The 72,089-nt window shown below is 36.1% G+C and overlaps 1 protein-coding gene across 1 annotated transcript; it reads right to left on the reverse strand.

Moving 5' to 3' along the window:
- Positions 1-13,217: 13,217 nt before the first annotated feature.
- LOC141502965 (desmoglein-2-like) lies at positions 13,218-53,379 on the reverse strand. The gene is made up of 15 exons (XM_074207995.1): positions 53,319-53,379; positions 35,947-35,982; positions 35,051-35,185; positions 34,020-34,181; positions 33,727-33,871; positions 33,025-33,191; positions 28,063-28,200; positions 27,748-27,933; positions 27,346-27,611; positions 25,455-25,597; positions 24,926-25,153; positions 23,929-24,156; positions 21,089-21,219; positions 20,351-20,770; positions 13,218-19,360 (listed from the first exon to the last, which is right to left on the reverse strand). Exons 1-15 carry the CDS (start codon positions 53,364-53,366, stop codon positions 18,380-18,382), a joined length of 3,414 nt encoding a protein of 1,137 aa, XP_074064096.1. The 5' UTR covers positions 53,367-53,379; the 3' UTR covers positions 13,218-18,379.
- Positions 53,380-72,089: the final 18,710 nt, after the last annotated feature.

A 72,089-nucleotide genomic window follows, 5' to 3' on the forward strand; every position in this document is an offset into this window, starting at 1 on the left:
CTTTCCTGTCTACCTTCCTTTTCTTTTCTATTTCCCACTCTGTTGAACTAGTTCAACTCTATATTATTCTGCATTCTTGAATCCCTTGTTTCAATCATTCCTCATCAAATCCCTCCTCCAGATTAAACCATTTGCTTCCTGCTTTCTTTAGTTCTTCTATATGTCTGTCAGTTCCTTTTCACTCTTTAGTGTTGTCTTCCAAGACCCTGTTCTGGTCTTCTTCTCATTTGCTTTGTTTTCTCACTTGGCAATCTCATTAGCTCCCATGTGTTCTCTTGCTGTTGAACTAGAGGGAATAATAAAAAGTGTTGACTGGGACCACTATAAATTAATGGTACCTAATCTCAATTGAGCTTTCTCTAAAGCAAGGCAATCCTTTTTCTCCTCCTAAATTGATTTTTTTTCCTACTCACCAAAGCAGCTGTTATAAACCTTTTCGTCTCTCTCCAAGTCTCTTATAACTTCTCTCCCCCTCATATTTTACTGAAAAAATTTAGTGCATTCACTGAAAGTTCCCCCTTCTCTCAATTATCCATTTGATAGCCTCTTACTATTTCCTCCATTCAAGTCTCTAAGGACAACTAGGCGGTGACATGGATAGAATGTTAGTTCTGGAGTCAGGGAGACTTCTCTACCAAAATTCAAATCTGGTCTTGGACATTTACTATGTGTGACCCTGGCCAAATCACTTTACCTTGCTTGCCTCAGCTTCCTCAACTGTAAAATGAGCTGGAGAATGCAAAGCAATTCAGGATCTTAGACAAGAAAATCCCAAATGGGGTCATGAAGAATTGGACACAATTGTACTACAAAAGTCATTGCAGAAGAGACAACTACATTAACCTTTGCTCCCATCCACTCCCAACTTCTCCAGCAGATTGTTTTCTTTATCATTCTCATTATTTGGCTAATTTTCAATCTCTTCCTTTCTATCAGTTCCTTCTTTGTTACTTGCAAACATATTCAAGTGTCTCCATTCTAAAAACAAAACAAGCAAACAACCCCCCCCCCCCCCACACACAAATTACCAGATTGGTGGATCCTCACTTTTTTGTGTTGTGGGTCCCTTTGGCAGTATCAGAAATCTTTAAACCTCTTCTCTGAAGTATGCTTTTAAACAATTGAAGGAAGAACTAAATTTTATTTAGAGGTTAGTGAAAATAAAGGCATGATTCTTTTCTACTTGAATTTATGGGCCTCGTTATGTGGACCCATTCATACTACATGGATCTCAGGTTATGAACCTTAGTGCTTGATTCCAACACACACACACACACACACACACACAGACACACACACACACACACACACACACACACACACACACACACACACACACACACAGAGTCTCTCTCTCTCTCTCTCTCTCTCTCTCTCTCTCTGCTTCTCAGATAGACTTAATAAACTCAGATAAACATCTACAATCTGAACTTTCTCTCTTTTCACACATTTCTAAACCACCTACAATCTGTCTTCTGATACTATTCTTCCATTAAAACTGTTCTTTTCAAATGTACCAGTGATTTTTAAATTATAATAACTAAAATTAAATCTAATAATTTTTTTTAGGTTTTTGCAAGGCAAATGGGGTTAAGTGGCTAGCCCAAGGCTACACAGCTAGGTAATTATTAAGTGTCTGAGATCGGATTTGAACCCAGGTTCTCCTGATTCCAGGGCCGGTGCTTTATCCACTGCGCCACCTAGCTGCCCCATCTAATAGTTTCTTAATCCTCATTCTTGACCTTGCCATTGCTGACCATTTTCTTCTCCTGAATACTCTCAGTCTCCTCTTGAGTTCTGATGACCACTCTCTTTAGTTTTCCTTTTATATCAGTTTCTTTTCACTCTTTGCTGGTTTTTCTTGCAGGGTATGTCCAATAATTGTGATTGATCTCCAAAACCCTGTCCTGGACCTCTTCTCATTAGCTTTGTGTTTTCCCCACTTGACAATCTTATTAGCTTCCCATGTGTTCAAATTATCTCTATGTTGATGATTTCCAGATGTACATATCCAGCCCTATTCTTTTCCTAAGTTTTAATTCCACATCATCAACTTCCTACTGGACATTTTTTAACCAGACATCCTACAAATATCTTAAACTAAACATATCCAAAACAGAGCTCATTATCTTTCCTCACAAACCCTCTCCTCTTCTCATATGTCTGATTGCTATTAAGGATACTGTCATTATTCTAGTCACCTAGGGCTACAAGCTCAGCTTCATCTCCAATTCCTCTTTGTCAACCCACATATCCATCATCAAATCTTATAATTCCTTTCTCCAAAATATGTTTCCTTTACCATTATGTCTCTATATCTCCTCTTCATTCAAATAGCCACCACCTTAGTTCATATCCTTACCACTTTTTTCTGTACTTTTTTTTTATGTTAAATTTTATTTTATTTTCAGATGGTCATTCTTTCTCTCCCTGATTCCAATGAGAAAAATCAGGGATGGGGGAAAGAACTCCTGCTATAAGCCTGTAGTCAAAAAACCAAATTCCTGCACTGGTGTTCTTTTTGTCTATCTGTCTGTCTCTCTCCATGCTACATATGTGTGTGTATGTGTGTGTGTGTGAGCATATATATACACACAGATACATACATACAACCCATCCTCTTTCTACCAGGAGGCAAATGGTATATCTCATCATGAGTCTGGAATTTTGGTTGCTCATCAGGTTAATCAGAGTTCCCAAGTCTTTCAAAGTTGTTTGGTTTTATTATATTGTTGTTATTAAATAAATTATCCTCCTGGTTCTGCTCACTTCACTCATAACTCACACCGTACAAACAAGCCTTCCAATGTTCTTTGAAACTGAAACCATTCCCTTCATTATTTCTTATAGCAATTGTAATCCATCAAATACATTTTTAACTGTTCAGTTATCCCCCAAATGGTGACCATTCCTTCAGTTTTCAATTCTTGTCACCACCAAAGAGCCTTTCACCTAGACTGTTGTAAAGCCTTCAAATAATCTCCCTGCCTCAAGTACTTCCTCACTCCAGTCTATCCCCTAGGCATCCAACAAAGTCATTTTTCTAAAGAATATGTCTAACCAGTCATCCTATCTATTTAATGAACACCAGTGGCTCCCTGGGATCCATGACCAAATCCCAAACCTCATATCTGGCATTTAAAGTTGCATTTCTTAGCATTCAAGTCAACATTAAAGTCTTATCTTTCAAGTCTTTCTTCCACATACTCAAAGTTCCAACCAATCAGGACACTCTATCTCCCATCTCTGTGCCTTCTTACTTACTATCCCCATGCTTCTTTCTGACACCCCACTCCAAGTATTTGACTTCTATTTATTTTTTATTTTTTTAGGTCTTTTATTTTTTGGCAAGGCAGTGGAGTTGAGTGGCTTGCCCAAGGCTACACAGCTAGAGAATTATTAAGTGTCTGAGGCCGCATTTGAACTCAGGTACTCCTGACTCCAGGGCTGGTGCTCTATCCACTGTGCCACCTAGCCGCCCCATTTGACTTCTATTAAGAAAGCTTCAACTCACCCTCTTCTAGGAGGACTTTCTTGGAACTTTCCTGGTCCTACAGATGTTGGTGTTAGTGTTTCTAAGGTTACTTTTCACCTACTCTGAATTTATCTTATGTGTTCTGATTTCTATATGCTGTCCCTCCTGTAAAATAAAAGCCTCTTGGGGTCAGAGATTGGTTTTGCTTTTTCTTTGTTTCCTCGTTATTTAGTAAAGTGTCTAGTTTGCAGCAAATATTTAGTGAACGTTTGTTGATTAAGAGAGTGCATATTTCTCTTTTCATTTCTCTCAAATTCTCTTTCTGCTTCTTCCAGAAGTCTCTATTGAATCTGAATAAGTCCATTTTCCACGTACACAAATCTACAGCTTCATGAACTCAGAGGTCTGTCAGTCCATCATCGGGTAGGGCTGTTCTTCAGGAAACTGCCTCAGGCATGAGGAGAGAGTGGGGTTGGGTTGCAGGATTTCTGCATAGAAAATGGATTTTGCTGTCATAGTTTTGATTTTATGCTTATACTAGTGCAAAACTACATTTAGCCCACATTTTTTAATTTTGTTCATAGGGATATCATGAAAGACATTTGTGAATGTCTTACTAGACTCTAAGGCATTCCCTAATCTACTATTCAAGCAATTTATAAAAAAAAGAAATGAGACTTTTTGCTTCTTTACAGGAAAAATTATCATATTCTGAAAGGCAATAAAGAATGCAATGTCAAAAAAAGAGGAGCAGGTGAAATTCAAATCAAAGGGAGAGAAAAAGATCCCATTAGGGAAAAATGGCTGAAAATAAAAAAAAAAGAAAAATAAGCACCCCCACATAGTGAAGGGGTGGGAACATTAGAAGGGAGAGAACCTGGGAAAAAAGGCAACATAAAAAAACAATAATCTTGTTGACCTTGTTATTTGCCCTATTTTGGAAAGGGGAGGACATTATTAAATTGTTCCTGGGTCCCAGAAAAATCCAGAGCTAGAGAGCACAATCAATGCCTTGTACCTAATTGGGGCATAATAGGTATCTGCTGAATTGATTTGATTTAGATTGGTAGATTGGTCACGTTGAGCAAACTTGTTATCACATGTTAAACTTCAATTAAAGTTACTTTGGGAAGGTTTATTTAGAGATAATAGGACCAAACTCTAAACTTCTGACAACTATTAGTTTTCTAATCCCATTCTCTTTCCTTCAACCCACTCATTCCCAATTTTCCTAATTTATGTTAGAACAGGATTTCCCAAACAGTGGAACACCTTATTTGTAGAGCAGTTCTCTGAGGTATGCATTTTAATAGATCTATTAAGGCCTTGGACTCAGAGACTTTACCATATTTCAACTCCACTGATGAGATGGAGTTGAAGGAGTGGAGATGTTGCAGACCACTTATTAAGTTTACATCTTTACATTGTTTACATCTACTTTCTGTCAGATTGTTTTTAGTTTTCCCAGAAGTTTTTGTCAAATATGAAGTCATTATCTAGTACCTAGGGTTTTGGGGTTTATCAAATACTAGACTACATTGACTGTTAAATCAGAAAATCTCATTGTTGTTACCATTTAGGAAGTTCCTTTCCTTGTCTTCTTGCTCTATCTCATCCCCAGAGCAGGTGCTGCTAACCTCTTATCTGTCTCCATTCCTTCCTTTACCTTATCCTCTCTTGGCCCAGAGCTCTCCGATTTCCAAGGTGACAATCTGATTAAATTCACTGAGTAAATGGGAAATAACTAATAAACCTCCCTCTATTTCTTAGACTACAATGTGCATTATAGTATGGGCTTTCTTAAGGCAATAAATGTTATTTGTTTTTTCTATTTATTGAATTATATCAATGAAATAAAATAATAGAAAATATATAAACAAGTACACAATATAAGGGAAAAGACATTGCAATTGGAGTTAACCTACCAGGGTTAAAATTCCTGGTTAACTAGTCACTAAGGGACCAGAAGCAAATATTTCAAGTTCCTATTTTTAAAATGACTAAATTGAGTTAGATAACCTCTAGAATACCTTCTAGTTCTTATACCATTATAAATAACTATTCTTTGGTCAAGAAGTTGCAAAAATTTGTCCTGACTGAACATATTTGTGTGTATATGTATGTTTTTCTCAGATAGCTTATTTTTTTCCAATCCCTGAAAAACTACTTTAACATTTTTTTAAAATTTTGAATTTTTAATTCTCTCCCTTTCTCCATCTTTTCCCTCCTCATTGAGAAGGCAAGCAATTTGATTTAGGTTATCTATGTGTTTTTTATATCTTCAGAAAATGTGATTTTCCATGGTTCATAGGCATAAAGTGTTCAAAAAGGGGAGCCTTTGTATCAGAGAGAAGTATGAGTTTAATAAATGCACCATTTAATTTTGCAAAGGCAAAGCAGTCTACTCTCTTTCAATTCCATTCTGGGCCCAACTCATTTATATATCTGTCTAAGATACAGAATGTAAGGATGGATTAGTTCATTTCATTATCTATCCAATGTTATCCATCCAAACATATATCTAGACAGTAAACTTTTCACCTGCTTAATTTTTCCATGTGAATAAGTAGGATTTTTTTAAACAATGTTCTTGGACTTGATATCAGAGTCTCAGCTCCTACTAGGAGCATCAGAAGTATTTCACCGTTATAGATAAATTTTCCTCCATTTGAACTTGATACTAGTTTTTTTTTTAGGTATTTTGCAAGGCAAATGGGGTTAAGTGGCTTGCCCAAGGCCACACAGCTTTGTAATTATTAAGTGTCTGAGACCAGATTTGAACCCAGGTTCTCCTGATTCCAGGGCTGGTGCTTATCCACTGCACCACCTAGCTGCCCCTTGATACTAGTTTTATTAACATAAGCTAGCTAGTAGTCAGGAAGACCTGAATTCAGATCTGCTTTAAAGACTTAATGTCAGAGTGGCCAGAGACTATTCACTTAAACTTTCTCAGCCTCAGTTTCCTTGTCTGAATAATTGGGGATAATAGTAAAATCTTCAAGGTTTTTACTTGAAGGTGAATTTACTAAAAAAAATACAAGTATAGTACTCTATTCCCTCCAGTTTTATACCTTGTTTGATATTAATATTCAGAGGAACATCAAACAAAGTTACCTTTCTCATTGCCACTTTCAAGGAATTATGTACAGTCAGATGAATAGAGCACTGGGTCTGAAGTACTGAAGACTTCAGTTAAAATTTGGTATCAGATTCTTACAAGTTGAGCTCTGTTTTTCCACATCTATAAAATGGGGATAAAAAAATAGCACCCCCTCAGAAGGTTGTGAAGATCAAATGAGATAATAATTGTAAAACATCTAGCACAGTGCCTGTTACAAAGTAAGGGCTATAAAACTCAATTATTATTCTGTATGATTTTATACATGTACATGAGCTACTTTGAAAAAATTCTTTTGAGGTACAGTTATGTCCAACTCTTGGTGACCCCATTCAGGGTTTTCCTGGCAAAGATATTGGTGTGGTTAGTCATTTCCTTCTCCAGCTCATTTTACAGGTGCAGAAATTGAAGATAACAGGGTTAAGGGACTTGCCCAGAGTCACAGAACTAGTAAGTGTCTGAGGCTGGATTTGAACTCAGGAAGATGAGTTTTCTTAACTCCAGGGCTGGCACTTCATCTACTTTATCACCTAGCTGCCTTATTTGCAAATAGTAGATCTCAGATGAATGAATGAATGAATGCATTGGAAAAAGTCAAGATCTCCCCAACACCCATGCACGATTAACCTATATCTAGATTTTCTTCCAATGCTTAGCATTCTTACTGTGATATTGAGTTTCGGAGACCTCAGAAATCAGACCCTTTCTTTGTTAATGGAGCAGAGCAAGTTTTATTATATTCTTGCAATGTAGGGCTTATTTCCCAGACAGCTATTTGGGATGAGAGACCCTGTGAGCGAGGAGCATAATTCGCTAAAGATGACCACATCTTGGATATTTCTCTGTGATGGTGATATTTAGATGCTTCTTTTGAGAAATCATCAGTTGACCTTTCTTGATCGTGATGTGAGTGCCATCTGGTGGTCATAAAGTAGATGGCATGCAGCTAATGGGTCATTTGTCTGAGCAGATTTTATTCTTCATCTGTGGCCACGTGCAGTGGAAGCATTGCAGTGTTTTCTGTTCTCCATTCTCATTTCTTCATTTCAGAGGTATCCAAGAAAGAGGATAATTTTAATTCTGTAAAAGTGACCTTAGTCTATTTTGCAAGTCTTTTGAAGAGGCGGTCAGAGAGACAATGCATTTTCAGAGTGATAATCTCTTACACTGTAGCTTATTTATACTCCCATTCATTGCTCCACTTCTCCATTTGCAATTTTGATTCTTCAGAGAGTTTGATGTTCTACGAGTGGAAGTCACATAGAATAATGGTGCTAAAAATATTGTTTATGTGTTCACATCAGTGTACCAAGGATCAGTTTTGACAAGGATCTAAAATGGACTTCAATTTGAACTCAAGTACTATTCCTGGGATTCAGAAGACTAGGATATTAGGCAAAGGCTTGGCACTGTCCATTTAGGTCCTCAGGACCTGTGACTTGGGGTGAAAACACTGGGATTTCAAAGCAAGACTTTGTTCCACCCCCAAAGACCACAGCCACCAGTTCGAATTTGAAAATGCCTAGAGTCTTGGTCTTCACCCTTCACACCCTTATACTTTAAATACCAAGTCGACACCACTATAAATTTAGTTTAGTTCTTGGGAGATAGACCTTTGCCACAAATTCCCTGCTACCAGAAATGCTACCAGAATTTCTAGTTCTTCAGGATTTAGATCAGGGAACACTTGTTGTAATGGGGAAAAAAATATGGATTTAGAATCATAGCTCTTTGACTTGGTTTAGAGTCAAATACTAGCTCTGCTAGCTCTGTTACCTATGTAAACTTGAGCAAATAATTTAAATTCAGTGGCTAGCAGTTTTCTCATCTGTAAAAGAAAGACATTTGACCAAATGACCTCTGAAGTTCCTTCCAGCTCCAAATCTATAATTCTGTGACTGGCCCTAACTTCTCCGTACAGCATGGCAAAAACCTGAAGGGGTCCAAACAACTAGCATTTCTCCAGGACTATGCCCTGTTTCCCTGGTCCTGGTGATACAGAATTGTCAATTCCTACTTGCTAACTTCATCTTTCCTTGCAGCCTCTTCTCGTTCTTGTCTCTAGCTAGCTTGGCCCTATCATTTTGCACCAGTCCTTTCTTTTCACCCTCTTTCCATATTCTTGTATTTATAGAATCCTAACTCCATTCAGAAAATCTAACAATCCTAGATGCCTCCATCAGTACTGTTGCTTCTTCCCTCAATGTCCCCTGACACATTGGGTCAGGAGGAGATGACGTACTCCTTACTCCCCACTGCTACTTTCAATTCCTCCCTCTGCTACCAACAGAAATCTTTTCCCCTTTGAGGTTTGCTATATCCATCTATGCCATCTGTTCCAGACTTTTGTTGATTTACTGACCTTCAGGCTGCTCCCCCTCCTTTTCCTGGGATTTATTATCTGACTTATAGTCATTCTTGCCAACCCATCCTTTATTTGCTTAGAGAATTTAAAAAAATTTCCAATGAAAAAAATTTATTTTCTCCCTATTTCTCTCCCTCCAATCCTGAGGAAACATTGAAATTCAAAAGCTTTGAAACAAATCTGCATAGTCATGAAAAACAAATTCTTGCACCTTCTTGCCCTGGAAATTTCCTTTATGCCTGTGACTTTTTTTTACCCAGGAATAATCCTTTATTCTTTCCACTCATCTGGTGAGTCTCTCCCAGAACTCCCATTTTGAGGAAGGCCCAGGCTGGCCATATTTTATTACCTTTCACAGGTCTCTAACTTTTCTCTCTGTCTTGCTTTTCAGCTCCCTTTTATGTGTTGTCTTCCTTCATTAGAATATGAGGAAACAAAACTCTAACTTTTTGCAGATGATATGACTGCACACTTAGAGAATCCTAGAAAATCAACTAAAAACTACTTGAAACAAGTAACAATTTTAGCTAAGTTGCAGGATATAAAATAAACCCACATGAATCATCAGTATTTTTCTCTTTTAATAACATAAAATACTTGAGAGAGTACCTGCTAAAACAAACCCAGGAACTATAGGAATGCAATTACAAAACACTTTTCATGCAAATAAAGTCATATCTAAATAACTGGAAAAATGCCAATTGTTTATGGGTAGACCATGTTAATACAATTTTAAAAAAATGACGATTCTACATAATTAAATTACTTATTCAATGTCATGCCAATAGACTAAATTCATTTTATAGGTTTAGGAAAAAATTGTGACAAAATTCATCTGATGGAACAAAAGGTAAAAAATATTAAGGGAATTAAAGAAAAAAAATCAATGGAAGGTAGCCTAGCCATCCAGATCTAAAACTATATTGTAAAACAGTAGTCATCAAAACACCAGGAGAAGTAGATCTGGGAAACAGATTAGGTAGAAAATAGACAGTTGTGTCTATAACTGGGGAAATTTTATATCTTTAAATGCTTACATAAATAAAATAGAGACAGAGGAGATTGGTGAATTAGGTATACAACTAAAAAAGATAGAAAAAGAATAAATTAAAAATCCTCAATTAAATTCAAAATTAGAAATTCTGAAACTCAAAGGAGAAATTAATAGAATTGAAAGTAAGAAAACTATTAAACTAATAAATAAAAACTAAGAGTTGGTTTTATAAAAAGAAAAACAAGCCAATAAGCCTTTGGTTAATCTTATTTAAAAAAAATTAAGAAGAAAACCAAATTGTCAGTATCAAAAATGAAAATGGTTAAATCACCACCAATGAGGAGGAAATTAAGATAATAATTCAGTTATTTTGCCCAACAAACAAAATCTGACAATAAAAGTGAAATGTATGAATATTTACAAAAATATAAGCTATCTAGATAAATAGAAGAGGAAATAAAATACTTACCCCTATTTCAGAAAAAGAAATCAAAGAAGCTATCAATAATTTCCCTAAGAAAAAATTTCCAGGGTTAGATGAATTTACTAGTGAAATTTACCACACATTTATAGAACAATGAATTCTAATTCTATATAAACTATTTGAAAAATAAGGTGAAGAATTTTGTCCTATTTCTTTAATGACCCCAAACATGGTGCTAATACCTAAACTAGAAAGTGCCAAAGTAAACAAAGAAAATTATAGAACAATTTCATAATGAATATTGATACAAAAATTTTAGGGTTTTTTTTTTTGCAAGGCAATGGGGTTAAGTGGCTTGCCCAAGGCCACACAGTTAGGTAATTATTAAGTGTCTGAGACTGGATTTGAACTCAGATAAACCTGACTCTAGGGCAATGTTCTATCCACTGCACTACCTAGCCACCCTGATAGAAAAATTTTAAATAGAATTTTAGCAAAAAGATTACAGCAAGTTATTACTAGGATAGTACATCATGATCAAATAAATTTCTACCAGGTATGCAGGCATGGTACAAATTTAGGAAAACTATCAGCATAATTGATCATATCAACAACAAAACTAACAGAAATATAAGAAAAAAAGAAAGCAAGTCATCAATAAACACCCAAAGGAAAAAAATCTATCAGAAGAAATCTATCACAAGGATCATATACCTTGACTAGGTGGGATTTACTGCAGTAATGCTGGGTTGGTTTAATATTAGAAAAACTATCACCATAATTGACCATATCAATAACAAAATCAACAGAAATCATGATTACAATAGGTGTCAAAAATCTTTTGAAAAAATACAATAACTATTCCTATTAAAACATTAGAGAGCATAAGAATAAAGAAAGCTTTCCTTAAAATGATAAATAGTATATATCTAAAACCATCAGCAAACATTATATGTAATGTGGATTAGATTCCCAATAAGTTCAAAAGTGAAACAAGGATTCAATTATCACATCTTTTATTCAATATTGTATTAGAAAAATTAAATAGCAATATGAGAAGAAAAAATTTAAGGAATTATAAAGGCAATGAGGAAACAAATACATCATTCTTTGCATATGATATATTGGTTTACTTAGAGAATCTTAGAGAATCAACTAGAAAACTACTTGAAAAGAAGTTGCAGGATATAAAAATAAACCCACATAAATCACTAGCATTTCTATATATTACCAACAAAGTTTACCAGGAAGAGAAAGATAAATTCCAATTAAAATAACTATAAACAGTATAAAAATACTTGGGGATCTGCCTGCCAAGACAAATCTAGGAACTATATCAACAATTATAAAACATCACATCAAAAAAAAATTAAAAAAACAACAATAAACCCCATTATATCACAAATAAAGTCAGATCTAAAATGTGGAAAAATGCTCATGGGTAGGTTGAGCCAATATAATAAATGTGACAATTCTGCCTATACTAATTTACTTATTAAATGCCATATTAATCAAAATACTAAAAATTATTTGAAAGAGCAAAATAAAACAAAACACACCACAACAAAATTCATCTGGGAGGATTAAAGGCAAAAAATAACAATGGAATAAAAAAAATGCAAAAGAAGGTGGTTTATCCATAGCAGATCCTAAACGACATTTATAAAGCAGTAGTCATCAAAACTATTTGGTACTGCCATAAGCAAATCAGGAGAGCATAGAATAATTTATCTGTCAGATCTATGGGTAAAGGAAGAATTAAGAACCAAAGAAAATATGGAGTGTTACAAAATGTAAAATAGAAGATTTTGATTATACAAAATTAAATTTTTTTTTACAAACAAAATCAATGTAACCAAAATTATAATTAAAGTAGAAAACTGGAAAAGGATGGAATGGGGTGGGGAAACTTGCAACAAGTATCTCTGATAAGGATCTCTTCTCAAATAAACAGAACAAAGTCAAATTTACAAAAATTCAAGTCATTCTCGAATTGATAAATGATTAAAGAATATGAACAGCAAATTTCAGAAAAAGAAATCAAATCAAAGCTATCTATAATCACATGAAAAATATGCTCTAAATCATGAGAAGTACAAATTAAAATAACTAAGGTTTCTCCTCACATCAGATTTGCTAATATGATAGAAATGGAACATGACAAATGTTGGAGGGGATGTAAGATAACTGGGACACTAATCCATCACTGGTAGAGTTGTACACAGATTCAACCATTTGGGAAAGCAATTTGGAACTATGCCTAATGGTCTATAAAACTGTGCATACTGTTAGGTCTATATCCTAAAGACATAAAAAAGTAAAAAAAGGATCTATTTGTACAAAAATATCGATAGCACCTTTTTTTTTTGGTGGTAGCAAGAAACTAGAAATTGAGGGGAGGATCATCAGTTGGGGAATAGCTGAGAAAGCTGTGGTATATAAATATAATGGAATATTATTGTACAATAAGAAATGATGAGCAAGCAAATTTCAGAAAAACCTGGACTTACATGAACATATATCAGCAAAGTAAAATGAACAGATCCAGTAGAACACTGTACACAGTACCATCAATGTGTGATGATCAATTCTGAGTGATTTAACTTCTCTCAGCAATATAATGATCTAAGACAATGATAAAGGGCTCATGATGAAAAATGCTTTCCAATTCCAGATAAAGAACAGATGGATTCTGAATGTAGATAGATGCAAACTATTTTCACATTCTATATTTTTTAATGTTTTTTCTTTCACAACATGACTAAAATGGAATGTTTTATATGATTACAAATGTACAAACTACATCAAATTGCTTACAGTTTTAGGAAGAAGGGAGAGAAAGAAGGGGAAAGATCTAGAGCTCCAAATTTTGTAAAAACTAATGTCAATAATTTTCTCTACATATAATTGGGAAAAACTTAATACCACTGAAATGTCTGTAGCCTGGTTTGAACTCAGGTTTCTTTAATCTAAGCCTAGTGCTCTATCCACTGTTTCATTTAACTTTTAACTAGTCCCTAAAAGAAACTAAAAAACCCCAAAGAAATCTAGGATTATTTAGTAATATAGGGAAAAATTAATCAATATCAATTAGTCAATCAAACCAGATGTAATCATCTCAGAATGGAAACAATCAGTTAGAGCATAGTCCTATAAATGAAATTCACAATGAAGACCTTGATTTTAAGAATTGAATGGCATTTAATATGCATTTAAATTTTTTTCTATTCTGATCTTAATAAAAACTAAATAAAATAGGTATTTCAATATTCATAGGAGAGAAGAAAGTTGTGTCTGAAAATGCAGAGTGCTTTTCAAGTAGATAAGGTCAAGCTGTGAAGAACAAAGCTAGTCTGCTTGTCTGTTCTTTTTTCTGCATTAAAAAAGGTTCTTCAATGATCCTTTCTTTCCTTTTTGGTTGCCCTATCCCTATTCCCTGTTCACTCTTTCACCTCCTCAGTGAAGAAAAGAAAAACTAAGCCATTGAATAATCAAATAAAATAATTGCCCACCTTGACTGTGTTCAAAAATGTATTTTATTTCATCCGTCTCTGTTAAGAGGTGGTTGGTATACTTCACATTCAGTCCCCTGCAATAATGATAGGTCTTTGCATTCATTGATTAAAATCCTTAATTCTCAGTTTTCTTTATAATGCCATTCATTATAAAAATTGTTATGTTCTACTTACTTCACATTAGGTTTTTCTTATTCATCATTTTTTATGGTGTAAAAATAAGTCATTATTACTGACATATCCTAATTTCTAAAGAAATTCCCCAAGAGATGGGTACCTCCTTCATACATTTTCTTTGCTACTGAAAAAAAGCTCCTATAAATAATCTTAATACAGATGGGTCTCTTCCTACTTTGATTTCCCTGGGATACAGGTCAAAGGGTAAGTACAATATAGTAACTATCAGGTCTTATTTCCAAATTGTTTTCCAGAATGGAAATGGACCAGTTTATAGCTTCACTATCAATCCATGTGTTTGTATTTTTTTAATCTAGCCCTTCTAACACTTCGGGTTAAATAGAATGCAATTATACTCTTTAAGAAGCTGGGAAATGTGCAATAGTTTTCATAAGATTCACCTCAAAATGATTTAAAATATATTAATTTATCTCTTAGAAGGGAGTTTTAATTTTCTACTAAGTTCTATTTATATTACTGCACTGGTATAGCAAATGGTATCAAAAACTTTGAAGAGTCACTTAAAAATAAATTTTCTTTTCTTTTAGTAACAGGTTTAGCTATCTGGAAAGCTCTATGCATTTTAATATACTGGTATGGTATATGGGGCAAAGATGTTACAACTTGTCAGTTGAAAGCATTGTTAATGTTACTACATGAATGAGGCAACATTTTAGTAGCCTGACCTTCATGACATCACCTTCTCTCTGCCTTTTTAGCTAATATTTTCCTCCAAAGCATTTCCTTATTTGTATAGTGATTTCATTTATTTGGTGAGAGATTCCAATTCTTTTAGTCAAGTATGACAGGTTTCCCCAGTTTCAATACCTCTACAACAAAGGGGATTCTCTTCCAAATAAAAAAGCTAAACTGTACCCTGAGAAGAGAAATCCCAGTTCATATTTGTCTTCAGCACATCACCTGCAACTCAATCATATTCAGTGCATCTAGCACTGGCACTTGCAACTCAATCATATTCATTTAAAATGTCACAAAGCAATGAAAAACATGGGAAAAGAACAATGTCATAGTCTTTTTATTCAAAGTTTTCATGACAACACATGGAAATATAATTATTCAAAAGAACAATGTAAAAACTAACTCATTACCCCCTCAGGAACAAAGAAAGAAAACTTGTGTGATGACCCTAAATTCAGGTAGAATGTAAATTATTTAAAATTAGAGTTTTAATATTTTTGCCCTTTCAAGTCTGAAGTTCTACTTCAGCCAGTTTCAATTTTTCTCCCATTTCTTTACACCTCAAATTTCACACACAATTTACTCTTGTCCTAGTTTGTCAAAATGCCACTGAATCTGCTAATATTTCATTGGGGCATGGAAGTGTCCTTGTATTTTCAAAGGTTATACCAATAGAATGCAAACACTGACCAGATTCATTCTAAGCTGGAGAGGCCTCAGCTCAGATTAAGTCTCACACAAAGCCCAGCCCAGGCAAGTCTTGTGAGGGGTTGAATGTTTTTGGTAATGGCAACTCACTAGACTTGTCCTCTAAGGACAGGAGGAATTAATGCCCTTGCCAGTGGACTTGGGTGATTCACAGACACTAGATTAAGGATACCTGAGATATTAGGTAAAATGTCACTGGCAAAACTACAAATGCGAGTAAAAAAATGTATACTACCAAAGTGTGAAAAGCACTGCATTATAAGTTCTTAGGAAGACCTGGGTTTGACTCTGCTGCTTACCCCTTGTGTGACCTTGGGCAAATCAAACTTTGGGTTCTGTTTCCTCATCTGTAAACATGAGGGGGTTGGATTAGAAAAATATACTTTTACTTCTTCTAAAGTTCTATGATATGAGCCACTTTTAAAAAAAAAGGAACAGGAAAGAATTTTGCTCTGTCATTTATAGGAAAACTCAATTCTCTAGCTTGAAATTTTTTTTGCCTTAATCATGATGAACAAATCATTAATACTCCATCTTTTATCTAGTTATTAGAAGTAAGAAGATTGTCTGAAGTCTATTGAATTTTCTAGGTGACAAGTATCAGGAAAATCATTCATACTAAATGAATAACATAAGTAACAAAAACTACTATTAACTGAGAATTTGAAGTTATTTTCCCAGAAAAATATCTACAAAGTTTTGAAAGCACAAATTCTTTAATGCTCTATTATAAATTACCAAAATATCTTTCTGTGTAAGAAACATTTACATGTTTGCATAACCACGTATTCTGAAACATACATTATCAATACAGAATTGACCTTAAACATAGTAGGCACTTAATAAATTTAGCTGGAATTGAATCAACTCTTAACTATGTTTTCTTTGGCCAAGATGTCTTCAAAAGGTAAGGAAGAACAAACTGAATTTTATTATCAGGCAAACTAAAAATATGGCCTAATTAAGATTGAAGTAATTTAAAAGGGAAAAGTGCAAATGTGTAACGGATTCTAATTTTCCTAGCATGTGAGATTCCTTCAAGTCAAAGTTTTATTTTTAGAGGACCCCTCAAATTCCCTGAAATTTGCCACTGAATCTGGGAGGCAAATTCTATGTATCATTGGCAGCATTTGAAGATGTTAGGTCGGGAAGGGATTATTTTGTAGGAAAATATCTATTATATAGATCTATGGACTTAGCTATATTGGTTCTTAATAGCCTGGTTTAAAAAGAACCAGCCTATACACTTGCTTTCAAGTTGCAGGAAATGTAATCCAAATTAGCCCAGAGAACAAGTGATTAGGATTAAGCACTTGAGTTTTAAGTATGGAAAGGAAATGTGTGATGCTTTCTGAGATGCCCAAATCTGATCAAATAAAACTCAGTGTAAATAGCTCTCAAAATCAGTTCATCTCACAGGCGGATCAAAATCTTTGGAAAATTACAATGGCAGACTTAAGAGAACAAGATAAAGCCAGATTAGGAATCTTTGGGGAAACAGGTTGTTGGAGGTAGTCTAGTATAAAATATGAAGCCTCCCAAGAGTTTATGGGAAGGACAAAAGGGGAATAAGGCAATAGAAGCTCATCCAGTTTAGGATAACTTCCTAACTATTTTTCCAACAATGTTCTCTAGTTTATTGTTTGCAAGGCACTGGGGTTAAGAGGCTTGCCCAAGGCCACACAGCTAGGTAATTGTTAAGTGTCTGAGGCTAGATTTGAACTCAGGTACTCCTGACTCCAGGGCTGGTGCTTTATCCACTGAACCACCTAGCAACCCCAACAATGTTCTCTAGTAGGTATTTTTATCCTTATTAGACCATAAACTTCGTGAAGACAGGATATTTTACTTCACTTTGGTATCCTCAGGGTCTACTCTGGTGTTTTGAATACTCAATGAAAAAAATGACTAACTCTTGGGTTCAAATCCCCTCTCTATGGATTGCTATTTGTGTGACTCAAGACAAGTCACTTAGCTTCCTGGGCCAGTTTCTTGATCTGTAGGATGGGTATGTTTGTATGAACTAAATAAATAGCCTCTAATACACTTCTTTTTCTAGATTGATATGTTAAGTATTTCAAGTTTATTGATGGCATCTGTGTAATCAGTTTCATTTTTTAGCAGCTAACCAATTTCCCTCCTCCAATTATTTTTTTTTAGCAACTGGTTGGTTCTTGTCCTTCATTATCAAAGACAACCAAAATAACATCACTATGTCTGAGACAAATTACAGTGTCCGACTGCTGATCAGACCAATACAAACTTGGAATAGTCTACGACAGGTGGTCAGAAATGGTCCACTTGAACACTTGGCATGGGTACTCTAAACCTACATATGTCTTTTTAGCAGCTAGAGAATCAAGTCTGAATTCAAATTCAGACTCAGACATTTGCTAGCTATGAGATTTGGGCAAGTCCGCTAAATGAGGATAATTATATCATCTACCTCCCAGAGTTGTGGTGAGAATCAAATGAGGTAACTGTACAGCACCAATTAGCACAGTGTCTGGGGCAAAGTTAAGAGTTATATAAATGTTAGTTATAATAATAAAAATCATTATTATCAATGCACTCAGTAGAACCCAGAAGGTCCTTGGGAACAAGGATGGTTTTTTCTTGTCTTTGTATCCTCAGGATGCAGCAGAAGGAGGCACTTAAAACATGCTTATTGGACTGAACTAAAATGAATTATCAGACCACTTAATGGACATGACCATTTCATGGTCCCAGAGGCAGTTCTACAATGCAGGCCTAGAAGCAGACAGAAGACTGCTTACTAACTCAATATATTTGTTTTCCAGGTATAAGTGACCAGAGACCTGTGAGTGGCCAGGACTTGCCCAGGGACTGGACAATTTGAAAACATACAATTCCTAGTTGCAAATGGAAGGGATGACGGTTGTTTTAGGAATAAGAATGCTGGACAGTGGTATGCTTGGTGACTCGGGTAGCACTCTTGGCTACATTAGAATTAGAGGCCAGGGATTCCTGTAAATTGAAATTGTGCAGGGGGGCTAGTGTTCCAGCTCCAGAAACCAGAGTCTTTGAGGCTTGCAGGTTTGAAGCTGGGGTGAGCACTCTCTCTGTGATGGTCAGATTCTGTCCTCCAGCCTGAACTGGCTGAAGGCTTGAGCTGGGGGCCAAGAATCTCTCTGTTTCCCTAACAACCACATAGTGCGAATCAGACAGATCCTGAATGCTTCCTAGGCTGCTGGCTATGCCGCCATTGGGCTGGATCACACGCTCGGTGACCACTACTTTGCCTTCACTGGCATGCTGTTGGACAAACTGTGGGTCTACCAAACTAGAAGCTGGAGTGTACACCCTCTCTGTGACTGTGACGCTCTGCGGCTGCTTGCCGTCGAGGATCAGAGTACTTGGTGGTAAAGTGGAACCAGTGCCATAGGATGTTTCTGTTATGACAATGTTACCTGTGGGTACTGGATCAGGGAGAGGTCTTACCACCTTTAACCCTTGCCTTGAAGATAAGGATCTTTCAGAGACTAATTCTTGAGTCAAGATCGACTCACTCATTGGCTTGGGAGTCTGGAAGCTGATGCTGGAAGAGGAGGAGGAATGAGATTTTTCTGCCTGAAGAGTATTCTGCTCATAAACTGAAGGTGAAACTGTATTCACACTAGCCTTGGTGTGAACCTTGTGACTCAGGCCAGTTTCGCTAGCTGTCTCTATTGTCTGACCTATGCATATTTCTGCTAGCGTCTTGAACTTGATTCCCAAATCATCCAGGTAATTGTCATCCCAGTCTGCCTCGATGAAACTGCAACAGCCAACGGAACCATGAAGAGATTGTGTTTCTTCCTGAGAATAAACTAGAAGACAGTCTCTCCCAGTTTCAATTTCATCATCAGCAAAGGAAACAGCTTTCTAAAAAGGTAATGAGAATCAAAACATATAATTTAGGAATAATGTCACTTTCAAAATAACTGTGTGACTAAAAAAAATAACTGAATCAGAATTTAGAAGAAAAATAAATGCTTTTTAAAAATCTCCTCAACTTTCTTAATTTTATCCAACAAGATAATATGTCAAGTGTTTAGCATGTTTGGCTTATTTCCCCTCTCTCTTTCCAACCATGAAATCCCCTTACCAATCTTACTTTGAGGAATGAGAAGGAGCAAATATGGAAAGGTGAAGTAGGAACAGGAAAACTGGAGTAATTTTTTAACTATTTAGACATGGTGAAACAGAAATAAATTTATAGGAAGAACTAGAGAACTAATTTTCCTTTATCTTTTTCTTCCTTCCCCAAACCTATAATTTTTTTTTTTTTAGCTTTTTGCAAGGCAATGGGGTTAAGTGGCTTGCCCAAGGCCACACAGCTAGGTAATTATTAAGTGTCTGAGGCTGGATTTGAACCCAGGTACTCCTGACTCCAGGGCTCCTGCTTTATCCACTGCGCCACCTAGCCACCCCCCGCCCAAACCTATAATTTCAACAATCACACAAGAACCTCAAACTCATGAAAGCAACCTGTCCTCATTCCTGTCCCTATTTCCCAACAACCAAGAGGGAAGATCTGGGGAAAAAATAACAAAACCCCCCCAACTTAACAAACAAACCACCTCCTTGAGACACAGAACATCATTATCAATAATTAAAAAAGAAAAAAGTCAGTAATAATAGTTATCCTTTTAATTTCTTTTAAATTTCTCATGATTATCTGATATACAGTATTATTTGATAGTAAAATCAAATATTTCAGTTTATACTAATGCAACATGAAAAGCATTGAGACCTATTTTTTACTTATTATTTAAAAAAACTGAATTAGCAAAATAACTTGACTTTAAGTTTGTAATTATTCTTATAAACTTGTCACATTCATATACATATGATACCCAAACAGATCCTTACCTCACTGAAATAGCTTTTCAGAAATTCTTCATTTAGTGCTCCAGTAACTGTCCTGGATCCGGTAGCTCCAGCTGCCCCCATCATTGTAGTCCCACTCATGACTCCCGCTGCCCCCATCGTTGAGGTTCCACTCATGGCTCCAGAAGCTCCCATGGTTGTAGTCCCACTCGTGGCTCCAGAAGCCCCCATCATTGAAACACCACTAATGGCTCCTGCTGCCCCTCCAGTTCTTTTTATTTCACTACTCAGAAGGCTTCTGTGTTCTTCCCATACTCCATCTACCATAGTCATAGTTTGATGGCCCAAGCTACTTTCTCTTCTGGTTGTTTCACTGCCTAACAGGACTCCTGTTCTACTTCCTCCTCCAGCAGATGCTCCAAAATTTCCCCCATGATCTGTTGTCAGGAGAGATGTCACTACCTAAAAAACCAAAAAGTTGCATTAGAAATTTAGAAGGGGTGGAAGATCAGTATGTAGTTTTTAGACCTTGGAACTCATGAGAATTGGACAGAATGAGTGGGTTTTTATAGCGTTTGAAAGGAGCAGGATACTTTCTTGCTGAGAGGGTTGGTGATAATTTAGACTGATTCTCATTCCTTTCATGATGTTCATCACACTGTCTCCTGGAGCCCTTGAGTACCAACCCAATGCAAGGGTTTACTGGAATGGCCCTTTACAGGTCTGAAATGTTAGGTTAATGCTCTACAATATAACCGAAATTTGAAAGGAAAATCATGCCTTGTCTTCAGGTGGTGCCCCTTCATTGTTCCATGGATGCAGCATCTCTACAGTTCCAGGTATGACTGTGAAACCTTTGGCTCCTGCTCCTGCTCCTCCACAGTGACACAGAAGCAATAAGAGGGGTATAACTGGAGAGAAGGAAGAATTAAGTAGAAGGTAAGTTAGTTTCCATATGCTAATAATGTAGAGCATTAAATTCAGGCTTAAAAATAACTTTGGCATTTACTTCTTTCTCTGCCCTGTAATTAGATTGTAACTTGAGAGCTAGAAGGGAGGATATCTAGAGTGATCCCTTCATTTTACACATGAGGAAACTGAGCCCAGACATGAAATGACTTCCTTAAGGATTCATTAGTAATAAGGGAGTATATCTAGTATTTGAACCAAACTCTAAAGCCAATATCTTTCAACTGACCCATTATCCCTATTTCTGACACTCTATATCTCATGCCTAAGTATTTCTTGTTCATTTTGCCCTCCTCACAGTAAGTTTGTTTTGTTGTGAATTCAAGCAAATGACTCTGGACTCTTAGCCAGAGATAAATAAACAGCCAGATAGCTGTTTTGCAGCCTGCAATGCTAATGATGCTGTCCAAATTGGATCAAAAAGGAATTGGGAAATTAATTTAACAAAATAATAAAAATACAATAAAACATGGATAATGTTTCTTCCAAGTCAATGCAGCTGATAGAGATCCTGTGTATGACTCAGTGGCTCCCATTTCTATTTAAGTTTGACCCCACCACTCTTACAGACATAATGAGAATGTCTCAAAGGGGAAAAAAGGAGTTCCATGGAGAGATTATCTAAGACTGTTATGTGTTTTAAAGGAGTTGAGTGACATTTATTTTGGAGTCATCATAGAATATTTCTGTCTTTTCCCTATTTTCAAGATGTTATTCCTCAACATGGGCAGTGAATAGAACTTGAGGCATGGAGTTAGGAAGATTCTTCTTCACCCTGAGTTCAAATTTGAGCTCTTACATTTATTAGCCGTGTGATCCTGAGAGTCACTTAACCCTGTTTGCCTCAGCTTCCTCATCTGTAAAATGAACTGGGAAAGGAAATGGTAAATCAATCTAGCAGACTTGCCACGAAAATTTCAAATGAAGTCATGAAGAGTCGTACACAACTGAAAAACTGACAACAAATTCCTCAATAAGGCATTCCTATTTCCAGGCTCTAGTTCAGGTATTCTTAACCTTTTTGGTAGCTTGGGCCCTCCCTTTTGGCAGTCTGGTCAAACTTATGAACTTTTTCTCAGAGTAATTTTTAATACATAAAACAAAGTACAATGGAGTACAAAAGAAACCAATTATATTGAAATACTTTATCAAAAGACAGATTAAAAAACAAAATTCATGAACCCCAGATTAAGAACTCTTGCTCTAGTTTATAAATTTGAATACAACCAATGCAGTACTATCTATCTAACTAATCACAACCAATTTTAAGAACCATGGCTAGGTTTTATAATTTGACAGATAGATCTCTAATACAGTCAAACTTCTCTAAAAATATTCAAAACATAAGAAATCTTGAGCTTAAACAAATACAGTGAAGAAAGGAAAAGAAGACCTCCTATTTTAGGCAGAAATCAATGACATGATAATCACTGATCTGATCAGATTCAAACAACTCTGAAATTGTGACAAAAATAGAGATGCGTATTTCTGAATCTCTTGGTCTAAGATAGCTGCCTCAGCATTTGCTGATTCATCATCTTTCTCTTTTCCAAAGGTAGAAACATTTATTCTAACAATGGCAGGCAGCCAACCCTGGATTAATCTATTTTGTTGCTTTAGTTGACTTTACATGAACTTAATCATCTTTAATAATTATTTTTTTAATGTAGAAGAGTTGGCAAAAAATAGTGCTTGTGTGTGCATGCATGCGTATGTTGTGAAAGTTGTTCTTTGTAACTGAAGAGGAGCATGTCACAATGTACATGATGGCATGAACTCCATATTACTTAAGGAAATGTCTTGCAAAGACATCCTTCTCACTGCCTTTTCCAGAACCGTTTCACCCCATGGACAGATTTATTGGGAAATAGGATTTCTGGTAAAGGTTTGGATGCTACAGGAGTTCTTGGTCTTATGGATATGATTTCCCTCCCATATCTGCAAGGTACCTCAGTATCCCAGCAATGCCAAACAAAATTCCAGTATGTGATTTTTCTGGCAACAAACTGTTGTCAATACAACATTTGTGTATGGGCCAGACCTTTCATTTGAATATGACATATACTGACCTGTCTCTCAATGGAATAATTGTCCGAAATGCTCCATATCTCCCCAGAACCCAAAGATTTGGTTTCCTGGAATCTGCCTGGCAGGCCTAATTGCTTGTTGGCATCATCCCCTCCCTCCCTCTAGGCTCCCCCTTGATGCTGAGCCTGAAGCATTTACTTGGAAAAAAAATCAGGAGTGTTCAAAGTAGGCCCAAGTTACTCCAACTAGGAATAATGGAATAGGAAGCCAGTTCAATTTTTTTGGTTTTTGGAACTAGGACCATGATTAAGAGGAACATTCATATTGTGCTGCTAGAGGCAAAATTCTTGGATTCCTGGAAGAAGATGGACCAGAGTGAAAGCATTTACCAAGAATGTTTTCATTAATCAAGAAAAGTCAGGATAGAAGACGACCAGATACCATCATTGTATGTGTATGTAAGTGTGCATGTGTGTGTGAGTGTGTGTGTGTGTGAGTGTGCGTGTGAAAAGGCTGGGAACAAAATGCAATAATATTTTGGTATATCAGAAGGCAGGACCCCAGAATGTTAACTACCTGTCAAATTTGCAAAGTCAATAAAGAGAGGTGGTTTTATTACTTACGTAGCAATAAAAGAAATGCGAAAATCATGAGGCCAATTGCTCCAGCCCCCAGCCCCACATAGTTGTCGACCAGTGGTTGGACACAGCCACTACCACTCACACAGTTGCAAACTGTCAACTTAAGGATCTGTTTTTCGGGACAGCTTAATCCTTGATTATCACTCACTGACAAGTGGACTTCACTTGTGCCCACTTTCAGTTCTTTTGGTATCAACCATGCACTTGTACCTGGGGTGAAAAAAGGGGAGAAAGAGAAAAAATATAATATTTAATAAAGGGCATTTTCCCCAGGCAATAAAAATATTCTATTCATTCATAGATTTAATTTTTATTTTTGCCCTTATTTAATGAGTGTCTACATATTAATCACATATTTTAGTAGGAAAGGATCAAAACAGCATTAGAGACAAAAATGACTCATTTGAGCAAAATGACATTTTCATTATTTCTTCTGTTTTTCATAACAAACCTAGGTTGTCAGTTTGTGATAAATTCAATGTTTATTTCCATACTATGTCACTGTTTACCTCTCATCATGCTTTTCCTGAGCACCCAACTAGAAATTACCACTCCCTCTTCTGAACTCATTTAAGTATTTTCTTTTTCTTCATGTTTAAAGCAATTATCTTCAGCTACTTTCATGTACACTTTGGAGGTTGGTACTGGTACTTGACAACTGGAGAGATCTGGGTTCAAATTAACTTTTGACACTTAATAGCTATGTATTTTGGGCAAATTCTTTATGATTTCTGAGTTGCAGGTAACTCAATAGGGACCTTAGGAAGAATGCAATCATCAGGACGTGATGCTCCCCCTACCCTTACACTAAGAACAGTTAGCATTTAAGGTTTAAATAGGGTTTTACAAATGTTTTATCATTTTAGTGTGCAGATATCTAATATTTAGAGAAATATGAAAAAGATAAATCTACTTTTAAGATAAAAAAAAAAGGAGCTGTAACTATCAAAATGAAATGGTGCTTCCTGATGATACTTACTTTCCTGGTGTCCAAAATACCAATTCTCTGCCATTCCAGGTGGTTTGTCAATGACAGCAAAGCTGAAAGGATAACTATTTGGATAACCATCCAGATCCTTAGCAGTAATATTCACATATTCTGAATCATCACAGATAGTTTGTATTGGATTTACAAGTTCTGGACAGTTATCATTATAATCTTTTACCATGATTTCAATGGTACCAGTCACTGTCTTTCTAAGAGAATCTGAAAAAAAAAAAGTATACAATGGTTAAAAACCTTGAAAGAAGTCTGTATTATGAGTTTTCTTCACAATCAGGTATAATGAGGAAGAGAATCTCATAGTCACATCTTTCTTCACTTATCCCACACAATTCATATTCAGATGGCATAAGATTTTTATCATATTCTAAGTGAATAGAGATACCATATGTTTTTATATGTTTTATATACACTTGAAGATTATCAGACCTCTTACATAAAATCAAAACGTGGGTTTGAATATTAGGAAAAATATATATAATGATGCAACTATTTAAAATTTTACCTTTAGTTATAGCCAAGATCTTTGCAGTGTAAGTGCCATTAATGACATATCTAGATTCATAATCAGGAATTTTAACAAGTTTGATTTCAGATGTGCTTGAATCCACTGTGATCCAATTGTCGATATCTTCTCCTTTGGCATACCTATTAAGAGATTACAAATAAAAATGATTAGGCACTTCTGTGGAGGGGAGGGGAAAGGGAAAGGAGTGTGGGGTAAAAATTGAAAAATTCAAAACCTCACCAAAATTTTAGGTAGAAACTACTGTTGTATATAATTGGAAAACAAAATATTTATATAATAAAAAATTTAATTTAATTAATGATTAGGCAAACTGATCATTCTTTTTTTTTAAGGTTTTTTTCCCCCCAAGGCAAATGGGGTTAAGTGGCTTGCCCAAGGCCACACAGCTAGGTAATTATTGTCTGAGAGCGGATTTGAACCCATGTACTCCTGACTCCAGGGCCAGTGCTTTATCTACTATGCCACCTAGCCGCCCCCATTCTCTTTTTCATAGAAAATATGTAAGAGCAAATTTTAAACTTTATACCAGGAAAAAAGCTTCCTAATGATTACAGCCATCCATAGATGGAATAGGCTGTCTTCCTTTAAATACTAGCTTATCATCTTCTATAGGAAGCTTTTCCCAAGCCTTCTTAATTTTAGTACCTGTTGTCCATTTATTATTCAAATATCATCTGTGTGTGTATATGAATTTGTGTATATATATGTGTGTTTATATGTATATGTATTATGCATATGCACACACATATTTATGTGTATTTGTCTGCATGTTGTTTCTCTCATTAAATCGCAAACTCCTTGAGAGCAAAATTTGCTATTCTTTGTACTCTCAGTGCTTAGTTTAGAGCCTAGAATTAGAATAGAATAAATATTTATCGATGATTTTATCGAAGAACGGATGAGCTCCCCTTCAATGAAAGATGGCAAGAACAGGTTAAAGGGTCATGTCAGGTATGTTTCTATTTATTCTAGGTACAGATTGAACTAGATGACTGCTGGGGTTCCTTCTAACTCTGAAATGTTGAGATTCCTTCACTTCCAATTCTAGGATTCCACTATCTGTTTCTTGTGTTTCTTATGTAATACACATACACACACATTTCTATAGACACACATCTTGCCAAGGGAAGCAGGAATTGATTACAATTACAATTGATTATACCAAGGTGTCCTGAACTAGCAAGGTAATGATGCCATGATATGATGAATTGGTATGAATATATCAAGAGTATGGTGTTCAGCTCTGGGTCCCCATTTTAGGAAGGTCACTGATTCCTGGAACAGGTCCTAAACAGTGCAACCAAGACAAGGAGATGTTTGGAGATCATATTATAAAAGATAGATGGAAGGCCTATTCAGGATGGCCTAAGCAGTTATATTCTGTTTGGCCCCAGAGGGCAGAGCTAGATGAGATGAGAAGAGAAGCCACAGGTCAGATTTTTGTCATTATTGAGAAAAACAGTCTAACAAGGAACATTGTTTGAGATTAGAGCACAGCACAGTGTCTGGCCCATATAAGGTACTATTGACAAATGCTTATTGATTGATTGAAGGTGAAATGGGCTTTTTCAAGAGATAGTAGAGAGTTTTCCCCTTCCTTGAAGGTCTTTAAAACAAGGTAGGTTAAGCTACTTTTCAGGAATGTGAAAGAAGGAATTCTTATGTGAGTTTTAGTTGGAACTGGTCCTCTCTGAAGCTACTTCCAACTCAGAGATTCCACAAAGCTTTTGGAAAGAGTAAGTTTCTTCTTTAAGGAATATACAAAGTAGGACCTGGAAAAACCTTCCAATTCCATCCTAATTTTAATCCAGTTAGAAAACGTTAGAAAAAAGATTCATAAAGAGAAAAAATTTAATAAATGCCTTACGTTACTTGGGCTACTTCTCCAGTGTCCTCATCATAGGCTTGAAATCTTCCAATAGTTTTACCTAGTTCTGACTTCTCCATGTGTTCACTGGTTTGGATCACGATTTTTTGGCTCTTAAAATAAATACCTTCTACGACATTTGCCACGTTGATCTTGATAGGAATAGCTGTTGCTTTGACCTTATTTATAATTGATTTGTGAAATGGTGCTTTGTTGGTGATAATGATCTTCAAGTCAAGAGTCTTCAGGACTTCATAATCCACTTCCTGGGAAAGAAAAAAATGGGAACTTTTTTACTTCTAACAAAATCCTCAAGTCCTGGACCTAATAGGAAGGGTCATTATTTTCAACTTAAAATTTGCAATTAACATTTTTCAGTCTTTCAAAACTTGGAATACCTACCTTAATAAGAGTCACAATTCCTTCATTTTTCTGAGTATCTGTTTCTATATGGAAATAACCTCCTTCATTTCCGGAGATAAATGTAAAATTTGCCAGCCAGTTATCTGAGCCTACTTCATCCAAATCAGTTACTTTTATACGTAAAACTTCCACATTTGCCTCATTTTCTTTAATTGTTCCTTCATACTACAACAGATGGACATATTGCTTTGAATTATTCATTCAGTCCAACTTAATGTAAGCTGAAATCACTTTGTCATAGTTAGACTGCATTAGTTGTACAAATGCATATGCCCACCTCACATAAATACTTACCGTCTTAAATTCAGCCACAGGTATATTGTCATTGACATCTAAAATGTTAATCTGTACTTTGGCTTGATTCACTGGCTTGTCTGTTAATTGTCCATTTCCATCAGTTGCTTCCACAATCAGACTGTAGTGGCTATATGTCTGTTTTTACCAGAGCAAAATAACAATCAATTAAAGTCAATTACACAAGTCTGAGTTTCTGGTATAATGGAAAGAATTCAGGATATAAAAGGACCAGAAAACATGGATTTTGGTTCTGAGTTCTGTCAATTACTTGGACAAACTATTTAATATCCTTGGGTCTCAGTTTCCATATATAAAAAAAAACCCAGAGGATTGGATTAAATAACTTTTTAACACCCCCCCCCCCCTTTATCTCTTCAGGTTTATAGTCACCTGTTTTTGATTGTTTCTACTTAAAAACCAACAACAAACCACTGTATCTTTGTGCTTTTACAATGGAGTTCATACAATGAAAGAGCAGTGGTTCTGGAGTCACAGTAACTGAATTCAAATCCTACCCCTGTAACCTTGAGTCAATCAATTAACTTCTTTGGGCCTCAATGTTCCACCAGTCTGTAAAATGAAGATATTAAACTAAACTGCCCAATTCTTAGACTGGAGGGATTAAACTAGACTGAGGATCCTTCCAGTTTGTAGATAGATTTTTTTTTTCATTTAAAACATGATATTTGAGAAGGGATTCATAGGTTTTATTAGAATGCCAAGAGTCCATAATGAAAAAAATAGTTAATAACCTATGACTTAGAACAAAGAATAAATATATAGAGAATACTGCTTCAAATTAGTAAAAATAAGAGAATTATAAATCAAAATAACAGGTTTCAATTCTCTCAAGTAAAGTCAAGAAGCATTTATTAGTATGTGATATGTGGCACTGGGCTAAGTACTAGACTCAGCAAACTGGCAAAAAAAAAGACCCAAAACAGGATTAGTTAATATTAGAGGGGTTATGGAAAGAAAGGCACATTATCAGCAGCTGGCTGTAACAATGGATATAGTGTTGATCTTGACATCAGACACTTATTAGCTATGTGACCTTAGGTGAGACATTTATCTTCCATTTCCTCATCTGTTAAATAGGGATAATTTTAGCATCTACCTCACTAGGCTGTCACGAAATATTACCAAATGAGGCAATATTTGTAAAAGTGCTCTGCAAACCTTAACAAACCTTATAAACAAATGCTTAGCTATTAAAGTAATTTGTTGGTATAGTAATGAACTGGTGCACTCATTCCATAAAATAATTTAGAATTATGTTCAGAAAGTGATAAAGATTTCTACCTTTTGATCTTGAGATCCCACTGCTTGGAATGAAGAAGTCAGTGATATAAAAGTTATAGTCCCCAATTACAGAGTAGCACTTTTTGAGGTAGCAAAGAATACCATCAATCAGTACAATCAAAGGTACCCATCAACTAATCATCTGGTGCAAGAATGTTGTAAAATATTATTATCTGTATGAAATTATGACTATGATAAAGGTTGGTCTCTTTATTTTCCTTTGTTCTTGAAGAGGACTGAAATGACATCACTATTGAGAGTCAAGTTACAGTTTGATCTAAGCTCGGAATGCTCTTACCACAGATTGGGCACAAAAAAGGATTTATGAATGTGTGTGTGTGTGTGTATATATATATACATACATATATTTATATATACAATGTGATAAATATATGTTAACAAGGGAAGACTTGTGTGAACTAATGCAAAGAGAAGTAAGAAGAACTGTAAGAAGACAAATGATATATAAAATTACTACACAATGCAAATGGAAAGAATGATCACACAACTGAAACTGACTGCAATGAAAGTACCACTGCCATGCTTGACTCTGATATGAAAAGGTACTTTCCTAGTCTTTCCCCCCCCCTTAGGTAGAGAACTATGCATGCAGAACACTTTGCAATGTTGGACTTTGGTGATGTGTTGGTTAGTCTTGTTGGCTTTTGAGCAGGAGGAATATTTGGGAATATAATTAATATAAAAAAATTATTAACAAGATAAAAGCCAGATGTGGTGGTATACACTTGTAGTATCTGCTACTGGGGAAGTGGAGGCTAAGTGAATTCCTTGGAAATTCAGAGGTGCCATGTATTAGATTAATTGGCTATTCAGGCTAAGCCCAACAGCAATATGTAAGCTCCTAAGAGTGAGAGGCCACTAGGTGGCCCTCAAAAGAGTGAATTAGTTCAGGTCAAAAAATGGAGTGGGTCCAAGCTTTTACGCTGATTGGTAGCTGGTTTAGTCCTATGAATGTCTACTGTTTTTTTCTAGGTTCAGATGAAATAAGCAGACTAAATCTTAAAAAGTAAGAAAAATAAAAAAAGATAAAAAAAGCAATTTGGCAAAAACTAATTTTTCAACTATATCTGATTTTATATATATTATTTCATATCCATTATCTACCACCTCTTCAATGAGGGGTATAGCATAGATCTTTTCAACTTTTTTACAGTATTGAGACTAATAATTATAATTATAAAACATTAAGTTTGTTTATTCTGTGCTTTCCATTTATGTAGTTGTAGTAATCAGGTACATTGTTTACTAACTTTTAAAAATTTCATTCTGTATCATTTTATACAAATCTTCCCATGAGCCTTGGAATTCTTTATGTGTTTCTTACGGCATAGTAATAATATTCCATTGTGCTCATGTACTCAGTCATTTCACAATCAATGGGCATCCACTTGGTTTCCAGGTCTTTGCTACCACAAAAAGTGCTGTTAGGAATATTTTGGTATAAATGGGACCTTACTTTCTGCTTTAACTTCTTCAGGAAAAATGCTTAGCAATGGAATCTCTAAGTCAAAAGGCATTTTAAGCTGTCATTTACATATTATTCCAAATTGCTTTCTAGACTGTCCAGAGAAATTTATATATCCTCCAATGTCACATTAATGTGCATTTTCTTACTGAGTGACCTCAATGACTCCCAAAGTCCTAGATGTGATGAGTTTGTGATGCCTGTGAGACATCTAATTCCAGATGTCCAAAATATGACTTAAGAGTCCATTTGCTGAAATCATCCCAGCAGTGACTTAATCAAATAAAAAGGGTCTGGTGTTGCCAGCCCAGGAGAAGTCCACTCTGTTGGCTTTGGACTTGAACTTTGTGGAATGAGTGCCAATAAGAACTGAGATAATTTTGAACCTAATTCTTCTCTTTGTCCAGCAACTGGAGTGGCCTGGAGTGATTTTTGGAGGCAGTTTGATGGCACAGGACTTGGGTCTGAATTCAGGAAGACTTATAGTGAGTTCAAATCTAGCTTCAGATACTTACTAGCTGTGTAATCCCAAGGCAAGTCATGTAACTGCTTGCCTCAGTTTCCTCATCTGTAAAATGAACTGGAAAAGACATGGCAAACCACTCCAGTATCTTTGCCAAGAAAACCCCAAATGGGAACATGAAGAGTTAAACAATTACAATGAGAAAGGTGCTGGGGGAAATGTTTTAATGCTATTCTTCTTACTGTATCTTTAAGCAAATAACCTTTTGTAAAAGCAGTTAAAAAGAACTGGAGTACTAGTCACTGACTTCCTAAAATTGTGGGTAACAAAATCAGTGGGATCTTAGGCTAACTGCAGAGAAGAGACATTTCCCAACACCTTCAGGGTTCCAGAGAATATGATATAGGTTAAAATATAGTAGGCCCTGCCCTCAGAGAGGATTCAGTGACATTATACTGTGATTACTTGAAGAAGACACTGAAAGGCTACAAAAATTGCCCCTAGGGATAGTTACTTATTGACATCTGAAGCCAATCTTTGGGAAGTTCTTTGGCATGTGAACAAATGACATAGTATTTAAAAGAAAAGTTTTACTATTTCATGACTAAAAAATAAGATAAAATAAAAGAGCTCATTATCTTTTTTTCCCCCCTAATTCCTATCTAGTTCTGAATTTCTGTTAATGTTGAGGGCACCAGCATCTTTCTGGTCACTAAGGCTATCAAGACTGTTATCAGTTCTTGACTCCTCATTCACATTTATCCCACCATGCAATTCTTGAACAAATCTTATCATTTCTACCATTACTACATGTCCCACATATGGTTCCTTCTTTCCACTTACATAGCTACCACCCAAGGCCAATTCCTCTTCACTTTTCAAATGGACTATTACTATATCTATCTGTCTGGTCTCTCAAATGTCTTCCTACTCCTATTTCAATCCATCCATGATTTTCCATACTACTTCCCTATTCAATAAACTCTAATGGTTCCCCACCACCTCCAGGGATCAACTGAAAAAATACTCTGGCATTTTATTTTTATTTACTTATTTAAGGTTTTTGCAAGGCAAATGAGGTTAAGTGGCTTGCCCAAGGCCACACAGCTACGTTAACTATTAAGTGTCTGAGAATGGATTTGAACTCAGGTATCCTGACTCCAGGGTCAGTGCTCTATCCACTGTACCACCTAACCACCCCATACTCTGGAATTTTAAAGCCCTTTACAGTCAACTCCTCCTTGCCTTTTCAGTCATCTTATGGTTTACCTCCTTCCATGTAATCTACAATCCAAATGTTACTTGCTATTCCTTGAATATGAGACTCCAACTCTTGACTTTTCACTTTGGAATGTTCTTCCTCCTCATTTCTGCTCCCTGGCTTCCATTACACCTTCTTTCCCAGTACCTTCACCCACTCCACCTAGGGCAAGTGCCTTTCACCTGAAATGACCCTCCATTTACCGTACATACATCCTGAAATTACACTTTTTGAATAGTGTCTCTCTCATTAAATTGTGAACTACTTGAAGGTAAAGCCAAGGTTTTTGACTTTCTTTGTTATCTTCCTGTAAATTCATACTGATTGATTGATTCTTTTAATAGTGGTAATAGTAAAACAAGTTAGAGAATGAGGGTGAAATTAAAAAATTAAAAAAGTAAACACTAAATACACAGGAGAGCTGAAACAAGAATATCAATATTTTACCTCTCTATCCAGAATAAATGCTGTTGTTAGAATCTCTCCTTTGTCTTTATCGAGGAAGAAGACAAAAGGTTGGGCAGGCTCCTGAGAGACAATCTTATAAGAAATTTTGGAATTGATATGACCTTCCTCATCAGCATCTGTTGCACTAACTTTCATCACAAGTGTATCTGGAGACAGAACAAAATATATTTTCCTCTCGATTCAACCCCTTCTTTCCAAATTTTATATATTATATGAGTTTTAATTTAACTTTAAAATTCAGGAGTTGCAAAATGTATGAATATAAACCAAAAGAAAACATTTTTATTGCATTTTTATCAGATATAAGTACGCTTCATTTTCCTACCATTAAAATTTTATTATTTATATTTTTATATAAATAATAAATGTAATAATAATAAAATATAAATATATAAATAATAAAATATTTATATTTTATTTATTTATACCTGTCATCACCACCCCTCAACTACCAGGTGTGCACATGCACACACACACAAACACCACACACCTCTTTTATAATTCTTTTTGAGTTTTTCAAAAGAATGCTATAGTTTGCCAAGAATAATTTTATTTTTAAGTATTTATATTCATGGTAGTACTTTTTTTTCCAAATAAGAAACACATAGGTTAAAAGAACACTTACTCAAAGATACTTCCAAATTATTTAAAATGTTCATTCATAAAATAGTAATAACTCACTTGCTGGGCTTTGTTCTTCAACAGATCCAACAAAGACTTCTTGGGTGAATATGGGATCATTATCATTTATATCAAGAACCCTAATTCGCAACTCTAATGGATTTTCCACGTTGTTTCCCTGTTCATCCAAAGCATAACCTCTTAGCTGAAATAATATTGAACAATTAAATAAGGATTGAAATATTTCATGTTTAGCAAAATTAAAAAGGCAATTTGAAAATTAAGGTAATAAATCCCACAATATTAAAATGGATAGCAGTTTATTAAAACAAATGTAAAATGATACCACTTACTACATATAACGGAACTTCTTCTCGGTCAAGAATCTTAGTAATATTTAAATCACCAGTATTCTGATTAAAGACAAATACACCAAAGGGTGGTTCTGTAATTCCTTGTCCGGTGTATTTATATGTAATTTTTATTTTTTTTTCCTCAGCAATATCAGAGTGTATCTGGCAGAAAAACGACAGATTGAACATATTAATAAATTTTTTAAAACTCCTTTAAATTTTTAGGTAAACAGTTTTACAAAGGAAAAGTTTCCTTTGAATGGATTAAGATGTATAAGACAGTGTAACTTTTTTCTTGAATGTTCTTAAAATCTGGAAAATCTGGTACTTACATTTGGAGGAATATGAATAGTGATATCTCTCTTTTTTTATAGGAACTATCCGAGGAAACTGGCAAGAACCAGGACAAGAATCAAGTCTGTAGACTAAAACTAAGGGAGTTTATTCAAGAGCGTGCCTTAGGCCCTTCCACCCAAAACAAGGTCTTTTGTTTTAATTTAATGATTCTTGTTTAGTCAGCTTCTCTCCTGAATCACCAGAGAATAAAAGAAGGCAATAGAAAGGACAAGAAAGTATCAATCATACTTAAGAACATACACAAAAAATGAAGTCCATGGTCCTCATTTTACTCATCAAGGAAAGGCTAAAAGATTTCTTGGAATATTTGCTATATTTTATGTTCTATATTCTATAGAGTATCTTATATTCTACAGAATGCTTTTTTTTTTTTAACATTAAAAGGGAACTAAATATATTCAAGTTACCTGGAAAATTCACTTATGTGAAATATCAGGAACATCTCATTCCCCAAGTGAGGTTGGACAAAAGGATATACTGATAATGTTGGATAAAAGAATATAAGCTTTGCTAGTTGATGGGTTTTGAAAAACCAAATATGTTATAAACTAATGACTTAAGGTATCATTCTAACATTTACCCAACTCTAGTATAAAAATTTGGATTTGGTCCTGCTGCACAATCCTTGTATTTCAAATATCAGAGGTGCATTTTATCTTGCCTCTCAGACTTACTTTGGCAATTGGATTCTTCTTTGAGTGGTCCTCTCCTTCTCGAAGGGACACAGGGGCAGTGATCCACTCTCTCTTTTGTCGCAGTAAGTGCCCTGGTTGAGAGATCTGATCATTTTTATTACTTGTATATAAAACCTATTAAGATAAAACAAGATGGAATTTTGAGCATCTTAAAACTTTGAGATTTTTCTTTGGATATATTATACACAAGTTTCAAAGTATAGTATTCTATAAGTTTATTTGTCCAAACTAACATTTAAATGCCTATTTTTACCACCACTACCCCCAAAACATAAAACAAAAAATAAGTACAACTTTCAAAGAGGGATAGAAGTAGACTATCTTTGTTTTTTATAGTAGTAAAACCTTTCTGGCCTTTATTTCATTTTCACTGAAGGCAGCTTATAAACTAGTAAAGTACTGTAATTTATTATTAAATAAAAACTAAGGTTTCTTTTCTGTATTAAATTTTAGTGAACCCCTGGTTAACTGCTCAAAATTATAAGAAAAAAATCTTAGCGAAAAAGAGACTTAAATTTGTCCCATTTCAAGTAAAATTACTGGTTTATAAAATTTACAGGTTTAAGGAATGACAAAGGGAATTAGTCTCTCTTGCTTCCAGAACCTTATCTGGGCTTCAAAAATTCTTGAAAATGTTTATCATCAAAGCAATGAAAATGACTTAAAAATTAGATCTGTTCCCATCTCATTCTGATGTTCAAAATCACATGAAAAATGAAGGAAGGACAATATTGAGTGAGAACTTATTTCAAAATATTTACAATAGCCATTACAAGATCTTAAGATCTTTCTAAGAGCTGAAACATTTCTTTTATCAATCATAAACTTCTGCTCTCCAAATAAATTATTCCCTTTCCCCTATCCCAGATGCCTACCTCTAAGTGAAGTCCATTACTAAGGTGAAAGTAGATCTGTAAAATAAAGATATATGTTTATTTTCTCATAATATACATCCTATCACCATGACAGCTTGAGTACATCAGAAATATTTTAAAGAACAATATATTTACAAAACAGCTTAGGAAATTGAAGTGAAAAAAATTACTTTTCTTATTTTTTTTCCTTCTTATTGTTATTCAGAATAAAAATGGACTTGAATTCAACACACCAAAAATTTTGTTGAGTCTTTTCAATTGTGCCTGATTCTTCATGACTCTATTTGGGGTTTTCTTGGCAAAGATAATGGAACGGTTTGCCATTTCCTTCTCCATTTTTACAGATGAGGAAACCGAGGCAAACAAATTTAAATGACTTGTCCAGGGTTACAAAGGTAGGAAGTGTCTGAGGCCGGATTTGAACTTAGGAAGATGCATCTTTCTGAGTCCACTGGGCCACCTAGAGACAAATAATTAAATTATGCTATATCTTATAAAGGTACTTGGATGACTTTTTCTTTAAGACCCCAAGTAAACTAATTTCAAAATCTGACATATAAACTTAGTGTCTCCATTAAACTTCCACATTTCTTTATTCCCCACAATCTTGCCATATTTCACCTGACTTATTCCAGCTCTCTCAGTCTTAACATTTCTCATTATTTTCATTCATCTTCTATTCCTTCCCTTTTATTGCAGGGAAAGGGGAAGACCTCCTGTTTCCTAAGACTAACTGCTCTATCTGTTCCCTTAATCACTTCTATCTAGGTACCTGGTTATTCTATTCTTCTCTTACATTTTCAAGGTCTCATCCCACTGCACTCTTCCCCTACAAAGAGTTAAATTATGCTATATCTTATAAAGGTACTTGGATGACTTTTTTTTTAAGACCCCAAGTAAACTAATTTCAAAATCTAACATATAAACTTAGTGTCTCCATTAAACTTCCACATTTCTTTATTCCCCACAATCTTGCCATATTTCACCTGACTTATTCCAGCTCTTTCAGTCTTAGCATTTCTCATTATTTTCATTTATCTTCCATTCCTTCCCTTTTATTGCAGGGAAAGGGGAAGACCTCCTGTTTCCTAAGACTGACTGCTCTATCTGTTCCCTTAATCACTTCTATCTAGGTACCCTGTTACTCTATTCTTCTCTTACATTTTCAAGGTCTCATCCCACTGCACTCTTCCCCTTTGGTTAAAAATTCTATCAATTGCACACAATTCAAATATTTTCTGTTCTTTTCATTTACAATATTGTCACTGTATATCTTGTTTTTCTTGTTCTTATATTTCACTTGACATCAGTCCATATCTTTCCATGCTTTTCTGAGTTTTTCTTATTCCCCTTTTCATGGCTTAGTAATATTTAACTGAGGAAAACAGATGACTCCATGGACAGAGCATTGAGCCTGGAGTCAGAACTCACAAGCTATGTGACCCTGAGCAAGTCACTTTAACTCCATTTGTTTTAATCCACTGGAGAAGAAAATGACCAAGAAAATCTGATTATCAGTTTGGTCCACGAGTCACAAACAGTCAGACATGATTCTGCAGCAATAATATTTCACTGCATCTATATATCACAGTTTATGTCATTATAACCCTTTCAATGGACATCAATCTGGTTTCCAGTTCTTTGTTATCACAAGAAGTTCTTGACTTCATTTTAATACCAAACTTCTTGAGAGTGGTCTAAGCTTAACTACCTTTATTGTCCACTCTGTATCTCCTTGCTATTTAACTTTTGCTTTGTGAACTTAAGGTAATCAGTGGCCTCCTAAATTCCAAGGATTAACTCTGAAACAAAAGATACTGGCTTTGGGACTGTAACTCATTCCCTTCCTTTCAAATGTAGTTTGTCTTTTAGGATAGTTCAGGAGTATAGGAAAGTGGTATACTAGAAATAGCTTTCTACCTCGAATAAGTAAAGATCCAAGTTCAAAATCTGACATATGCCTTAATCTTCCTGTTATCGCTGTTCAGTCATATCTGACTCTTCATGACCCTGTGGACCATTCTGTCCATGGGTCTTCCTTGGCAAAGACATTGGAATGGTTTGCTATTTCTTTCTCCAGTTAGTTTCTGCCGACAATTGTTCATTTATTTCATTGGCTTTCCCCTCCTACTCTAATAGTGCTTACTGGTTCCTTTTCTTCTTATGTTTTCCATGCCCCCCCCCCCCCCAAGCCTTCTTCTCAAAACAATCTCGCTTGATAATCTCATTCTTATATGAATAAAACCCAGACTTTACCTTTAGTCTGGATGCTTCTCAAGTCAAAGACTCATATTGCAATAGCTAATAGCTTCCTTATCATGATTTAATAGAGAGAACACTGAACTTGATGTCAGAAAGACCTATCTTGTTCACTTGTTTCAGAAGTTTATTAGCAATATGACCTTGGGTAAGTCAACTCACTTCATCAATAAAATGAGTAGGCTGTACTCATCTCAATGACCCTTAAACTACCTCTCGGTTTTAAACCTATGATCCTATGATGTATTTGTAGTCCTGGCAACACTGTACACAAACCTGAACTTATGTTTCTTTAAAAACTGTTTTCTAGGGGCAGCTAGGTGGCACAGTGGACAAAGCACTGGCCCTGGAGTCAGGAGTACCTGGGTTCAAATCTGACCTCAGACACTTAATAATTACCTAGCTGTGTGGCCTTGGGCAAGCCACTTTAACCCCATTTGCCTTTCAAAAAAAACCTAAAAAAAATAAAAACTGCTTTCTATCTTGACTTCCCTATTTCTTTTCATGGTACCTTGTCTGAGATTGAAAAGGTTCAAAATTTTGGCACCATCTTAAGTCTTCCCTCTCACTCCCCTTTAAGCACAGTTGATCTCCTTTACTATAATGTTTCTCAAATATACCCTCTGCTTTTCATTATTGTAACCACTACTATTAATATAGTACTTTAATGTTTACAGAGCAATTTCTTTACAAAAGTTGAATTGGACCGTTCTGTAGTCTTCACACTCTGTATTTAGATCCCAGCTCTCTGACAGCTGTTAGCCTGACTTCAATGGATGAAGGACATAGGAGTTCCAATGTCATATGGAAACTAAATCCATAAAGATCTAAAATTTTTGAACTGAAAATATGGATCTTTTCCTTTCCCTTTCTCCCTCCCCCCCATTTTCCCACCCTGATACTAATCTTTACATCCTATAGGCACCTCCCTTTGACAAATACAAAATCCCCAGTAACTGATCTAACCTATAACCAAATCTCCTCTAGCACCCTAACCTCACAATTCCCAAGTTCTCTACCTCTGTGTCCTTCACTTTCAAGTCTCCCCTTAGGCATATTATAATTCATTACCCACCTCAAAGATCTCAAGTTCTGAGCTTCCCCGTCTGACTGTAGCCTATTTACCTTCTGTCTATTCTACTCCCTCTCGCAGTTACTAAATCTGACCTTTGTGTGTCTCTATTCTAAGTGCTCTCATCACAAGTCCTCTGTTAGCTTTATTTATCTCTTGGTCTAGCTTGACACCCAACTCCCTAATTCCAAAAATGATCTTGTTAATTCCCTAGAATAGTGCTTCATGGCTTCTTGATGTTCTGCTGTTCTTGCCAGAAACAAATCCTAATTCTGAGACATCAAATGACCAAATAATTGCTAATTCCAATGGCCTTTTCTAAATCTTCCTTAATTCTGCAGGAAACCCAAACATTTTAAACTAAATACCTCCCCTCTCCAAGTGTGTGGGGGGAAGACCTCCTTGATATTTTCTCTTAATGACATTTACATTCAGGCCACTCAGATTCAGATTCTGGCCACCCAGAATCATTCTTGACTGGTAATGATGACAATGATAATGACAGTTTGTCCTTCATTTGTGAAGACCATGACATTGGGGAGGTTATGTCATGACAAGAACACAGAATGGATTTGAGGGAGGGGGTGCTGTGCTAAGCCACGGGTCTCACTTTCTCCTTCGGAATGGATTAGGATGACTAAAGATGACCCTGGATGTGAGGCAATCAAGGTTAAGTGATTTGCCCAAGGTCATGAAGCTAATAATATCTGAGACTGGATTTGAACTCAGTTCCCCTTTACCAGGGACCAGTGCTATTTCTTCCTTCAAATGGCTGAAGAATCATCACATTCTATCACTGTTAAGGTCCATACCTAGGATTCTGTGACCAGAACTGTGTAGGAAGTCAAATGGGGCATTCTGGTCTGATTTTCTCACTCTACAGATGAGGAAACTGAGGGTTAAGTCACACATGTAGATCTATCAGAGGAAGGATTTGAACCCACTTCCTTGGACTCCATTGCCACTTTCTACTTTATCAAAACCATGTCACAGAAAGTGAGTTGGATAAGAACAGATCATGAGGTACATTAGGTTCTTTCCAAATCTATGACAAGGTGTCATGAAAGGGAGTTCAGTTGTTTATTGTGGGATAGAGTTCCTCATCAGTGAGAGCACACAAGTAAAGACTGGATGGTCACCTGCCAAGGATTACAGACCTGTGCAGACTTAAGTCACAGGTTTGCTAACAGGAAAATATTAAGAATTTTTGAAAGACAAACTCACAACTGACTTTTATAACACACAGAAAGAATGTGTTCTGGGAAGAACCAGTCAAACAGAAGGAGAGGACAAGCAAGCAGGGGAGAAGGGAAGGAGTGTCAGAAGGAAGACATTAAAATTAAGGAGGGCCAGTAAAGGCTTTCTGTAGAAGGTAAGACTTTAGCTGAGACTCGAAGAAAGCCAAGGAAGCCAGAAAGCAGAGATGAAGAGGGAAGGAATTCTAGGCCTGGGGGGGATATAAGAGTCTTAGGTAGAATCTGAAATCTGGTCTTCCAGAATATACAACATTCTAGCCACTATAACACAATGAATTTTTATAACTCTCACCATTTTCACAAAATCAAAATTGCTGCAAGGGTCTCCCATTTAACACTTGATAATATAAGGATAACTAACAAGTAATAAAATCTATGATAACTCCCTTCCAGGCAGTACTTCCAGTGATGTAACTAACTCTATGAGTCTCAGAAAAAATTCTACTTAAGAAGAATGCTTTCAATTCACTGACTCAAGAAAAATAATTTTTCTAATATCAGTTGAGACTAGAACAATATAGAATGGACCTGCCTAAATGCCCTTATATTTAATGGTACTTTATATACCCTGGAGGTCTTTGAATGAAAAAAGGTATCTCTTTTTCCTACACAAACCACCCTGTCTACTAAAGTATTTTTTTAAGCTACTGAAATATGATCTATGCTTTCTGTTTGATAAAGGCTAGATAATTTCCTCAAGGTAAGGAAAAAAATAGTCAGAGGAATGTGGAAAAGTTTAAACAACTCTGTAAAAAACATAATCTAAGCTGTTAAATGTCCCCTTTTGTTCAGATGGAGGGGAAACATCAGAAGGGTTGATGGTTTTTGTTGATGCATCTCAGCTGGAATCTGGCAGAATATTCTGTGTCTCTAGTAAACTCAAGTCCATTGCTTCAGCACTACCATAGAATGTCCACAACCATGCTCAAATATTGCCTGGGATTGCCTGGAGCCATCACTAGAAAAACCAATGAGGGTCTAACTTGCCTCAAGAAAATATGATTACTTCAGGCAAAAACCCAATTAGGTTCATTTTAGGGACAAAAGTCCAAAAATGACACAATCATAATAAAAGATTCAGTTTCTGAAATACAGTATTTCAATTATGTGTTATCTTCAAACTACAATGAACTTGAACAGTTTGTAATTTGTCTATGATTTTGATTATGTAATTAATGAAAGACAAAGATAGTGATGATGGGGCTCAGGTCAGCACTTCTAAACTACCTTTGACTTAAACATGTTCTGTGGCCACCGGGCATGGGAATGAAAAAATTTCTCAATACTCTCAGAGAAACATGAGAGATAAAAGATTCAATTCAATCCAACAATGAGGTGTTTTCTATGTACAAAGCACTGGGGAGAAAGAAAACAGTTAAAAATCATTTCTAATCATTAAGATGTCTACATATCACTAGTGAGAATTGCAAAAATATATACAGAGAAGTCAATATTTGCAAATTTTATAGAGGTGAATAAAGAAAGACTTCATGGCCCAGGACAATGCTGAAGGACTTGGGATGAAGCGAAAGAGGTGTCTCAATAGATAGAAGAATACTTTTTTTCCTTGAGGTTTCTTTTTGGGGAGGGTATCTATGCTTTGCTTTATAACATGACTATTAAAGAAATGTTTTAATGACTACACATTTATAACCTATATCATATTGCTTGCTTTATCAATGAGAGGGGCAGTAGGAAGGATGAGAATTTAGACAAAACTCAATTTTTTTTAATCTTGTTTTTTGCAAGGCAATCGGGTTAAGCAACTTGCCCAAGGTCACACAGCTAGGTAATTATTAATGTCTGATGCTGGATTTGAATTCAGGTCTTCCTGACTCCAGGACTGGTGCTCTATCCACTGTGCCACCTAGCTAGCTGCTCCTAAAACAATGTTAAAATTGTTTTTGCATATAACTGAGGAAAAATAATATAGTAAAATAAATAAAATTCAGAGGGAGAAAAAATACAAAGGTTAAAAAAAGGCTTCATGAAGGAGGGGACATCTGAGTGGAGTCTTGAGGGAAGATAAGGATTTTTGAGAGGTAGAGATGAAGGAATGAGTGAATGTATGGAGGCAATATATAAAATGGTATGTGGAATAGCAAGCAGGTGAAGTCTAGATGGAATGTGGGTGGAGCCCCTAGAGGGGAGTCACATGAAATATAATTCAAAGGGTAGACCGAAGGCAGATTACAGAAGTCTTTAAAATAGGAAGTCTCGGAGGGCAACTAGGTGGTACACTGGATCAGTTCAAACCTGGTCTTGGATACTCACTATGTGATCCTGGACAAGTTACTTAACTCTGCCTCAGTTTCCTCATCTATAAAATGAACTGGAGAAGGAAATGGCAAACCACTGGTGCCAAGAGAACCCTCAAATGGGTCACAAAGAGTCTGAAATGACTGAAAAACAACCCAGTACTTTATCCTACAGGCAAAAGAAAGTCCCTGAAAAGTTTTTGACTAAAGAAATGACACATTTAGGGTTGTGTCTTAGGAAGAATATTTTGGCAGCTGTGGGGAGGAATAGATAGAAATGGGGAGAGATTGGAAACTGGGAGACCAATCAGCAGGCTCAGGGAGAGATGATAATGGATTGAACTGTAGTTGTGGGGCAGTGATGGTAGGATGAGTGGAAAAAAAAGAAAAGGAATTGATGGGAGATGGAGATAGGATCAATAAGACTTAGTAAGTGAATGGATGTGATGGATATGATTAGGTACAAGAGTTGAATAGATTTTGATGAACAAAAGACAGTAATAACCTCAATAGAATGGGAAATTTTGATGAGGAAAGGGGGAAGTGAAGGGAAGATGGATTCCATTTTCAACATGTTAACTTTGGAAGGAAGACAAATATTCAGATGGAGACAGTTCAGGAAATAAAACACCAACTTAATTTCAGAGAATTTGGGTTCAAATAATGCCTATGATGCTTACAAATTGTATGATGTTTGGCAACTCACTTAACTCCCATGGGTTTCAATTTTCTAAAGAAATGAGGGGTTTGGACTAGCTGTCCTCTGAAGTCTCCTCCATGATCCAGTGTTTGACAAGTAGCTTGGTGCTGGGCTATAGTTCAAGAGAAATATCGGGTCTTGATGTTAAAGAGGGATTGCTTAGGGTCGTCTGCATAGAGACGGCAACTGAATTTGTGGGTGAAGATACTGCCAAGGGAAAGAGATGCAAATAGGGCCCAAGATAAAGGTTTGAAAGGTATTCATCCTTAGATAAATAGAAGATGGAAGAAGAAACAGTAAAATAAACTGAGTACAGGTCAGACAAGGAGGAAGGAAAACAAGGAGGAAGCAAAGGAAAGCTGTGAATAGGTTCAAAAGGATAAAAAAATGAGGAAATAACATTTTTAGTAAATAGTGTGAAAAGACAGACTATGAGTGAGTGGTGAAGTAGTGAAGACAATTAGTATAATGACTCAAGAAGTCTGGCAGTAAAAGAGAAGAGAAATAAATATAGATGGGGGCAGCTAGGTGGCACAGTGGATAGAGTACGGACCCTGGAGTCAGGAGGACCTGAGTTCAAATCAGCCTCAGACACTTAAATTACCTAGCTGTGTGGCCTTGGACAAGCCACGTAACCCCACTGCCTTGCAAAAAACTAAAAAAAAGAAAAAAAAGAAAAAAAGACAAAAAAAGAAATATAGATGGGATGGTAAGGTCAAAGTAATATTTTTATTCTGTACTTTAAGGTTGGAGGAGATCAGAGGGCATTCAAAGGAAGCAGAAAAATAGCGCCAATGGATAGAGAAAGTTTGAAATCATCTGTGGGAGGTTATTTCTAAAGTGTGAAGCTTGTAATTAAAATAAAACATTTTCCTCTCTACTAAAAAAAAATGGAGAAACTTACTATGGTTGGTTTTGCACTTCTTGACTGTATATCATTAGGAACAATGATAACTCTTAAAAAAAGTGAAGACTGAGTGGTTTTTCCATTCCTCTCTTGGATTGAGGAATTCAATGCATCATCAAAAAAATGCACTACTCCAAAGGAAAGATCTTATATACATCAAATATACATAATAGGACTATTTTTGTAGCAAAGAACTAGAAACAAATGTTCATTGATTGGGGAATGGCTAAACAAAATGTAGTATATAATTGTACTAAAATATCATAAAAAGATAAATGTGGAGAACTGAGATAAGCATGGGAAGACATGAAAACTGATGCAGAATTAAGTAAATGCTACCTAACTTTAACATAACATTTACTATCTGATCAGCAATTATTACCTCATTTTATCCTCTGGAATCAAGTAACTCTGTGAGGTAGGGGCAATTATTATTTATCCTCATTTTACAGATGAAGAAACTGAGACAAAGGTACATGACTTGTCTAGATCTATAGCAGGGTTAAAACTAAGATCTTTGAAAGTTCAAACTCTATCCACTGAACCATCCAGCTGATCCTATGTGGAAGAATCAGAAAAACAATACAGTGTCTATAGAATAGAATTGGAAATAATAAAAAAATAATAAAATTATGAAACTGAATACTGTATAATTATAATGTCCACTCTTAGACCCTAGGAAGAGATAAGGAAATCCACTTCCCTTGTCTTTTTGTTATAGATGGGGGTCTACGGGATTTATTTGTTGGTTAGTTTTGTTGAACCGCCTCATTTCTATTTTAAAAAATTATTCAAGAGATAGTTTACTGAGTATGGAGGAAGAATACATTTGTGAATAAAGGTCATGTAATAAAATAAAATTTATTAATAATAATAAAAAATAAAAATAAAAAACAATAAAAATTTTAAATGGACCACCAAGGCCTAACACATCCATGAAGCTACACAGAGTATAAACAATGAATTATATTTCTGCAAGGTGTGATGGGGTTTCACCCCAGCCAACAGAACTGAATTCCCATTCCTGAAATAATCTCCCTTTTCATCTTTACCTCCTGGCTCACCTGGCTTCTTTCAAGACTCAGCTTAATTGATACTTTCTGCAAATAGCATTTTCACTTCTTTCTTCCCCTCTTCAGTCTCCCCCAGCCCCCCCCCCTCTGGGATTATCTTTAATGTACCTTTACATATCTTATATTTTCGAAGTCATTTACAATAGACAGGGAGAGTTTGAAAACTAGAGAGAATTAGACATGGTTATTTGGGGCAAAGTTCTAGAAAAAACAGAAGTAGGGATCAAGGGCACAAATAGAAAGGTTGAGGGCAGAGGCTACCTCTTCACTGAAAGAAAAAAATGGAGGATGACTTCAAGAAATCTTGAGATAAAAATTAGGGGAGAAGAGGAACTCACTGTGAAATGGCTTCTATTTTTTCAGGAAAATGTGAGGCAAGATTCTCTATTGCAAAATCACTGAATATCCTTAGAGTTCTAACCACATCACAACCAAATTATAACTCAATTAAGTTTTGGAAACATTAAGAGTAAAACATTAAACAAAAACTTAACAATAATTAAAATAAAGCACAGGGTTTTATGATTTATCAATTTCTTGGACATTTTAGAAAGGATCCACTTAGTTACCATGTCTTCTATTATTTAATAATTCAGCAATCACTAAGAACCAGCTCTTAGGCAAGCACCCTAGGGCAAACAAAAGTAGAATGAGATAAGCTTAGATTCTTGTTGCTTAGATACGCATAAACATCTCTAAGAGATAATAAAAATAAAGATAGGTACACTTTTCTGCTTATCAGAAAATATGCTGAGTAAGACTGTCAGCAAGTATTTAAGTTAACTTCCAAGTTCTAAACTACAAACACAATGAAGCCACCCTTTGGTTCTGGTTAACCAAAATGTGGTTTATGATACCTATAGTTGTCACCCTGAAAGAGTTAGAAATGGTTACTAAGCGATTGAGTCATAAAATTTTTATGTCAAGGGCTATTCCTGTTAGGACAGGTCATCTCCTATGAAAGTATTGGCCCTATTTCTACTGATTCCCTTAGAAATCATTAAAAAGTGCAGTCTACCAAAGATAAAGTTCCTCTTTAAAGGCATATGGAAATAAATGAAGATTCTTCATGTATTACCTGGAATGGAAATCTAGATAACATCTTGGTTGATTTTTCAATTTGTTTTACTATTGAATAAAAACTTTTAAAATGCATTGTTGCCAAAATGCATTCAAGTCTAAAAATAAAAACATACCAATGAAGGGTCTGACCATAAAATAATCTAGTCCTATAAGAAATACTAAATTTTAATCTTATTACTTTTTTTTATTCTGATGAATAATGCTGTGGTTCTACCACTTTGTAGTTGTGAAATAAATACTTTTATTAACTATAATAACAGAGTGGAAATGGATCTGGCCTTGATGCCAGAAAGATCTGGATTCTAGTTCTCCAATGATAGATTCTGGTTATGATTCAAAACTTGTCCTTAATTTCTCAGTGTTTGGGGGAATTCTCCAAGATTGCAAATCACAAGACATGGTGTCACTCTACACTGGACAAGGGAGTTCCATTATTCAAACATTATCTATACTAATTAAATCACACAAGATCAATCATTATCCATGCAAACAATTTAAAAAATGTGGGCAATTAAAATTATTATGGTTTTAGGGAGTAATAAAGATCATTTAGACACAATATTTATTGGGGACCTACTATTTGCAAGGACTCTGGGAAATAGAAAACTAAGTCCCTGTTCTCAATTTGTAATGTTTACCACCATGCTTCCAAAAAAAACTTCTAAGAGAAAAAAATATAAACAGGAATGAATACTGGAATAATTCAATACAGAGAAGGAATTTCTTTAGCTTTTATGAAAATTGGTTCTCTTCAAAGTCAGTTCCACATGAGGGCAATCAAAATAAGCCATTTCACCAACCTAGATTAATTTATTGTGCTTTTCTTTCTCCTTTAAGAAACTAAAGAATCAAATACCATCTAGTACAGTCAGCTCACTTGTAAACTTTTTCAATCATAATGGAATTGGTACAAAAGTCAAAAAATTTAAACAAAAAAAGGAAATTCAATGGCTCAATGTTATTGAACAGAATTAAAAAAATTGTTCTCTGACAGTACTTTAGGAATTATAGTATTTCTATTGTAATCATGAGGGGCTGACCTCAGGAGTCAGAAGTGATTGATGTTGCCTGTAGGTTAGAATGAAGTCATTTTAGGTAGAGTGCCTGTAGCAGTCTGAAAGTTGAATCATCAAAGGAATTCATTCAGAACAGAGTGCAGAAGGTCCAAACATTCCTGTTTCTTTGTCTTGTTTTTTTTCTTTTTTTTGAAAATCTTTTTAAAATTTCTAGTTTGTATATATCCAACAATTTAAGAAATAACTGAACAAATAATGGTATATTAATGTGAGATCATCAAAATGTAAGAGATGAGGAATCTGAGGAATTTAATAAATTATGGGAAACATGTAAAGTGAAATAAATCAGAAAATGTATAAATGGAAAAGCAGTTGAGTCAGTGGGGAGAGTGAGGGATGAAAGACTGATAGCTTATGTGTTATACTGATACTCATGAATGTAGAAATACTGGTTTTAAGGAATAATCAATGTCTGCCAAAAACATCTCAAAGTATTCATTATAGATGCAATTTCTTTTAAATAAACACTTTTACTGGTCTCATGTTTAGTGTGACTAAGATTATGTATTTTATTCTAATTAGAAGTCATTTTTGTTAAATCACTACAATAGATGTGTAGACAGATTGAGTTTCTCCCTCCCTGACCCCTCAACAATGTAGATCAATTCATATTTGAATGCTATCACTTTTATACCTAATTAAAGATGTATCAATAAGGGGCCTTTTCTTCTTGATTCGTGTCATTAGATGATCTATAACAAGTGAATTTATTTGTTTTTTTAAATGCAGAGAAGTTGTGATATGTAGCATTCTAGGAAAAACTGCTTCCTAAACTGAAAAAGTCCACCCTCTGAATTCTCAGGTTGTTTTTTTCTGAAAACAAATGAAAAGAACTGGGAAAGCAGAAAAGTAGTATAACATAAGCATACATTAATGTCTGACTATATAGTTAAAATTATTCCCCTAAATCTGACTTACATTATGCCAGAAAGTGGGTAACAATCCTTATTACTTGTTCAGCGTCGATTACTCCCTTCCTACCCCTTTCAAAGAATTCTCATTTGGAGGTCATTTAATCTGTATTTGGTAATTTGTTTTCCCAGTTTCTTCCCCTTTCTTCTGGTCCAGGAAGAGAAATAAAAGAAAATCATAGAGGAGGCTATTGTGCTGAATTAGAAAGACTGAAAAGATTAGCTTGGATTTGTGAGACTAAGAAGAAATGATGAATGCCAAATTTGGTGATCTCCACGAAGCAAGGGAAACCAGAATTCTTGGCAAAATTGAAAAATCAATCCCATTCTGAGCCCTGCTCCCTTCTTTTTGCTATTGCTACTTATCTTTCCATTACTCATATTTTAATTCCCAACCATCTTCTAGGTCCCCAAAGGGCAGGATAAAAGCACCCTGAATTAAACTCAATTACTCAGGGGTTATCAGATGATGCAGTTCTATTGTTTTAAAATAAATTCAATTATAATTCAAGAACTGAAGTGATTCCCTAATTCATCATGATATAAGTAAACAAGGGGCAGTTCCTTGAACTTTATCAGAAATTCTGACAATTGTTCTATTTTGGCAGGTGGCTTTGGCAGACTGCCAAATTGAACCATTTAAAAAAAAAGATATGTAAAAATATATAAAACTAGCTTGTCATACAGAATGGTGCTAGTTTTCAATGACATAGGCACTAAATAAAAAAATCTGAAAACTACAAAAAGTAATATTCTTTACCAACTCGTTTTCACAAATGAATATATATCAATTCTTTATTGAAACAAACTTTTATGTATTATGTAACTCATATGTTGTCAAAAAAGCACCAGAGCTATGCCAGGTTAGCTTTAAAAATTAAAACAAAACAAGCATTCTTTCTAATTATAATCTCACGGCTAAATTTTTTTTTTTGGGGGGTTGCAAAGCAATGAAATTAAGAGACTTGCCCAATATCACACAACTAAGTAATTAAGTGTCTGAACTCAGGTCTTCCTGACTTGAAGGCCAGTGCTCTATTCACTGCACCACCTAGCAGCTCAACAAGTAATATTTTTAAAAGGGTGGTCACATGAAAGAATTTTGGATTTGGAAGGGGAAGCAAAAAGACATCTGTTCAAAAACTTACTGAAATAAGGGGGATGGGCTTTATGGCCTCTAAGGTCCCTACCACCAAGAAATTTATGATCTTAGAAACAAATAATTAAGATGCATTTATAAGTCAAGATAGGGGGTGGCTAGATGGCACAATGGCTAGAGAACTGGCCCTAGAATCAGGAGCACCTGGGTTCAAATACGACTTCAGACACTTAATAATTACCTAGCTGTGTGGCCTTGGGCAAGCCACTTAACCCCATTGCCTTGCAAAAAAAGCCTAAAAAAAATAGTCAAATTGAATTATATTTATCTCCACTGAACTATCATTTTAGGGTTAATATCAATGTTAATGTTTAGAGATCAGTAATGGACGGTAGCACCATAGACTGTGGGACCTGATGTCAAGAAGTGCTAAGTTCAAACCCTTTGTAGTAAAATCAACCAACAATTATTTTATATATTCATTAAGACAATTTTTTATACATTTAATTTTAAACAGCCCTTTTCATACTGAAGATATCATGAACAAACTTTTATCATCCAAATGAAGAACTGAGGTCATTAAGAACATTATCCTAACCAAAATTTTATTTTTTTCTTCATTTATGAGATGTCAGCAGGAAGCATATTTGAGAACTAGAATTTACATATGATTTTGTTTATATATGTATTTATGCACATACATACATATATGTATATGTATGTGTGTGAGAGAGAAGAGGAAGGGGGGTGTAATTTCAGAAACTTGAAATTTAACTAAAATGATAATTGGTAAAATTTCCTTTTGTAGACCATATTTACTATAACTACTTCCTAAAACCTCTTTGGCTTTATTGAAGCATCCTTTTCATTCTACAGAATTCATCTCGGATAGGTCAAACTCAAAGTATTAAGCCCCTTGGTTTTTTAGCTAGGCTTTGCTGGTACCTGGACATCAGACTGATTTTTAATTAAGCATTCTTTTCCATGGGTAACACTTTGGTGGTTAAATATATTATGTGACACTATATGAGCTAGTTAATCTTGCTTAAAAAGAAATATCTCGATTATTAGATTAAAACTCCATTTAAAAAATTAATGGGGAAGCAGTATGCTCAGTGCTAAGAGCTCTGGACTAAAAGTGAAAGGTCCTAAAAGGTCTTTTAAAACCCCAATTCACCTACTTATTGCCAGTATAAACACTGGGGTAAGTCATTCAGCTTTTTTTTGGGCCCCAGAATCCTCAACTGTAAAACAAAGAATGTGGACTAAGTAGTTTCTAAGATCCTTTCACACTCTGAATCTGCTATCATGTATTTGAATTCTGATGTGTTTTAAAGTGTGGGAAATCAAAAGACTAGACCAAGAATTTTCCTACTCCTCCACTGAGGGGGGAATAGGAATGTCTTAGGTATTATGTTCAGCTACTAATTATCTTTATACACTACCAAGATTTGTTTGAGTTGTTCTTTCTTGAGATATGAATGAAACAATTTTAAATTCATAAAAGTTTTATAAGCAGTGTCTGAATGTACAAGACTTTCAGATGAATAAAATGAAGGGTTGATGGGGAGACAGAGACAGAGAGATTTATTTAGAGGATAAGTGTTCACAATTCCAGTCAAGCATATTTAATTTAAATCACATGACAAGCAGGACTTGATTTCACTGTATTTCCCCCAAAGTAATTTTATGTTGATATAAAAGAAGTTACTTCAGAAATAAATAAAAGGTTCTTTAATAAAGCAATGCTGTTTTAATCTAAGGAAAGTAGGTGACTCAGGGGGTTAGCACTCTGTCCTAGAGTCAGGAAGACTCTATATGAGTTCAAATCTAATCTCGAAGACACTGGATAAGTGACTCAACCCTGTTTGCCTCATTTTCCTCATCCGTAAATGAGCTGAAGAAGGAAATAGCAAACTATTCCATTATCTTCCCCAATAATGATTTTATCAAAGTTAACTACAACAAATATTTGCAGTCACTTGGGAGTTAGGTTTCTTTCATCTTTTTGGTTATCCTTGTATGAGGTCAGAGAATCCATTAAAAGGAATCATACTCCCCCATATTCATATTCATGTAAAAATTATTTTAACAAAACATATTAAAATATATTTATATTATACATTTTTGATCATTTGCCATAAGAACAAGATGTATATGCTTTTAAAACAGCAAAAACGAAATAAGACTATTTTGGCCAGATTCAATCCATAATCATCTATTCATTGAGTGTTAATATGTGTCAGACATTGTCCTACTTGGCAGACATCAGAGAAATGAGTCTGACCTCAAGGAACTTTCATTCTAAGAAACAAACCATTTCTCCTTATCTCTATATTTTACTCCTAAACATTATTTTTTGATTGCAAACTAAGTTTAAGAATTATGGAGCACTAGAGGTTCTTCACCTGTGATATCCTCTGGCAGTCTAATGAGGGCTTGAGGTCCCTTCCTTCCCAGGATAATACTTTTAGTACATAAAATACATAGGAATACAAAAGAAAACTTGTAATTAAAATGTAAAAAAAAAAAAAAAGCCAAAACAAGCTAATAAGCCCCCAGTTAAAGAATTCCTAATCCTGGACTCTGCTAGGTGGCGCAGCGGCTGGGTCTGGAGTTGGGAACTCTCATCTTGAGTTCAAATCTACCTGTGTAACCCGGCTACTCAGTCTGATTTGCCTCATTTTCTTCATCTGTAAGGAAATGGCAAATCACTCCAGTATCTTTGCCAAAAAAATTCCAAATGAGGTCATGAAGAGTCAAACAGGACTGAACCGTCTCAGCAACACAAATCCTAGACTAACTCTTCACTGTGTAGAGTTTGTTTTTCTTTGATCTTAGAATGAGCACTGTTGTACGGGACCAGAACATCTAGGCAACGGTCCCTGCCCTCACAGGGCTTGCATCATAGCGGAAGGATGAAACAAATAAAAATTAAAGAATAAACACCTGGAGAGAACAGCTTAGGAAAGGCCCAAGGGGATATCATTCCCAGCTATTTTTTTTTAAGTTACAGGTAACCACATACGCTGTTCTCAGGATCTTCTATGGTCACTGTTTTTTGAGGGAATACAAAAATTAAAGATCAATTTATGAAAACCGAATTATTTGTACCCTAATTCTAGAACGTTCTTATTTAATAGTAATAAATATTAAAGATAAAAAAAAGTCGTAGGCTCTGTGTTCAATGGGTGTTCTCGAGGTTTCCTGTCTCTATATGCCTTGGTTGCTGTGGTTTCTTGAGATGTGAATGAAGCGCGGATTTCAGAGTTAGAAGTAGGTGCCGGGCTACGGGCGCCCCGGCTCGCTGCCCGGGCGGGCCAGGCCCAGCGCGTTCCCTTTGTCTCTCCGCGTCCTCCCCTCCCCCCGCACCTAGGAGAGCCTGGGACCCAGCAGGCGCCTAATAGAGGCCGGCAACGGCCTGGGCGGGCGGCCTCAGGGCCCGCTTCCTTCCTGGGGAGGCAGAATCGCGCGCCCCGAGGCCAGGGAGGGGGCTGGGGGGGCTGGGCCAGGTGCGCGGCGGCCGCGTCCTCCCGGGCTCCCCGGCCCCGGGCTCGGGCGGGGCGCGGACAAGCCCCGACTCGCGCTTTGCCCGCCGGCAGCCTCGGGGCCCGCTGCCTCGGACTCCGGAAAGGGGCCCCGCCCCGCCCCAGGAACCCCCCGGGGATCCCGACTCACCAGGAGCAGCAGCGCGCCCGGCCACCTCCGGGCCCCCCGCGCAGCCATGGCCGAGTCCGCGTCCGTCCGGCCCGGGCAGCCCCGCTCCGCCCAGGCCCTCGGGGCGGCGGCGGCACCGCCCCCTTCCTGCGGGCGCGGCCCCGGGGCGCCCGGGGGGCAGGTGTTCCCCGCTCTGGTTGTGGGGAGACGGCGGCGCCGGGCGGCAGGCGGCGAAGCGGGGCCCGGAGCTCCGCAGAGAGCGCAGCCTCCCCTTCCCTCCGCCCCCAGACCCCCACGGGGACACCTGGGACGGTGACGTCCCCGGACCGGGGACCTGGGCCCCGCCCCGAGCACCCAGCCTAATAGGGTCCGGCCCTGGAGAGGAGGGGCGCCCGGGAGGGCGCGGGGCGGGGCCGCCTCTGCCACCTTTGCGCCCCGGCCGGGGCCGACTCCGGGGGGCGCCCCGCGGGCTGCCCCGGCCCCGCAGGTAGAGGCGGAGAGGAGGGGGGCGCGCCCGCGGCCTGGAGCCTGGAGGCCCGGAGAGGCGCCCCGGGGGACTCGGCCTCCGCCTGCGGGAGCAAAGGCCCCCCACCCCGAGCCGCCCGCGCTTCCAGACGCGCTTATCTGGCCCGGCAGCACCGCAGTTATTAATAGGAAAGAGCTCTGGCCCTGCTCCCACTTCTTTTGGTCACCCTCGACCTAGGCCGAAACTGAAAACTTATTTTAGAAATATCCTCCCTTTTTTGTATTTTTATCAGTTACTAATTTTTAACATTTTATTTAGCATTTTATGGTTTCTCAATTTCGTGTAAAAATTTTAACATTCCTGTTTAAAACTGAGTTCCAAATTCTCTTCCCTCCTCCCTCCCTCTCCCCTCTCCCCTCATCCAGAAGGCAAGCAACTCATACAGGTTATACATACATAGTCATGCAAAACTTTCCCATAATTGTGAAAGAAAACAGACCAAGGAAAAAAAGAACTTCAAGAAAAATAAAGTATAAAAGTGTGCTTCAGCCTACATTCAGACACCGTCAGTTCTTTCTTTGAGGTTTTGGATCTTTCATCAAGTCTTTCTTGATTGTCTTGGTTCTTTGTATTACTGAGAATAGAGAAGTCTGATCATTTTACAACAATGCTTGTACAAGGTATATTTAATTTTGTATCAGCTCCTGTAAGTCTTTCTAGGTTTTTCTGAACACATCTTACTCCTTTCTTATTGCACAATGGCATTCCATCATAACCACATGCCACAAATTGTTCAACCATTCCCCAATTGATGGGCATCTCCTCAATTTCCAATTTTTTTGCCACCAGAAAAGAGCTGCTATAAATATTCTTGTGTGTGTGTATATATATATACACACATATATATTTATAAATCACATATATATTTATAAATCCTTTTCTTTTGAGATACAGACTAAATATCACTTATTATTTTAATCATTTATCTAAAATAAACATACATATGCCCATTTATTAGTAAAGAATTCTTTTGAGATTTTAGAGTATGGAAACATAAGAGGTTTGAAGTGATTTAATTAGTATTTGGAAGAATTACTACACTGGGAGAAGTGGCATGTGATTTATGCTCATCTCCTTCAAGAAGTTCTTCCAAACTTTCACCTCCCATTTTTACACAACTCCTACTCTCCTGAAAAGACCTCAATCAACTCTCCAGGAGGATGCACTGCCCCTAAAGTCTTCCCTATGTAATCCTTCCAGGTCAATGTTTTCCTGGTTGACGTTTAATGTTCCTACACAAATTGACTCTAGCCAAGGTACTACATACACTTATTACAAATTACTCCCCTTCACAGGAAGTGATTCTTTAGAGTCACATATGAGACATTCCATTTCTCTTCTTGTCTTTTCACATTCTGTCCCCATGTCAGGAATGCACTGCCTTTGTAGCATTCCCTTTAGCTTACTTGACATCTCACTTCAAAAATAGCATCCTTCAGGAGACCTTTTCCTGAGTACTCCCAAACTGCTTCATGTGCCCCTCTCCCCAAAGTTCTGAAATCACCTTTTATTTATTTTGACTTAATTTTTCATTTACATCTCTGTGTACATATTATTCTCCCATTGCTCTCCCATGGAATCAAAGTTCTTGAAGGCAGTGATTATTTCAGGGTTTTTTCTTTGTAGCTTTATCACCAAACAGTGACTGATGCATGCTAGACATTTTACGCACACTTGCTCATTAATTGCTCCTGTTCCTCTGGATTCATAGCATTTATGATTTGCACCATTCATTTGGTGTTTCATCAGATACTGTTCATTACATCTGATTAATTGTTGTCTTGTATTTTTATCCTGTTCTTGCATTAGTTTCTGTCTCTGTCTCTGCCTCTGCCTTTCTTTCTGTCTCTGCCTTTGTCTCTCTGTCTCTGTCTCTCACGTTTTCCTACTAGTATGTATTGACAGAAAGAGTAAGGTTTTAGTATCAGGGGAGCTGGGTTTAAGTCTCAGCTACATCACTACCTTAGATAAGTCACTTAATTTGCCTCTGCTTCAATTCTGTTATTTGTAAAATCAAGACTTTCCATTAGTGATCTGTAAGGTTCCTTCCAGCTTTAAATCTATGGCACTATAAACTAATAATTAACCTGTTGATATTGGCTCCACTGATTGGAATGCTTTCACTACCATCAAGGCAATGGTTCTGACCAGGAATGCAGTCCTTCCTTATCAAAACATCTAAAACTATATTAAGTTCCATTAGTTTAGCATATGCCTGGTATATCCTGTTGTAACTGTTTAAGAAATGCTCTATTGGGGGCGGCTAGGTGGCGTAGTGGATAAAGCACCGGCTTTGGAGTCAGGAGTACCTGGGTTCAAATCCAGTCTCAGACACTTAATAATTACCTACCTGTGTGGCCTTGGGCAAGCCACTTAACCCTGTTTGCCTTGCAAAAACCTAACAAAAAAAAAAGAAATGCTCTATTATCTCTGTATGTAACGTCTCTATCTAATCTGTGCCTTCCTGCCTCCCTTTCCCTGACCCTTCCCGTCTCTCATTTGGCAGTTAGGACTCAGAATGGTTAGAGCACTAGCCTTGCAGTTGAGGAACTGAGTTCCAATCCAGTCTCAGTTTGTGACTGTATAATCCTGGGTAAGTCACTTAATTCTTTTTGCCTCAATTACTCATCTGTAAAATGAGCTTCAGAGGGCAATAGAAAACCATTCCAGTATCTTTGCCAAGAAAACCCAAAATGGGGTCAGACACCCCTGAAAATGATTAACTTTGTGCCCTTATGCTTGAAACCTGAACCCAAGACTCATGTTTTCTTGGATTCCCATCACATGACAGAAGACTTAACTTTTAGGATATGAAATAGACTGAATTTTTTTTGGGGGGGGGATGACCATGTGAGAAATTTTTGCTCATTGAAAATTGCTTGTTAAATTTCCTCATGATGCTTTCCAATACAAGTTTCAGGGTAACATTCCTCCTACAACAAAGCACATTCATTTTCCAAGACTTTGACTGAAGGAGTTAGCATTGAGTAATATTTGAATATAGTTACTGCATCACCAAATATCACATTTAGTTTCTACTTCTTATTCATTTGTCATTCATTCATTATCAATATTATAATTGTTTGGGAATGTGTTACATCTCTTTACTAGATAGTAGGTCCATGAAACCAGAGACTGTCTTGATATCCAGCCTAATGCTTAGCACAACGCTAGGAATATAGTCAGCTCTTAAATATTTCTTGGAGTTTGTTATACATTATGTTTTTATAATGGCGAATTAGGTCATTTTAATGGAAACCAGTGAACCAGTTTTAAGACTTAGAGAGTCATAGGTAAGCCATTGATGGAAACCATTTCCATTGACCTCAAATTTATGATACATTAAGAATTAAAAATTTGGTCTTTAAGAACTTCATAAGTATCTATAAATGAATCAAATTCAGTAATTATTGAGTACCTATATTTATTAAGTATCTATCATGGACAAGGCCATTACAAACTAGGAGGTGCTAATAATTTTTTAAAAATTATGTTTTATAATCGATTATTGTCTTTTTTATGGAAACCAGTGAACCAGTTTTGAGATTTATTGAGCTCTTGATGGAAACCATTTCCATTAGCCTCATATTTAGGATACAATAAGAATTAAAATTTTTGTTTTTTAAGAACTTCATAAGTAGCTATGAAAAAGTCAAATTCAACAATTATTGATCACCTATATATATATTAAGTATCTGTTATGTGTAAGGCCATGGCTTTGACCATTTTAAGACTACTAGGTGCTAATCATTTAAAAAAAAAGTTCTGTTTGACCTTAGCTGGACCTTTATTGTTGTTTTTTCAACCTTATATTCTCTTTTTAAACTATTTTTTAAATTATTTATTTAGGGCAGTGGGCTTAAGTGACTTGCCCAACAACCTTATATTCAATTCTCATTAATTTGCTTTTTGGATTTCCTACAAAATCGATTCCAAATGTAATAGAGGTTTGAAGTAATCACAAAATGCCTTGGTAGGTATCTTTCCACATGGAGAGATGAAAAGTCACTTTTGGGTGACATAGGATGAAAATGCTTTAATAGAGAAACTGTGGATCATGACTTGATTCTATTACTGATTCTATATGGCTATATGGCTAACCTCTTGGGGAATGGGAAGTTCCTGGCTGTTGAGGCATTCAGAAGCTTGAGTTAGCTTTAGTCCTTACATCTGTGAATGGATTTGTTCATTTATGGAATCTTGAGAGAGAGAGCATGCTAGAGGGAGATCTTGAAGCCTTTTCCTATTTAAGAGCATATGGCAATGTAAAATTGATTCTGGTCCTTGGTCTTTGTGTTGGTCCTTTTCTTTTTAAAGGGGAGTAGTACCTCAATTCTATGAGTTTCAAGAAGTCAGTAGGGCACCCTGGCATCCTGGTTCTAGGGTCTGGATTTGCAGTACAATATGAATGCAGGGAGTAACCTTCTGGACCCAGGTCAGTAGTGTCTGAGAGAAGGACTCATTTTCCTGAGTGTGAACTTGGTTTGAACCTTGTCATATTATGTTAGATTATATGTTATCTTATTATTATGTATTATGTAAGAACTGAGATAAGAGTGTGCCCCAGAGATATTGAAGGGGATATTTTTACTTTATTAGTGCTCTATTTTGAGGTAATTTTCCTTTGTGGGAGTAAATTAAAGTTAAGTGATTGAGACTAGTCACCGACATCTACTTGTGGTTGAAACACATCTAGTAGGCCTTCAGAGTTCAGAGTGATAATAGAAAAGACACCCCAAACCTCTCAGGGTACCCCAGAACACTATGGGGCTTTCAGAGGATGAGCCAGATTTAGCTAATGATCTTTTTATTGAAGAAAAATTTTGCCCACTTAATCTGGCTTCCCTTGGTAGTTCCTTAAGCATTCCCTTCAATTCTCTACTATCTCTGAACTGTCTTTCTCTACCTTCTCATCTTCCCGGCACTGTGAGAGAAAGAAGTGTTTCTTTTCTCTGTCAATGTTAGCCTCTTTTTCAGGTACCTTTGATCTCATTCCTTCTAACTTTTCATATGCGTTAGTTTGATTCTGGATTTGTAGGAAAATAAACAAATAGCACCCACAACTATTTCTGATATAGCTACAGACATTAATTGTTGGGAGCCAGGGTCTCTAAGCCGTTTGACACAGTTGTGGCAAGTAAACTCAAGGCAGTCACACTGACTGATGGAACAACATTTCCTTCTTCAATATATATAGGGATTCCATGTATACCCATATCTATAGGTCTATTATTGATTGCAAAACACTCATCCTAGTGGAATGATGATAAAGGAAGGATTTCAGAGAAATTCCTTGAATAAAACAGATTGTGAACTCTGTCCAAATTTAACAGGACTGCCTCTCCCTGAGACATACAAAAGGCTTCAGCATTACGAAATCTTTGGAAGATACAGCACTAGGAGTTCCAGGGAGATGTCAGAATATATATACAGGGAAACCAGATACAAGATAGGCCAGATAGAATTCCAGGGAAATTAACAGTTTTGCCCCCCTTATCATACACAGGAATATATGATAAAGATAGTGAGAAAATAGTTAATATAGGTAACCAATATGTGAACTCTAACAGCTTTAGTTTATTGGGAAATAATAAAAAGTCATAGAAACCATAGCGTCTACCAACAAGGGCTGAAAGGAAAATTAGTTATTGAAGGAGTCAATGGACAGGTGGACAAACATAACTACCCTCACTATAGTTTGTCAAGGGAGCATATCGAAAAACATTACATTTGTGGTACAAAAACATAGAAGCATTCCATTAAACAAATTATATCAAAGATTATTATAAGGAAAGTTCTGTTTAATCAATAACTTTACTATGCAGCAACAAACTAGGCAACAGGCAAGGTTGAGGTCATCACGGTCTGAGCAGGGACAAGAAAATTAAGTACATGATTGATAATCACACTTGTAACTACTACATGATCAAACTTGTAACCATATGAACTATATGATTAATGATGAAAATTGTATACTTTTGTAACCAAGGAAGTGATTTTAGTTTGCTTGTTTCATATGCTTCTAAGACTATAAAAATAAATCTAAGCAGCTGACAGTCAGTCAACCTGCTCCTGCCTTTACCCACTTGTTGACTCAACTCATTTAGCCGACTCTATCCCTCCTGTCAGGTTCCAAGGACCCCTCGGAGGCTGGACCCCCAATTAATAACACTCAAACCACCATTAGGACAATGGATCCAAGGAGATATGTCTTTCCAGACCACCATCAAAGATCTTAGCCCTATGGGTCTGGAAAATAAAACTGCCCATATAGAATGAGAAAATGATATTTATCCAGTCTATAGACAGATTCAAAGTAATCTGGGATTGGGAATGGGAAGGAGAGTAGGAGAAGGTCTTTGTGGTTTTATATGGAGGTAGGCAAAGAGACTTACAAATGTAATAATGTAGGGTAAACAGACCCTAGACATCTATGAAAATACTTGACTAAATTAGATATGAATAAAGCCTTACTGGTAGAATTCTTTTCCTTGATATTGAAGTCAGCCACTGAGCTCAAAAATTTGTCAGGCATTCTACTTTTTTATAGCTATTTATACCTTCCTCTTCCTCCCAGTCTAAGCAGTCTTCATCATTCCTGGGACCCACCTGTACCCCTCCTGGTAGTTCATCACACTTCCTCTGTCTATGAATATACTTAGTTTCCCCTTGTCCTAAAAATGACCTTTATTTTACCTTGATGCTTTTTAAAACTCCCCTCTTTTGTCATTCCATGCCATACTTCTAAAAATATGGCCCTCATTTGTGATATCTTCCCCCCCCATACATCTATGGATGACTACAGAAATTGCCCCTTCAAAGCATACCAATAATCTCCTTATCAAGAACTGTAATGACTTTTCCCCACAGCTTGTATTATCTGAAGATATAATTACTGATTAATTCTTATAGGCTTTTAAATATCTCCCTTGTCAACTAATCTTTTTCCTTCCACTTTTAAACAGCAGATTTTTCTCAAGTACCTTCTGTGACTTTTCTGTTTTTCTCTCCATACATTCTATTGTTTATATAATTAATTCCTGTGGCTTTATTTCTTATCTCTTCCCAGATCTGTATCTACAGCTCCAAAGTTCTTCCCTCACCCTGGATTCCATACTTTTATTTCTAGTTTTTTTTTCTTGTCTGTATGTAAGCCCCCCAGTCAGTGAGTCAGTACCACAATATTGTAAAAAGAATAGGATACCAAAAAGAGACAGAAGCCAATTTGTGGAGCTCCCAATGTAATTGGAAAGACAACAAGCAAACAAATATGTAAAAACATATTATATACAGGATAAATAAGAAATAATTTAGAGAATAACACCAGAATTATGAGAGGTTGTTGTCCTGCTGGATCCTCAAACTCATTATTTCCAAAACTGTATTAAGGGCTCCTTTTCCTATTATTTTCCTATAATTTTATCACTATTATTTTTCCTCCCAAACATCTAAAGTGACATCCTTGATGTTTCCTTTAACCAGGTATATCTAATGTTCCCAAATACTACTGACTTAAATTCCAGAATCTCTCTCACAAATGACTATTTTGGGCAATAATCTGGATTATTTAGGCTCCCTTTCCTTCCAGTTTCTCCCTCTTCATATTTATTCTATACATCCCTGCCAGGTTAATCTTCCTATTACACTGATCTAATCCCATCTTTATACTGATTCCTTATTATCCACCAGATGATATCCTAATTCTTTATGGTAGCATTCAAAACCCTCTTGAACCTGCTACACACTTAACTCCTTCACAAAACAAATTGTAGTTGTTGCACAATTGTAAATTCACTCTTTCCTGAATATGTTTTTGCTCTTCCCTTCTTTATGGTCTCTGCTCACCCTCTTCTCATTCTTGGAATGCCTTTCCCCTCTGCTGAAATCTTTATCAGTCATTATTCAGAACCTATTTCATTTACTGTATCCTCTGGTTCTTCAACATCCTAGACCAGAAGTGTTCTCCATCTCCTTTGGACTCCCATGAAACTTTGTACCTCTCTTAGGCACTTTGATATAGTTGTGATTTCAGTGGCTTGCAAGTTAATACTCTTAACTGTCTATGATTCAGAAGAAAGTGACTTGTCTAGAATTAAACATAAATATCAAAGAGGAGAATTGAACATGGTGGGAAATTTGGGTATGTCAAAAGCTCTGGGCAATTTTCCCTAAGTAATTCTACCTGCACTCTTGCTTAAATGTGACCCATGTCTTAAACTATTTGCAGAAGGAGCTATGATTGCACTTGGTAATGGGACTCCTAGTTCCTTTTAGGAAAGCAAATCACACCCAGTCTGGGACTTAGTTGATTAGGCCTAGGGAGTAGTATGAGGCACTTAAAGATTAAGGGACTTCCTTTTGGACTACTCTAATAGAAGATGATGATCATCATCAGCAGCAATACTTTAACCATTAGCTTGGGAACAAGGAAATGGGTGACTAAATCTCTTTTGCATTCTGGTTACTTAAGTATTTGCCTTCCTATTGTATTTAAAAAAGCTTCTAGACTCTAGTTAGATAAGGGGTGGTTTCATCTTTTTGCCTAGAGCCTGGAAGTCTTTACTTCAAATTCTACACAGCCTAGCTGTATGACTTTGGACAAGTCACTTAACCTTTGTACCAGTTTCCTCAATTGTAAAACAAGGAGATGAACACTTCCCTGCGGGTTTATTGTGAGGATCAAATGAGATTTTGCTTATCAAAAGCATTTAGCAATCTACCCGGCATATAATAAGTTCTATGCAAGTATTCCCTTCCCTTTCTTTTATTTACCTTGGTGTTACTAACACTTTGTACATAACAGTCAACACTCTGTTACACAACAATCATTTTATATATGTCTAAAGGTTCACAGGATTTATGACTGGAAGACATTTAAGACATTATCTAATCTCCAGGTCCTTATAGATTTCAACTTGGATGGAAAAAAATACATTTTTCTTTTTTGCCAGCCTTGGGTTTCCTTTGGGATACTATGTAGTTTATGTAATTAATAATATTATTCTGAAACAGGGGTCCTTAGATTTCATCAGTTTGCCTGAAGATTCTGTTAAAATTGTTCCTTTTTTTTCATTTGTAAGGTGGTCTTGATTTTTATTTCACCACAAGGCAGCTTTTGTTTGCTTATTTGTTTTTGTTTTGAAGGGTGTCAGGATTAAATGACTTAACCAGGGTCATACAAGTGAATGAGATAAACTCTGAGATTTCTTCAGTTGCATATTATAGATTAGAAATAGTTAAAGCTGTGTGTTATGTCCCTTCTGCCTCTCCTCCCCTGACAAGCAATTTTATGTTACCTCCAGAATGTAAAGAGTAAACTGACCCTGTCTTATCTGGACTGAAGTCCAGATGATTCTATATTCCTTGTCCTGGAGGGGGAGAACTTGTCTCTGTTTGAGTTATATGCTTATTCTTTAGAGTATTTTACACGTATAGATTGTGAAGACCACATTCCTCACAAACGGGTCAGTGTGGCGGGGGATCACACTAAGATAAATGGATCTTGGATTTCCTGCTCTTTACCCCTTTTCTCTCTCTCCATGTTTAAGACAGAGCAAGGGGTTCCAATCCTCGAGAAATGAATAAAACTTCTCTCTTCATACCTTGAGAAATCTCCGAGTTTTATTTAAGCGGGTAATCTCATCCAACACACATGCTAGTGTCTGAAATCATCTTTGAACTGAAGTCTTTCTAACTCCGGAGCCAAGGCTCTGTCTATCTAGCTTCCACTAGACAGTTTATTTGCAATTAGAATCCTGGGAGTCTCAGCACTACTTATTTTAACAAATCAATTTTTTAGAAACAAACAAACAAAATCACATCTTGACATAAGTATGTCTGAACATTCAAAGAATGGATCAGATATTCTGATCCCAGCTTTTATTTTTTCCCCTTGTAATGGGGAGTTCACTTCCCCAAAGCAAAGATAGCTATATTACCCCCTACAACGTTCTAGGGGTGCCTCTCAGAGATTGGGCCAGACTTTTCTAATGTGATCAGCTTGAGCCCTGCCCCCCACCCCCAATTCCAACATATCCTCTAGGTTATTATGTTCCGGTGAACTCCAGTTTCATCTAACCAATTAACATAATATAGCTTTTAGAAGATATCTGCTGAAAATAATACAGGAAGAACAGAAATTCAGATATTTTCTACTACCAGCTGGAGTATCACTCTATATCGTCTTGGTCCCTAGGGAGAGTGAGTTCAAACTTAAAGCAGTTTCTATATAGCATTCTGCTCCACTGGATTAACTTCCAGATATTGCATAGTTGCTGGAGAAAATACTAGACAGAGAGAAAATATCATGCTAGCAGATAGTCAAATTTGTACCTTTCTGTGTTGACTTTGTTTATACTGAGAAATATTATGTTATAGAAAAAAAAACTGTCTTGCACCATCCCTGAGAAAGCTCATCTCCCTACCAGACCTTGGTTGATTAAAAAAAAACAAAACTATTTTAGGTACCCTGTATATTGCCAGTTACCTGGTGCTGGGAGGATTTTGCAAGGATGGGAGGTAGAGGCTAGAGAGGTTAACAAAAAAATCAATATAATATACAATGAGCTAATTATTACCCCAAATGAGCTAATTATTCTGACATAATCCATTAAACTAAGCTTGCACTGACCCCTAGCCCTTTCCCAGAATGTACACCATGCCCTTTTTCCCTATATAAGCCACAGCATGTTCCCCTATTAGCTGGTTGTTCCTTCAGGATCAGCCTGGTTGCAATAATCTTGCACAATGAAAACATATGTGTGTGTGTGTGTGTGTGTGTGTGTGTGTGTGTGTGTATGTATTATATATGTCCCTCATATTCCCGAGTCTTGAATATCTTTAGTGAATTCATTCAACCTAAATTTCATCAGGCTGATTCTCCTCTCACTTACCTCTGACCTGAAGGAGGTGCGTAGAATAGCAAAAATAAAGTCCTCAATCTATTCCACATGAGTATTGCACCAGCCAAGTTTACCATCTATGCATGTTCACTAGCCCCTATTACATATCTAAAAAGAAGAGAAAAGATTTTTTTATAGGAAATGGTGAATCTCTGTTTTTTCCTAAAAACTTTTTCTAAAGTATATAATAAACTTGACATCTTAGTTGCAAGTTGCCCTGCTTGCTGTGTCTATTTCAACATTTTTTTTCTGTTCTTTTCTGAGCATTTTGACATAACTCATTGATGTTCTTCCTTTTCTTTTTTTGAGAAGGATTTCTATCACTACTTCCTATTCTCCTTCCTCTTTCCCTATACTTCTGTTTTTCTTCATGTAATTTAGCCAAATTGAAACAATAGCAACAGACTTTTTGCTTACTTTTCTCAAACAGAAGTCACAAGTTTACCCACCTTGCTTTGAGACATTTAAAAAATATTACACTGTTACCATATATATTGGCTTGATACTGAGGATCTGTGATTTTTTTTCCTCTATGAATTCACCTTCTACTGACTCAAAATATAGCCTCTCTACAACTTAGTTATTGATCTATGAGAGTTTTTCATCAATAGCTCAGGGATTGAGCTTCTCTGAAGTTGGTTAGGTTAGTCCTTGAGTAACCAACACATAGCCTATAACTGGACCCACAATCAAAATTTTCCAAGCTCACAGGATTTGATAGAGGTTATATTATGCTAACATGCCACTCATTTATCAGTTCCCCTTCTTCCATAACCTTAACAAAAAAGAGAAAAATAACTTTGTTAAAGATAAATAAATCAATAAAGGAATTCCCATCACATTTAGAGGTTCCTCCTGTTCACTGGAGGTTTTCAAAAGGAGGTTTGCACAATGATTGAATGCCTGTGTGATTATATATGAAAAGCCTCATAAATAATTTGAATTTCTGACAGTCTTTTGAGAGGAATGTAGGAGGACAAGGCTAAAATAAAGGTTTTAAACCTCCTGCCATAATGAAATTAGTGGATATATATTTAAAATAACATAGAGACTGAGTGTTGTAATCTTTTGATTTGCTCATGTTTTGACAAGAAATCCAATCCTAGGACAAAATATGTTAAAGTAGTAATAGAAGGCAATATAGGCATCTTTATCCCCTACTTGTTGAGTCAGAGGTGGACTACAAAGGGAATGGAACAAGAAGGTGTGCCAGAATCAGTACTAAAAGGAAAATGTAACTCAGAACACACACGCTATTGATCAATATTGAATCAACAGCTTTCTTTCTCTATGCAAGGGACAGACAGCATTAGTGTTTAAGTGACAGAAAAGATGTGGCCAGGGTATAGGAGGGAGTCACCTGGCATGAGAACATCACATACTTTCAAAGCTCTTTACCTTTCACAAAGGACTTTCCCTTGGAAAACTTATAAAGAATGCAGTGCAAGTATATTATATAATTTTTTATTATTTTCTTCTTCAAAAAATCTCCAAATACTTTGGGTGCTCTCTCCACTGGGGCAGATCACAATCCTTTTATCCATTTTGTAGATGGTATTGTGGAAGCCAATTAAAAATAATTTGGGGGGGCTGCATTGCAAGTTATAGTTCATAGATATATGTGGCTTAAACCTGTGATTTCATTGAAATTGAGAACTTCCTGTGAGAAAATTAACTCTACCAAGGCAGGTGAGGTATTTTATAAAGGCTAAGTGTATAATTTAGGAAATGTCTAAAGTTTTAAAGGGTTACCAAAAGAAGAGAATCCAACAAAGGAGGTAGAGAAGGAGCAGTGGGAGAGCTAGGAAGAGCATGGTTCATTCATTATTTCCTTCCTCAATTCAACTTCCCTTTGGTTCAAAGCACCACCATTCTCCCAAACAGCCAGATTCAAGCTGTTGGAAGCATTTTTCACATTCTTAATCTTCCTTATCCCCAATATCCATTCAGTCAAGAAGTTCTGACCCTCACTGAGAGCAGGTTAGATCAACTGGATTGTAGCCTGGGAAGTAAAGCATGGAATAGTGAAAAGAACATTTGATTTGAAGTTAGAAGATATGGGTTCAATTCCTCATTTTCTTATGTGTTTGACAAATCATTTCTTGGATGCACATGTGTAAAATGGGAATTATAATATTTAATCATTAAGAGATAATGAACTCAATTTTAGACATTATGAGTATGAGGCATTAGGAGGACAACCTAGGATAGTTTCCAACAGACAACTGGAAATTGGGCCTGGAGTTCTGCAAAGAGGCCAAGGCTGGAGACATCAGTTTGGGAGTTCATAGATAATAGAAAAATAAGTAAATAAGAACTAGCACTTAGATAGTGCTTTAGTGTTTGCAAGTACTTTTTACATATATTATCATGTTACATATTTACATATGTTTGATCCTGTGAAGTAGGTACTATTTTTATCTTTATGTAACAAATATCTGAGGCAGAAAGAGGTTAAATGATTTGCCTAGAGCTGCACAAATAGTCACTGGCAACTAGATGGTGCAATGGGCCTAGAATCAAGAAGAGACAACTTTGTGAATTCAATTCTGGCTTCAGACACTTACAGACTGTGTAACCTTGGGCAAGTCACTTCATCCTGCTTGTCTCAGTTTCCTCATCTGTAAAAATAAGTTGGAGAAGGCAACTACCCAGTATCTTTGCCAAGAAAACCCCAGATGGGGTTGAGTCAAGTAGGACTCAACCACAATTTCACTCAAATCTTGCTGACTCCAAGTCCAGCCATGTTACTCATCTACCACTTCGTGGTGGAATGAACAAATAAAGCCTCTGAATGAGACTAAAGACAGAATCTAGGAAATACCTAAATTTAGAGGGTAGCCAAAGGAAGAGAAGGAACCATGAGAGTGAGGAAGAGAAAAAAGCCAAAATAGCCCAATGCAACAGAAGCTAAGGAAAAGGAGAGAATATTCAGAAGAAGTTTTAGTCAAATTTTCCAAATGCTGCAAATAGTTTTTCCTGTAAACATTTATCAAGCCCTTACTATTTGCGTAGTGCAAAGCTGTAGGGAGATAACAAGAGGCAGAAGACAGTGAAGGAGTTCACAATATAATGGATGGAGACAATAAACAACTATGTACAAAGTAGCTATATGTAGAATTAATAGGAAATAAAAGAACAAGCACATTTTGATTACTCTTTGAAATAGACCTTTAGGTTATAATTAACTCATAACAAAAATAAAGCTTCACAGAACATCAGATGGAAAAACTATTCTCTTAGCCACAAAGATATACCACAAAATCACTCCCACCCGAAAGTGTGAGGAATATCCACCAGGCAGGTGATTCACAGTGCCAGATTGTGCCACCCTTTTCTCCTAGACTGAACTCATTCCTTATGAGTTAAGCTGATAGTAACTATTTTATCTCTTTATAAGGCTCCATGAAAACCTCAGGTTTTTTTTGTTTATTTGTAAGGGGGGATTGAGGGTGTTATTATAAATTATAAAACTGAATCTGCTACAACACATAATTCAAAATTAAATATCCTTGGAACTAAGTATAGATTTTTTTATAGGTTTTACATAAATGGTCATGTATAGCCTAAATGTGTTATAATATTAAAAGGTTTTGTAGCCTTAATGAAATTTCTCTTATCTGTTTATTATATTATTATTATTTATTATGTTATATATATATATATATTGTTATCTGTTTATATTAATTCAAAATTCCTTGAGAATGAAAGGAATACTAAAAGTAAATTCTACCCCTAGAGTAGGCAACAAAGAAGACTGTTTTTCCCAGAAACATTCCATCTCTCCACTACGGATCCTGTAATTCCAAAGTCAGAGTTTAATTATTTTTATTTAAGGACATTATTAAAGAGTAATTACTTCTAGGAGGAAAATATTTTAATCTATGGTAAGTCAGTTTTACCTCAATATTAATAAATTTATCAAATAATTTCCCTAGTTCAGTTTTTTGGGGATTGGGGTGTCAGAAATTGGAGGGGGAGAGAGATCAAGAATGCACCAGCAAGGGGCAGCTAGGTGGTGTAGTGGATACAGCACTGGCCCTGGAGTCAGGAGGACCTGAGTTCAATTTACACTTACTAGCTGATTGCCTTGCCAAAAAAAAGGAAAAAATAAGGTATGTTTGAAAGATAGCAGTGATATATGCGATAGAGCAGAATCAGAAGAATGAGTTAAAATCTCACTTCAAATACTTATTAGCTGTATGATCATGGTAAGTGACAACCTTTCAAAACTTCAATTTTCTGAACTCTAAAATGAGAATACTTACATTTGTGGGGTGTTTGCAGAATGAAAAGCAAAACTTCTTTGCCAACTGCAAAGCGTTTTATGAATTGTTAGATGCCATGGTTGTCTAGTCGTTTCTTTTTTTTTCATTCAAACTCAGAGTAAAGTTTATAGATCACAGAGGTTCTGGAAATTCTTGAGCTGATAAGGGGAATACCTAGACTAGCATAGACAGAAGTGATTAATTATTAGCAGTTGTGCTAGAAAAGAATCCATCACCAAGCAGCACAGGTTTAGCCAAGTAGTTTGGGAAGCATAAGCATGTATTGAGAATGACAGGATTGATAGAGTCACTGTTGACTGTATATGATTAATGGAGATGAAGTTACTTTGTTGAAAAAGGCTTAAAAGACAGATCTGAGATTAGTTTCCTGGCAGTTACTTCACTTATTGGACATGAGAAAGAGTGGAGATATTATTTACAATGACAACAGTAGATTAAGCTGGTAGCTTTGGAGGATGCAAGGATGACATAGTTGTGATGTCCTACCCTGTATGAAAGTGATGATGGTGAACTCCTTGGGTGGAAGATACTAAATAGATCCAATATCATAAGTGAAAAGAGTCTAACTATTCCAAATTCCTAACCCCAACCTCCTTAAATTCACTTTGAAAATTTGATTATTTTTGGGAGGACTAGATTGTTATTTCATATTGACTTAATATTATCAAAGGGTTTCTTTTGGGATGAGATAATGATTGAATTATTATTTATGGATAGATACTTTCTTCTTATAAGTGAAAGTGAATAAATATATAAACATGAAAAGTGATATGAATTATTTTGCCAAGTGTCTGTCACAGCTACCCATGCAAAATAAACTAGAGAATTATGTCAGCTATGCAAATGATTTAGGCTAAGGACAATTTTTGCTTCTATTATTTATTCTTTACTGTTTTTACTGGAATATCCCTTAGAATTTCAATACTTTTCTCACTTTCTGTTCTCTAACAAAGGGCAGACTTAGACTGGGTACAAACTAGGTAATAGAAATTACTCTGGATAACTGAGAACTGACTATAATTGCCAGATGGTCAACCAGCTTTTTTCTAGGATTTTTTTGTGCTTAGAAAATTCCTTTTCTATCATGATTGTCATTCATTCTTTACCTGGCTTAGGAACTCAGTATTTGTTGCTAGGCAGTTGTTTGTCGGTTCCTCATAACATCCCGTCATTAGAATTTTCTCACAAGATGCCTGGTTATATGGTTTCTAAACTTTATCATGACTTTGGATAGAGACACACCCCTTTTATGCTGAGTCAACTACAATAAAGGTAAATCAACAAAATCTGCTGATGACTAATTTTTCAGTGGGTGGGAAAAGGGAAGAAAGTATATTCAGTATATTTTTTTTTGCTAGATTTTTAGAAACATTTATCAGAACTCATGGGTAAATTTGTTGACCAGCTCACTTGTTAAATGGCATAGAAAGAGTAAAAAATGATGATCTATGCAAAAAATTGCTTTGAAAATTATAAGATACCAAAACTGCCTTGATAAGTTGGCATTTGCATTTGTTGATACAACATATCATCATAGGTAGAATAAATGATTACTTGCTTAGACTTTCCAATAATTGGAAGTATCTTGTTTAACCTATGCTGGTCTTAGAAGTAAAACAGGAGGTTATGGGAAACAGTTACCAAAATATCCAGGCATAATGTAAAAAATGACAGCTCCTTCATTAAAAAGTTGGTGTGGGATTGTATCTTTTTATAGGTTTTTTAATAGTTTTTTTTTGCAAGGCAAATGGGGTTAAGTGACTTGCCCAAGGTCACACAGTTAGGTAATTATTAAATGTCTGAGACTGGATTTGAACTCAGGTTCTCCTGACTTCAGGGCCGATGCTCTATCCACTGTACCTCCTAGCTACCTCCCCCGGTTGTTCTGCTAATAAAGTTTTCTTTGCTCATTTTTTTCCTAACATATTATTCCAGGGTAGCCATAACTCCATCCTGTCAAGCACATGATGTTTTCATACTCTTGAAGAAGAGTTGGTGGAACAGGGGCAACCTGTTTTGATCTGTTTTACAGTATCAAAGAAGTCTGACTATATTTATACCAATTCTAAAATACTCTGTGTTTTTGGCCCCATGAATATACCTGGCTGAATTTGATGGGCACTAGATGGCTGTGTCATAATATAATGAGAATAATATTAGAATTGGCTTTAAGTTCCTGCTCTGACAATTTCTACATGACCTTGGATGACTCACTGGCAATTCTCTGAACTTTAGTATCCTTATCTGTAAAATATGAAAAATAATTCTTTCACACTATTTCACAGTATCACTGTAGGAACATGTTTTATAATGGTGAAGCACAAAATAAATATAAATTATGATGATGATGATGATTATTTGCTTTCAAAGAATAGTCAGGAAAATTAGTTTCAAGGTACAAATGATTGATATAAATTTTTTTCATATTCATCCTCTATAAAGTGCTATTCAGATGCAATCCTTGTGACATAGAATTGATGCTGAGTTTTCAGAGGCTTTGCTGGAAGAAATAAACTAGGTTCCATGATTCTGGAAAAAGATGTCTGGTACAATCTAAAGAAGAGATTGAGTCTAATTTTCTAATGATGGGATGTTATGAGAAGCAGATAAACAACTGTTTAGCTATGGGTGGAGGGGTCTGTCTCTTTAATTCTAATCCTGCTGATATTACATGTCTGCAGAAGGTTCAGGGAAGAGTTAAAATTGCAGATGACTCAAAGAGTAATGGAAAGATTCATAGCAAGTGTAGGTGGTTTGCTGCATGTTATTGATGAAACACATGGAGGCACTCTTCATCATTATTTCACTTAAAAAGTGGAATAAAAAATATGGCCAAGGACATGTATATTTAGGAAAGGTTATGTGTTGGTCACATATCAAGAGTGAAATAAAACAGATGGAAAGGATAAGTGCTTCACTTATGCTCTTATCATCATGATCTGTGATGCAAGCTAGATTTAAGGCAGTGTTCTCTGATAGCTTTAGAGAAGTCAGTTGGAGAGAGAGGACTGAATTAAAGACTGATACTATAACCATCAGTTACTGGTTTCAGCCCACAAAATATGTAATAGCTTAC

This window comes from Macrotis lagotis, chromosome X, assembly GCF_037893015.1.
Source record: "Macrotis lagotis isolate mMagLag1 chromosome X, bilby.v1.9.chrom.fasta, whole genome shotgun sequence".
Lineage (NCBI taxonomy): Eukaryota > Metazoa > Chordata > Mammalia > Peramelemorphia > Peramelidae > Macrotis > Macrotis lagotis.

Excerpts from the sequence above, each read along its gene's own strand:
- LOC141502965 (XM_074207995.1), bottom strand. The coding sequence starts at position 53,366 with ATGGCTGCGCGGGGGGCCCGGAGGTGGCCGGGCGCGCTGCTGCTCCTG. Across the intron at positions 35,983-53,318 it reads CGGGCGCGCTGCTGCTCCTG|ATCTACTTTCACCTTAGTAA; the intron begins GTGAGTCGGGAT and ends TTTATTTTACAG. Across the intron at positions 35,186-35,946 it reads GTAATGGACTTCACTTAGAG|GTTTTATATACAAGTAATAA; the intron begins GTAGGCATCTGG and ends TTATCTTAATAG.